We start from the raw sequence: 72089 nt of genomic DNA, 5'->3' as shown, positions 1-72089 counted from the left end.
TGGGAACTCTGATGGTTTCATACCGACTTTGAATTTGTGTCTTTGGAGGTTCTTCAGTTTTGGCAGGCTTAGTTGGAGTTTCTGTGTCAGACATGATTGTGTTTGGATCTTTAACTGTATGTGTGTTAACAGATAAGCTCTGATACCACTTGTTAGGTCACACACACTGTAGAGGGGGTGAATACAGTGTATAATACAATCAAATCGAACTTTAATATCTTAAGTAACAGAAAACAAACTTTATTGAAACAATAAACTCTGTTAAAGTATGGAACTGTTACCTCTCAGTGATGAACAAATATCACGAGAGATGCTAGGGTTACAATGAATAATCTTCTCGAATATGATAACACTTATAGTGTAAACCCTATGTCTGTATTTATATACTACACAGTTACAAGATAATCGCTAATTGATATGGAATATAATTTTGCTTCCTAAAATATATCAATCAGATATCTTTTCTTCCAAGTATTCTATTCTTCATAGAATTCCTTCTTCATGCATATCTCTTCTTATGTTTATCTCGATCTTCTTTCCTTTAATCAGCTACTGTCCTTATCTGAACGTCCTTCAGCACTTAAGTTCTGATATCCATCTTCTGATGATTATCTCCTGATAATATAAGTACTGATATCCTTAAGTCCTGACTTCCAGTATAAGTACTGATTCCCAGTTAAGTACTGATTTGTCCTGTTAAGTAAGATCTGAAAACTAAACATAAATCATATTAGCCATGACTTTATCAAATATATCTAACACATAATAAGTCAAGACTCTAGTTTTATTTGCAGTAGGACTTGGATGGCATTGGATTCTTCCACCATATGCAGAAGTGTCAATAAGAAATGAACTATGAACAAGATGAAGCAGATGTAATCACATTGATATATGCAAAGTCGATTGTGTCAACACATCATCACACGTAGCATCATTTATTTAGTATGTTAATCCATTTATATTTGTGAAGGTTGGGGCTTTTAATCACACAAAATCACAAACATGCAAGCAAATAAAACCTAATCCAGTATATGTGAAGATACCAGAATACTAGTAACATTATAAGAACTAATTTTCCAATAAAAGAGAAGCAGGAAAGTATATAAGGAGAAGACATGCAGAGAAATAATCTAGAAGATCTCATTTGGCTGCCCAAACAAGAGAAAGATAGATTTGACATTAATGATTGTACACTGCTCTTTTTAAAAAAATCCTAAATTTGTAATTTAAGAAGGATGCATTTCCAACAACATATGCACAAAAAGAGTGAAGTGCGAGAAAATTACCTAACTCATACCACGCAAGATAACATCTGCAAGTTCATCATTGATTGATAGAGGCAGTGCCGGTATCCGGCTCATTACCTATAAGAAAAACACCATATATATAGATTTTTCTATAAATTGATTACTTCTGTATCACAATACAGTTTTCTGTATCAAAAAAATAGTGTAGATATATATAATTCATATATACATAAAATACAAGTATTGTATAACTCCAATTAGAAAGAAAAAAAGGCCACTTGTTGCTCGCTTGCCTTCCATCTAAATGTAATTTTTATAATTTCCATCTAAATTTAAATCCCTATCAGAGTGATTTAATCCTTATACTTTTCATCTAAATGTAATCCTCATTGAAGTCACTTCAACTACATACACTATCTAAAAGTAGTGTGATCATAATTCATCAAGCATAATATACTATTCAAATATGGTGTGATAATAATTAAGTATAATTCAGAGTACCTATATCCGAAACAAATATCAAAAAGGGGGAATGAGAATAATTACATGAGAGTCGAAATGGAGCTGGTAATATTTAGCAAGGGCAATAATGACATTGAGAGTAGCAGCACCGGAACCAAATCTACAACCCTGAGGATCAGGAACAACAAGAGTAATAGTAGAATGAGCAATACGAGCAAGACGCTTAGCACGAGAAAGCTTCCACTCATAGGATGTAATGGTTATTTTGTCTTGTTGAGCTAGTGTTATGATACGGCTCATCAGTAAGTGTAGATTATTTCCCGTATAGTAAGTGTAGTCATCAGTGAATTGCTGGAATGACCATTTTATCAGTCTTTTGATCTCAGTAACCGTTGGCATTGCATGTTCAGATAGAATTGCTGGAATGGCCATTTTATCAGTCTTTTGATCTCTATGAGAAGATTGTTTACTCATAAACACAGTGTCAATGGTAGAAGCAGTCTTCAACTGTAATTTTTAATCAACAGCAGATGTCAGATTCTTCAGTGGACGTCTAGAAGAGGATTGGATTGATGTCATCTTCAGTTTTATAGGTTTTTCCACACCAACCTCCTCTATAACAGTCGATTTTCTATCCAGAACCACAACTTCCTCCTATCAGGTAAGGCAAAAGGATCACATATTTTGATAAATATCAAAATAATGGAAATTTATAAAGTAAAACAAGCCTACGACTGGTTTTAAACAAGTAATGACAATTTTGAAAAGCATATAATTATAAATTTAATATAAATGATAAACTTAGCAGCTTCAATATCAAATTAATATATCAATCTGATTGCCTACGAGTTGCTGGCTACCTCTCTACTTGGAGAGTACTACAGCCATAAACCTTACAATTTTTATATGTCCTTATAATTTTCATGCATGAATGTTATGTTCTTTGACATCTGGCTCAACCATACGAACTTGTTCGAAACTACAAGAAAAAGTTTATATTATTTGGGTCATATGACTTTATATCTAAGCGATATGGGTACTTCGACAAAAAAACTCAATGCTTTGATACAATTAAGATACAATTATTTAAAAATGAGCCACAAGCAGAACTCATTTCAGTTCTGATATCAAAATTTAACGCATCTTACAATGGTGTGTAAAAGACAACATTTATTACTGCGACATAGATTAAAAAAATTTAAGCTCAAAAGGAATGTATGATGTATCTCACCTTCTTTTCCACCATCTCAGTCTAATGTTGTGATAAATTTGAGACATCCTTCTCTGGTTTAGCTACTTTGCAAATTCTTGCAGAATCAATTACCTGCCCCACGTCACAAGAAACATCTGATAGATGGATATTAGTGTCATTTACTTGTCCATTTGCTCCAACAGCTTTAACCCTCTGATTTTTTCCTCTGAAAATATGAAAGACAAACATTTAAGTGAAGCTGTAGCTACAATTGAATCAACATTAGAGAGAAATTTATTACCTAAACAATGATTTTTGGCTTTTTTGTTTTACAAGTGAGCTTCCTTTACTAGGCCCATTAGCTATTACTGAAGGGAGTGAGTCTGTTGAGCATGTGGATGAACTATCATCTATTACTAATGGACATTTTCTTTCTTCAATTTGTACAGATGAAATACCACTAATCTCACTGCTATTGGCTACTGTGGTAAGATTAATTTATGAGGTGTCAGTATTTCAATTAACGGGGCTAGATTCTTTATGTTTAGAATTGGCCTGAGGTAATTGAAGAGAACAATTTATTGAATCTGACACATCAGAAACATCTTACCTCTCTACTTGGAGAGAGGTTGCTCTCAGGACTGGAAAATGGGTGAACATAACATATATAGCATTTAACAAAGGCAGTTATACCTTAAAAATTCAAGCTTTAAAATTCCAAATTATGCTCTATAGCTCTATTAGTCCGGATTTGAGAATATCACATAATTAAATACACATTCTTCCAAAAACAGAGCAAAAGTGTAAAAAAATAGGACAATCCATAATAAAGAAACCACATTAAATGCAAACACAAACAAGCACAAAAGAAACCCCCAAAGAACAGAACATAAAACCCCATAAAATGTTTCTTATATACATGCATAAAAGAAAAGATATAAAAAGGATATACTATTTCTTACATATGTTTCTTACTAGTTAAATCATAAAAAAGAGGGTTATAGAAGAATATCCTACAGAAAGTTCCAAAGCTCCAAATCTGTGAATCTCCTGATGCTCCAAAACCTCAAAGTTCCAGAGCTCCTTTCAGGCCCCAAAGCTTCTACTAAAGTATATCTTACTAGTTTGAAGCTCAATTTGAAGCTCCAGAGCTTGAATTTGAATTGGGGCTTAAACTAGGGTTTATGCCAAAGGAGAGAAAGAGATGATATATGAGTGAGAGTTTTAAGAGAGAAAGAGGGGACATATGAGTGATGAGAGAGAGATAGGTGGCGAGAGAGACGAGAAAGAGGCGGTCAGAGAGATGAGAAAGAGGCGGCGGGAGAGATGAGGGTCGCGGGAGAGAGAGAGGAGGGAGGGTGAAATATATTTTGGAAAAGGGGGGAATAAGGATAAAGTGAATAATTTGTTAAAATTAAAGGGGGGAAATGTACTGAAATCGTGGGGGGAAAAGACAATAAATTTTTATTTTTTTAAAAATGACCATAGACAACGGTTCACAAAATCAGTCGATGTCAAAGTTAAAAGCATATATTTAGCCTTTTTAATTTCTGAACATAGACAACGCCTACTATGTGAAACCGATGTCAGTATTCGTATTCAACATCGCTTTTTTCTAAACCGATTTTAAACAGGATTTTAACATCGGGTGCATTACACGCCGATGTCTAAGCACCGATGTCGTAGCTACTATTTTTAGTAGTGTTGTCTTGGCATTGAAGAATAATCATACATTGGTGAGTAAGTGTTAATTAAATATAATTAATCAGAGTCTTTGTGGGAACGAACTAGAAATTATTCTATATTACTTGCGAACGCGTATACTTGTGTGATTTATTTAGCGCATGCTTTGTGCCTAACAAGTTTTTGGCGCCGCTGCCGGGGACTCGGTGCTAATTTGTTTAGTTTATGTACTTGCCATCAGTGGTCATTAGGATTTATTGATTAAGACTTGTTACTTACTGCTTCCGGTTGTGTTTCAGGTACTCTAGCGAGCGTTTATGCAAACACGTTCTCCCACTCACAAGAAAAATCTGGATAAAGCTGAGGAGATAGATAAAGCTCTTGACTTTCCGGAGAAGATATTTTTGAAGATTCGGATAAAGAGAGTGAAAAGAAAGAACCTAAAATAATGGGTGATCGTCTAGCTCAAGCTGATCAAGCTCTTATGGACTTTTCTCGACCTAAAATTAATGACATTCAGTCAAGCATCATTCATCCGGCTATTCAGGCCAATACTTTTGAAATCAAACCGGGCACTATTCAGATGGTGCAGAATTCTATTTCTTTTGGAGGGGCTGCGACTGAAGATCCCAACATGCATATCAGGAATTTTGTCGAGATCTGTAGTACTTTCAAATATATTGGTGTCACTGATGAGGCTATCAAGCTGAGGCTTTTCCCATTCTCTCTGAGGGGCAAAGCTAAGGACTGGTTACATTCTTTACCAGCTGGGTCCATCACTACTTGGAAAGATCTTGCGCAAAAGTTTCTAGTGAAGTTCTATCCTATGGCCAAAACTACAGCTATGAGGAGTGCTCTTACTCAGTTTGTGCAACAACCAGGAGAATCTATGTGTGAAGCTTGGGAGCGCTACAAAGAGATGTTGAGAAAGTGTCCATATCATGGGATGCCTGACTGGATGGTGATCACTAGTTTCTACAATGGTTTGGGGGTCCAATCTTGACCCATGCTCGATGCAGCTTCTGGAGGTGCCTTGTGGGCCAAAAGCTATACTGAGGTCTATAATCTCATTGAAACTATGGCTGCAAATGAGTATCAAAACCCAACTCAAAGGATAATGCCTGGGAAAGTAACAGGTATTCTGGAAGTTGATGCAGCTACAGCTATTGCAGCATAGCTCATGGAGCTGACTATAAAGGTCGATTCTTTAATCAACTATGGCGTAAATTAATTATCTAGTGTCTGTGAGCTTTGTGCAGGCTCTCATGCTATAGATCAGTGTTCTCTTGTTAATGAATATGTCCAGTATGTGAACAATTTCCAAAAACCGCAGCAGCCTGTGCCCGCTACTTATCATCCTAATAACAGAAATCATCCCAATTTCAGCTGGAGCAATAATCAGAATGTTGTTCAGCAGTCATATCAGCAAGCTGTAAATAAACAGTTTAATCCACCTAGATTCTAGCAACCTCAGCAATTTGCTCAAAGGCAACCATATCCTCAACAAGGAGGTGCTGCTCCACTTTCTAGTGCTGATTTCGAGGAGTTAAAGCTATTGTGCAAAAGTCAGGCGATACTGAAGTGCCAGGCAGGAAGGAAGCTAAAGAGCAAGTCAAAGCTGTCACCTTAAGGTCTGGAAAAGTTACTGATGCTGAAAAAGCAAAAGATGTAGAAGTTGAAGTTGTAGATGAAGAAGGAATGCAAAAGGAGAAAGAGGAGGAACCAAGGAAGACTACTGTTGAACACACTCTGCCTGAGGGTAATACAGGGGAGAAACAGCTCTATTCTCCACCACCTTTTCCTAAGCGATTGCAAAAATAAAAGCTGAACAAGTAATTTGGTAAGTTTCTGGAGGTGTTCAAGAAACTTCACATTAACATACCATTCGCTGAGACTCTTGAGCAAATGCCTAGTTATGGGAAATTCATGAAAGGTATTCTTTCGAGGAAGGTGAAACTAGATGATCTTGATACCGTTGCTCTGACGGAAGAGTGCAGTGTCGTGCTGTAACAAAAGTTACCTCCAAAGCTTAAGAATCCAGGTAGCTTCACCATTCCTTTCACCATTGGCAAGTTGTCATTTGACAAATGCCTTTGCGATTTGGGAGCAAACATCAATCTGATGTCGTTGTCTATCTTCAAAAAGCTGAATTTTCCTGATCCGAAGACCACCTACATATCTCTACAATTGGATGATCATTCGATTACATACCCACGAGGCATCATGAAGGACGTGCTAGTAAAGGTGGACAAGCTCATCTTTTCTGCAGATTTTGTCATTCTGGATTTTGAGGAAGATAAGAAGATTCCCATAATATTGGGAAGACCTTTCTTGGCTACAGGCCATACCTTGATAGATGTGCAAAAAGGTGAACTCACTATGAGGGTGCAAGATCAAGATGTGACATTCAATGTGTTCAATGCGATGAAATTCCCTACGGAAGATGAGGAGTGCTTCAAGGTGGATTTGGTCGATTCTGCAGTTACTTCTGAACTTGATCATGTGCTAAGGTTTGATGCCTTCGAAAAAGCCTTATTGGGGGATTTTGACAGTGAAGATGATGAAGGCAATGAGCAGTTACAATATCTGAATGCTTCTTCTTGGAAACGGAAGTTAGACATGCCATTTGAATCTCTTGGTAATACTGATCTCAAGAATGCTGAGGGAAAGCTCAAACCATCTATTGAGGAAACACCTACTTTGGAGCTTAAACCACTGCCTGAACACTTGAGGTATGCTTTTTTAGGTGATGCATCTACTTTGTCTGTTATTATTACATCTGACCTTTCAGGTAGTGATGATGACAAGCTCTTGAGGATCCTGAGAGAATTCAAATCGGCCATCGGATGGACTATAGCAGATATAAAAGGGATCAGCCCTTCGTACTGCATGCATAAAATTCTGCTAGAGGAAGGTAGCAAGCCGACTGTTGAGCAATGGTGAAGGCTTAATCCTATCATGAAAGAAGTGGTGAAGAAAGAAATTCTAAAATGGCTGGATGCAGGAATCATATATCCTATTTCTGACAGTTCTTGGGTGAGCCCCGTGCAATGTGTACCTAAGAAAGGAGGTATTACTGTGGTAGCAAATGAGAAGAACGAGCTCATCCCCACTCAAACAGTCACAGGATGGAGGGTATGCATGGACTACAGGAAGTTGAATAAAGCCACGAGGAAGGATCACTTCCCTCTTTCATTCATTGACTAGATGCTTGACAGGTTGGCTGGTCATGAGTATTATTGTCTTCTGGATGGCTATTCGGGCTATAATCAGATTTGTATTACACCAGAAGATCAAGAGAAGACTACTTTCACTTGTTCGTTTGGCACGTTTGCTTTTCGCAGAGTTTCTTTTGGCTTATGTGGTGCACCTGCCACTTTTTGGAGATGCATGATGGCCATATTCTCTTATATGATTGGAAATAATGTCAAAGTGTTCATCGACGACTTATCCATCTTTGGACATTCGTATGATGAATTCTTGAATAATCTTCGTTTGGTGCTCAAAAGGTGTGTTGAGACCAATCGGGTGCTTAATTGGAAAAAATGTCACTTCATGGTGTAACAAGGCATCATTCTTGGGCATAAAGTCTCTAGTAAAGGTCTTGAGGTGGATAAAGCCAAGGTGGGCGTCATTGAAAATCTTCCGCCACCTATTTCTGTAAAAGGAATCCGTAGCTTTCTTGGTCATGCAGGTTTTTATCGGCATTTCATCAAGGACTTCTCTAAGATATTTAAGCCGTTGTGCAACTTGCTCGAGAAAGATGTGCCTTTCAAATTTGATGATGAATGTTTAGGAGCATTCGAGACTCTCAAGAAGAGTTTAATCACCACACCAGTTATTACGACACCTGATTGGAGAGAACCTTTTGAGATGATGTGTGATGCAAGTGATTATGCAGTGGAAGCAGTTTTTGGGCAGCGAAAGACTAATATATTTCATGTGGTCTACTATGCTAGTAAGACGCTAAATGGAGCCCATCTGAACTACACCACTACTGAGAAGGAGCTCTTGGCTATAGTTTTTGGTTTCAAAAATTTTTGATCTTATCTACTTGGGACAAGGGTGACAGTGTTCACTGATCACGCTGTCATCCGCTATCTGGTCTCAAAAAAGGATTCGAAGCCTAGACTTATTCGTTGGGTTCTCTTACTACAGGAATTTGAGTTAGAGATCAAGGATTGAAAAGGTACTGAAAATCAAGTAGCTGACCATCTCTCTAGATTGGAGAATCCCGATTCTACTTCACATGATAAGACATTGATCAACGAATCTTTTCCGGATGAGCAGTTGTTCGCAATTCAAGAGGAAGAGCCATGGTCCGCAGATATTGTGAACTATCTTGTTAGCAATATAATGCCTCCTAATATGAATGCGGCTCAAAAGAAGAAGTTTTTGCCTGAGGTGAAGTGGTACACGTGGGATGAACCATATTTGTTTAGACAAGGAGCTGACCAGATCATCAGGAGATGTATCCCATTCTGTGAGACGGAGGGGATATTATGAGACTTTCATTCCACAGTTTATGGTGGACATTATGGTGGTGAAAAGACAGTAGCTCGTATTCTTCAAGCAGGTTTTTTCGGCCTACGTTGTTTAAGGATGCACATCAGTTCATTTTAAGGTGTGATCGTTGCCAAAGAGTTGGGAATATTTCCAGATGGATGAGATGCCTTTAAATGTGCTACTTGAAGTTGAGGTCTTCGATGTTTGGGGAATCAATTTCATAGGACCATTTATCTCGTCCTGCAATAATCAGTACATCTTGCTGCCAGTCGATTATGTCTCGAAATGGGTAGAAGTCAAAGCTCTACCGACTAATGATGCAAAGGTAGTGTTGAGTTTTCTTCATAAACAGATATTCACAAGGTTTGGAACGCCACGAGTTATCATAAGTGACGAAGGGTCGTATTTCTGCAATCATAAGTTCACTTCTATGATGCAACGCTACAGTGTGAATTATCGCATTACTACTGCCTATCATCCGTAAACTAATGGTCAAGTTGAAGTGTCTAATAGAGAGATCAAGCGCATTCTAGAGAAAGTCATTTGTCCGTCAAGGAAAGATTGGTCTTTGAAGCTCGATGAAGCTGTTTGGGCTTATAGAACAACATACAAGACTCCACTTGGGATGTCCCCGTTTCAACTTATCTATGGTAAAGGATGTCATTTACCTGCGGAGCTTGAGCATAAGGCTTATTGGGCATTGAAGAAGTTAAACCTTGATTTTGATGCAGCTGGGAAGAAGCGAATGCTTCAGTTAAATGAACTTGATGAATTTTGACTTCAAGCGTACGAAAACAACAAAATATACAAGGAAAAGGTAAAAAGGTGACATGAAAGGAAGCTATCGCCTAAGTCATTCGTGCCGTGGCAACAAGTTCTTCTATTCAACTCTCGTCTCTGACTTTTTCCTGGAAAGTTAAAATCAAGATGGTCTGGACCATTTATCGTCAAAACTGTGTTTCCACATGGAGCGGTGGATATTTTTTAGAACGATCCGGGCCAAGCATTCAAAGTAAATGGTCAGAGATTGAAGCACTATTATGGGGATACGGCAAACCGTGAAATGGTTAGTGCCGTTTTATTATCAACTTGATCGCATAACTCCACGTCAAGCTAATGACGTAAAAGAATTGCTTCTTGGGAGGCAACCTAAGATATGAGACCATAGGAAACCTTAGAATATAGTACTTTATCCAAAAAAAATCAGGAAAAAAGTTGCAGAATTTTTTTTCCAGAAGCCCAGCATGCGCCCGCGTGCTAGGAGCGCGCGACCGCGTGCTTGTGTCAGGCGACCGCGTGCGTCCCTGATTGTTGAAAAATCATTTTTCAGCCTAAAAAAACAAAACAAAATAAAACAAAAATTCACAAAAAAAAATTATAACTCATTAACCCACGATTTTCCCCCATACCTTGCCACAATCCCCACTCCTAATCAAATTTTAACCCTAATTTTGCCTTATAAATACATACAACCTCTCCATACACATCCCACACACTTTCACTCTACAAAATATCTCCTACACACCAAACACAAACTCTCCAACTCTTATTCTCAGTTTTTATGGCCCCAAAGAGATCACGAACTGTGGGTAGCAACAGCACCAACCCGACTGCTACTAATTCTTCGAGGAATACTGTTGCGAGGCCCCGATTATTGGATAGGGTTGTTGAAGAAGAGTACACCAAGCTTCTGACTAAGCCTATTATGAGGGAGAGGGGGTTCTTGCCATCAGGGAGGGATGGTGAGTTGCTACCGATGATTGCTGAGAAGGGATGGATTACATTCTGTGAGTCACCTGAGGCGGTTCCGATGAGTATCGTTCGCGAGTTCTATACGAATGCCAAGGCCAACAAGAATGGGTTTTTTGTTGTTCGTGGGCTTACTGTTGATTATCAGCCCGAGGCGATTCGTCGGGTTATTGGATAGCGACAAAGGAAACCATAAGAGGAACATTGGAATACAAAGGCCCCTGAGGACTTTGATTTGGACTTGATTATTTCTACTCTCTGTCAGCCGGGCACAGTGTGGAAGTCCAAAAGGGGATCCAACGATTCCCTGCTGTTGCGATGAACAGGTATGCTCGTGCTTGGAATGCGTTTATATGTGCTAATATTCTTCCTTCTTTGCATGCAAATGAGGTTACAGTGAAGAGGGCGAGGTTGTTATGGGGAATTCTGAATGATGAATATTATGTGGAACTTGGTGAGTACATCTAGCAAGGGATTTTGAAGTTTTTGAGGGGGGAAATCGCAATACTCTATCCCGTATGCCTCTATTATCACGAAGCTTTGCAAGGCAGTTGGAGTCCAGTGGCCTTCTTATGAGCAGTTGCAGATGTCGGTCGCTTCTATTGATTCATCGACTTTGAATGCGATGCATGAGTGGACAGGTGGAGAGCCCGAGTCACATGGTTTGGGGTATCACCTTCTAGGAGGAGTTCCAGCAGCTGGTACTACCATGGGTAGGCCCAGTTAGGCTCAGGGAGAGGCAGGCTCTTCGAGAGCTCAGGGAGGAGATGGTTCAGGATTGGCTGATGTCCAGTACAGGGGGTTTTCAAGGAGGATGGATGCGATATATGAGTCGCATAGTCGGTTTGCGGAGGAGCTCGCCTAGGCACTTGGGACTGCATTTAGAGGCCTTGGAGCTAACATCCAGTGGCCCATTTTTGGTAAGGATTCTGCTTATCCACCTCCTGACACTCCACCCTCTGAGGGCGATGATGATGATTCGTCTGAGTAGGTATACCCTGTGTTTCTTTCTATTACTTTCATTGGGGACAGTGAAGATTTTAAGTTTGGAGGTAGTAGTTAAGGAACATATTTATGTGTATGTCATGTAGTTGCATTTTCATGTTAGTTTAGATCATATAGTTGCATATGTTTTCCATATAGTTTTTTTTAAGGATTTATAGCTTTATTTATCATGTCATATAGCTCATGCATATACCATGATCCCTTTGTGTTGCTTTACCGATTAATATATGATATTGATGTGAGTGTAGTGATAGCGTTAAAGTGATGTTGAATCTTGTTAGGTTGATATGCATGCTAGAAACACTTGTAATTTCACTAAGCCTTAGAGTATGCTTAAGGACTAGATTGTTGTCATGGTTTGATGGTTTTTGAGGTTAATCTATTGCTTATACTTAGAATGCATGCTAGGCTTTTAATGATAAAAGACATGAAAAGATAAAAATTGGAAAAAAAAATTGGAATTTATTGCTAGTTGTGGCTAGGCGTCAAATGGCTAGTAGCCGGCTCTTATTGTATACGAGTAGTCTAGGGTTGAGCAAGATGGAGTGAAACGCGCTTGCTAAGAAATTGAAAAAAAAAAGAAAAAGAAAAAAATGGTCTAATGCACAATTGATCACGAGTGGGCTCTTTGGTATTCGAGTTATTGTTCTTAGGGGACTTTGTGCCTAGTGACCTAAGGATTTTTTAGTCTGGGATCCGCTAACCTAACGCTCGCTAAATGGGTACCATTGCATAAGTCTTTTGTGGACCTCACTCATTGCACGATCAAATAAGTATTTGTTTTATGTGTTGAATAAAAGCATGATTCCGTAATAAACTCCAATAGTCTTGAAGTGTTATAAGTCATTTTATGTCTAGAATATATTCTTCGTAGAAGCTTGTGATTGCCTTGAGGATAATTAAGTTATGGTGATTGATCTAGTTTCGAAGCATATCTGTTAAGCATTCACACACACCACGTTTCTAGTTGTATATTAGCTTGCGTGATTTGATTGATCTTTAGTCGCCTAATTGCATTTGTTGATATGTCATGTGTTGGTTGGTTTAGTCATCGTGAGGGGATCGCTGCATTCATATAGTTGCATTCATGCATGTTTTATTCTGAGTTTGAGTCTGTGATGCTTGAGGAAAAGCATCAATTTAAGTTTGGGGGTGTGATAAGTGGCATTTCATACCACTTAGAGCGTCTTATAACAGCTTGAATTGGTGTCTTGAACTCAAGTATTTTGTGTATTTGACGCGTTTTCTAGTGTTTTTGCATTTCAGGGTATAACTTGCTTAGATAGGTGATTTTCATCAAATAAAGCTTAAGGAAGTGCTTGGAATCAGTCTAGGGGTGATGAGTGAAGAAATCAGCAAAAACATGAGCAAAATAAAGTATTTTCCAGAAGGGTAGCACGCGACCGCGCGCCAGGAGCAGGCGACCGCGTGCCAGCAAGCGGCCGCGTGGAGACAACAGGTGACCGTGTGCGTGCGGAATTTCAGAATCTGGATTTTATTAATTCAAGCACAATTGGGCTTCTGTTGGCACTGGTTCTCTTGGGCTATTATATAAACCTTATGGGAAGACGTTTTCATCATCAAGAGCAAGGGCAAGAAGATTGAGAAGACTGTTTTAGCACGCAACAACCAAGAAGAGGAAGTATACGTTTATCTTGTGATTCTTTTAATTCGTTGTAACAGTGGATGCTAATTTTCTTTATGCTTTGAACCTTAATACTCTTGTGATGTACTTCATTATTTATTAAGTATTTTTATTAGCCTTATATCGTTGTGTTATTATCATGCTTTCATATGAACCCATGGTGACAATGAGTTCTATTATGGGCTAATCGTGATCATGGGATCCTAGCGGATTTACTATGGAATTCTTTATTTAATTGTTTAGTACCTTGGTATGTGGTGATTGTATGATATCTAGTATAGGTTGTGCTTATTCGTCTTATATGCGTCGCGAACATGTAAGATAGCCTGTTAATCTCTTGTGAAGCGACAGTGAATCTTGAGATTTAGAACTTGCCATGCTAGCATAGGTTCATGCATTGTATGCATGATTAGTGGGTAACTCTAACCGTTTTACTTGCCCTGTGTAATCATCATGAATAACTTGCGCTTAAATCGTTATGTTGTCAAATTCTGTAGACATATAGAGTCTCAATATAATTGATGCCTATTCAACTTCTATCTTAATTATGGATGCTTGGTAGAATGGTATTCGTACAACGAAATTTGGCGTTTATCAGTTTCGTGTTGTTCGATTAATATCATCACCATTATATGCTAAGGTTAATAACAATAACTATTGAATGAAGTAGTAATGAAGTTAGGATCTCATGTGTGTTTAATATTGTTAATTCAAGTGTTTAATTCTCATAGTAATTATTAGTTTACCAACCTTAATTATTATTGTCTTGGCATTGAAGAACAATCATACATTGGTGAGTAAGTGTTAATTAAATATAATTAATCAGAGTCTCTGTGGGAATGAACTAGAAATCATTCTATATTACTTGCGAACGCGTATACTTGCGTGATTTATTTAGCGCATGCTTTGTGCCTAAAATTAGTCTTCATAATTCTACTGTTGATGTTCTTCTTTGTTAGAAAGCTCCCCATCAGTCATAACACAGACCTATTGATCTCCTCTTCAAGGCACTCACCAAAAAAAATCTCTTCATTATCTATATTCAAATCCTCCAGTTGCATTTCGATATCCTTGACTGACTCTATAGTAGCACACTCTCACACACTTTTTACGGGATTGAGAGAAAAATCAAAACATTATCACATAGGATGGAGACAACTGTATCATGTTAATACACTGTATTACAGGAGATTACAGTTGGGGACACGTGAGGGGTGAAATGGGAATGCTCAGAGAACACGCATCCATCACTGATACTTGAATTTGTCTATGGGTTTTTACTTGTTTCAATTTTTAATGTAAGTATATACTTAGCATGATTTTCATATTAGTATTTCTAAAATTTAGTGACTTATTCAAGATAACATCAAAAATTATTCAAGCTTAAATTAATTTTCACTCTATGTTTTCATGTACAATTCCTGGCTTTGACCGTTGACCATTTACATGCACATTTAACCTATGAAATTAATGATCTCTATCTATATATTCATAGTCTCTCAATGTATTTGACTAATAAATTATATACGCGTAAACTAAAGTTTCAATGTAGTTGTCCAATTATAGTAGTAGCGTTACAAGTTGTCCCACATCGTTGTGAGATGGGTGGATTGTTAGTATATAATTAGTCAGTCAGATAACTCAATTACATTGAGATATTTTGGAATTCCCAAAAATAAAATGCGTGCGGGTTTGGCCTGAAACGGACAATATCACTCCATTTAATTAAGTGGACTTGGCCCAGAACGAATAATATCATACGATGTGTGGAACTACGCGTGCTTAGCAAGCCCAAAAAGTAGTATCAAGTTACGATTTGACGATTCAAAATAATCTCAGACTAGCTATCAGAATGGACCTAGGAAACGACAGATGGGTTACCCCATGTGTAACACCCCCAGATCCAGGGTCGGGGATTCGGGTCGTCACGGTCTTTCTTTCCACAATATCAATTAACATAATTAATAATAAATAACCTCATGCTGTGACCCCACACTAACACACACCACAACCCGTTATAGTCTCAGAGATGAAATTGAAATAAGTACAAGTTCTTGAATCCACAATTTAAAAGTTATTACAACCCAAAATGATTACTTGATAAGTTTACAGTTAATTGCCATTATCTGCCACTAGTTATAATTATACAATATTTGGTTCCCAAAAGTAGAATGCCTGATCTACCAATAGATCTACCTCTGCAGCTATAGCAGCTACAACATCAACGGGAAGACGCGGGACGCTTCCCACGCGCTTGCGCTGGGTCTGCTTGAGTCTGGCCATCTTTCCTAACTGTTATTGTGTGATGAAGAAATAAAGCAAGAGTGAGCATTACAGCTCGCAAGATAATATATAGTGTAAATAATAATGCAAGTATCTAAATGGATAACTTACTAGAATCCTTTATCAAGTGTGAGGTAGGTACTTACTGGATATAGGCTTAAAGGAAGATGAAGTTAAGAATTACTTCTTTATACTTATACCATTTTATAAAGCTACTTGAACTACCACTGTTCAAAGTATTATAGGTTTCAAAAGGTCATCCCATAGATGAGACCACAAGTTAAGACTTGAATAGATTAAATCTTTGAAATATTATTGAATGAAATGAAGTTAAGAGATACTTCATTAAGTCCCGATATATATCCACATATATATCTCTTATACATTTCCTGGAGACCTCTGTCATGTAAAGTATGAACAGAGTTTGTAACATCAAATGAATTTTTTTTTGGAAAGGAAAAGAATTTTGGCATAAACCCGATATCTTGCTGATCAGGCAAAGATACCAATAAGTAACCTTTTCTACTGTAGATGGATGAATTCCTCTCCGGTCATCACCCTGGCCGCATTAGGACCTCGCGCTAGACCGTTACCCGGCCACTCACGCGTGGATGGACTGTCACCCAACCTCTTATACCTTCATAGACCGTACCCCGGCCTGTCGCTTATGCCGACTCAATTAGATGGACTTACTTTCCGAACGTTGGGCAAGTAATCAAATTATCTTCTCAAAATAGCAACCATGTTGCGAATATAAAATACACCACAGAGCCGGATCCCTTAGATTTTTCCCCTATGCCTATCTCACAGGCGAGGTGAATCTGGTTAACAGGAATAACTTCATGATTGGCTATTTCTACTTGTAAGGGTTCTATCAAGGGTTCAGCCTTAAGTCTTAATTTTCGCGCAAAGTCCTTTGATATAAAAGATTTAGTTGCTCCCGAATCAAATAAAACATTTGCACTGACTGAATTTAGAGAAAGGGTACCTGCTATCACATCTGAGTCTTTCATAGCATCCTGGACTGTCATGTTGAAAGTCCTCGCAGTTGGTGGCTTATTAGAAGCAACTCTGCTTGCTCCTGAAGCTGCTGGTTTGTTCCCTGGGCATTCCCTCCTCATGTGGCCTGGTCTTCCACACTGATAACAGATGGTGGTCGGGCTGACACTAGGGGGTTGCGAAGTACACTTGTTAGAATAGTGACCCTCTCGACCACACTTAAAGCAGGTTACTGGCTTCCCCTTGCACTCCCCAGAATGCATCCTACCACAAGTGTTACAGGCTGGTAATGGAGGTCGAGACTGGTTGGAATAGGACCTTCCTGACTTCTGACCGCTCTTGCTCACATTCACACCCATTGGCCGCTTAAACCCAGTACTCTTTCCCGGTAGGGACACTGCTCCTCGATTAAATCTAGTTTGGAAGCTCCCTCCTGCGGAACCTCCACCCATGCTCATATTTTTCCTCTTTATTCCCTTCTTCTCTCTTTCCTTTTGCATCTGTTCACTTCCGGCTTCTACAATTGTTGCCTTTTGCACCAGAGTGGCATAATCAGTAAGCTCAAGGATTGCCACCCTATTCTGAATCCACGGTTTCAGTCCCTGCTGAAACCTCCTAGCTTTCTTTTGCTCGGTGCTCACAAACTCCGGCACAAACCTTGATAACTCAGTAAATTTTGCTTCGTACTCTGCTATAGATAAGTTATTCTGCTTTAGCTCCAAGAACTTGAGCTCCATCTGGTTTCCATAAACCTCGGGAAATATTTTCCCAGAAACAACTGACTGAATCTCTCCCAGGTTATAATAGCATCTGTCTCCATGTTTTTCTTGGCCTCCCACCAGTAGTTAGCCTCTCCTTTCAGAAGGTAGGTAGCAAATACAGTCTTCTGTGCCTCATCGGTACTCAGAATCTCAAAGGATTTCTCCATTTCCTTTAACCATGCCCTTGCCTCAACTGGGTCGGCTAATCCGTGGAACTCAGGGGGCTTAAGGGACTTGAAAGCCCTGAAGGTGTTTGCCACAGCATTGTTATTTCCTTGAGGGGGTGGGTTGGGTTGACGTTCCAAGTTCTGCCTTAGTAGTTGCATGAATTGTCCCATGGGATCCATGCCTGAGTTTGGTACTGGTTGCTCAACCTCAGTTTCTCCTTCTTCAGCCTCTATCTCAAATCCCTCAACATCATATGTTTCCTCCTCTTCTTCATACAGGGAGTCATCCTATTCAACATAATCATCATCCTCCTCTTCACTGTGTTCTTGGTTCCTATCGTCCTGGTTATGGCTTCCCTGGTCCTCAGATCCAGGGTTCGCCCTAGTTCCAATCTTTCTTGGCGGCATGATACTGATAAATTTTTTTGGGAAATTCAACGTTAGGTCATAATCATACACAAAATTGTGCCTTGCACAGTTCTATAATGGGGAGAATGTATCTCACAATTCTATTATTTTATGACAGTTCTAATAAGGAGTGCAGTAATAATAATGATAAAAACAGTGATCTCGTCACTAGGGAACTGAACTGAAAGGAAACAAATATATACATAATGCGAGAAATACATAGTTTGATCTGGTCAAAAGTACAACAGTGCTACAGCCATCTGCCCAAAAGTGATACACAAGAGTCTATCTGTCTAGTCAGAAAAAGGGATGCTATATACAAGTCAATTATCCCAGAAAATTGGCTCTTACTATGGCCTCGACTAACTAGACAACTAGACTATACCATCGTCGGTCCTGAATCACACACCGGAGTGGGTCAGCTGCCATACCCTTTCCATCGCACGACGGAAGATATAGTCGGCCTGCCGCCTGGAGATCCTACCATGCCTGTCCCCCTGGAGCGATCGGAGTCTCGCTCGGGACGTGAGCTCTATCCCCGTCAGCTCCCTCCTCAAGGATCGGGGTATAGTAGCCCTAGTCTCATAAGCTCGGGCACACCTACCCACCCTCTCCGCATCCAACTCCCTCCTGACCTCATCCAGCTGGGCCTCAGCAACAGCCACTCGGGTCCTCAGTACATCCTGAACATAGCCGTGAGCTAACAATGACTGCCTATGGGCAGGGTCGAGAGGTGGTGAATCCGGAGCCGCTGGGGGTGCCTCCTCGGTCTGCCTAGGCTCGGGAGTATGGGTCTCTGAGCTGTCATCATAGGGGCTCCACGATAGTGGTGGAGGGGTAGGAGCTCTGACCACCGGGAGTGAGGGTAAAGGGGTACCAGTGTACTCTACCATAGCTCCGACATGCTCCTCTGCTACTAGGACCTCATCCGGGTCCTCCTCATCTGAAATCGCCACAACCTCTGTCTCTGACTCCTCTGAGGGGTCCTCCTCCTCCTCCTCCATCTCAGGCTCCTCCTGATCCTCGGCATCTAGCAGTGCCTCATCATGCTCACGCTTGAACATCTCTGGGTCCTCTATCTCATGTGCCTACACATTAAACGAGTTAAGTTACTATCATGATATTTATAAGGGTTCCCGTAAGGGTTTTAACTGTCAGTGCTACTTTAAGTGGTCCGACTATGAACTTGGCAAGAGTTCTTATTATCTTTGTGAGTTTATTATTATATCGTCGCATCATCTCTGAGGTTTATAACGCTTGGCTCTGATACCATTTCTGTAACACCCCCAGATCCGGGGTCGGGGATCCGGGTCGTCACGGTCATTCTTTCCACAATATCACTTAACTTAATTAATAATAAATTACCTCATGCTGTGACCCCACACTAACACACACCACAACCCGTTATAGTCTCAGAGATGAAATTGAAATAAGTACAAGTTTTGAATCCACAATTTAAAAGTTATTACAACCCAAAATGATTACTCGATAAGTTTACAGTTAATTTCCATTATCTGCCACAAGTTATAATTATATAATATTTGGTTCCCAAAAGAAGAATGCTTGATCTACCAATAGATCTACCTCTGCAGCTATAGCAGCTACAACATCAACGGGAAGACGCGGGACGCTTCCCACGCGCTTGCGCTGGGTCTGCTTGAGTCTGGCCATCTTTCCTAACTATTGTTGTGTGATGAAGAAATAAAGCAAGAGTGAGCATTACAGCTCGCAAGATAATATATAGTGTAAACAATAATGCAAGTATCTAAATGGATAACTTACTAGAATCATTTATCAAGTGTGAGGTAGGTACTTACTGGATATAAGCTTAAAGGAAGATGAAGTTACTAATTACTTCTTTATACTTATACCATTTTATAAAGCTACTTGAACTACCACTGTTCAAAGTATTATAGGTTTCAAAAGGTCATCCCATAGATGAGACCACAAGTTAAGACTTGAATAGATTAAATCTTTGAAATATTATTGAATGAAATGAAGTTAAGAGATACTTCATTAAGTCCCGATATATATCCACATATATATCTCTTATACATTTCTTGGAGACCTCTGTCATGTAAAGTATGAACAGAGTTTGTAACATCCAATGAATTTTTTTTTGGAAAGGAAAAGAATTTTTGTATAAACCCGATATCTTGCTGATCAGGCAAAGATACCAATAAGTAACATTTTCTACTGTAGATGGATGAATTCCTCGTCGGTCATCACCCTGGCCGCATTAGGACCTCGCGCTAGACCGTTACCCGGCCACTCACGCGTGGATGGACTGTCACCCAGCCTCTTACACCTTCATAGACCGTACCCCGGCCTGTCGCTTATGCCGACTCAATTAGATGGACTTACTTCCCGAACGTTGGGCAAGTAATCAAATTGTCTTCTCAAAATAACAACCATGTTGCGAATATAAAATACACCACAGAGCCGGATCCCTTAGATTTTTGAGCGAGTATTCAAGTCCCCTTTGAAAGGAAGAGCTTAAATTTGAAAACGAGTTTTGGGATCCGCTCTAACTTTTAAAATCATTTTGAAGACTCGAAAATATTTTTTAAGAATGTTTGGAGTAATGCTGATTTAATGAAATAAATCAGTCCCGATATATTAAAAAATATCTGAATATTATTATTTAAATAATATTCCCATAAGGATAATCCTTATAAAAATAATTGAAGTAAAAGTTTTAAAACTCATACTTGAAATGAATATTAATAACCAAAGATATACTTATACAAAAGTATGATCTTTATTTGAATAATCGAAAATAAGTTTGATTATTGAAACATTATTCTTTAATAAAATAAAGAATATTATTTAATAAAAGAAGCGGAGTCATAAGTCCTCGAATGAATATTCAAAATAATATTCATTGAATAAAATAAAGTTATCGAATAAACCTTATTCGATTAATAGTTTTGAAAACTATATCTATATATATATAAATATATATATATATATTATACTCGGAAACATCGACTCCCGGTTTAGAAAAATGTTCACCTTTGGGTCCCCTATACTAAGGGTATACGCAACTACTGCTTATCTCTAGCATAGGTATTATGCAACTTATAAGCATTTGAATCAACAGATATATATCAAGATTACGAAACAGACATGCATGTATACCATATCACATGCTCCAATATATCTCAAGATTTTCTAATTAACCATCATGCATCTATCACAAGATAATGCATATACATATGTATACATCACAACAACAGTATAACGGGTAGAAAACTTGCATGAGCGACTGGGGGTGATAAATGGCTTGGGACGAGTCTGGTAACCTATAAACAACATATAAGTTGGAACTAAACCAAAGTCGCTTATGAATCTATACTTTAACCAATTAGACTCTAACACTCGCTTTGCGCTCAACGATTCTCTTAAGTCGCTCGAGTACCCTCGGCTCCACCATTTTTAATAAATTAACCATTAAGGGTTTTAAGGCGATTCTTTCGCGAGTGCCTTATCAACTGCCTAATACACTTTACATAAATGATTCATACTCCAATTAGTCCTTTAAGGTCTTTAACCTATGTTTCAAAGTAAGGCGAGGGGTAATGGTTCGTTCGTGAAACGCCGTTACTTAAAACGGTCGTTTCTCCTAAACCGTACATCGGATTCAAACGAACCACATATCAAAACGAAGCTCGTAACATGAACTATCTAATCATGGCAATGGTCAAAACCTAACAGTGAGTTCTCGGGTCCATATTGTTAAGAACAAAACAGTCTAAAGTAAATCGGATATTACGACGGCTATGTTTACGCGATTACCAATTTTTATCCTACTCTAAATCAACCACCAATCAACCACAATTCAACCATACAACCAAACTCCATACTTACAATGCTACAACAGCCCCAACAACTCAATATTTCCAAATTTATACTACTTCCCATCATGAACTAAAAGCTTTACTTAAGTTCTTTAACTAATCAACAAGTTTTACAACTCCAAACACATCACAAAACCAACACATCTCTAAATACTCAATAATCAATCTTCTCATGAACCATACTAAACACAAAAGCTCTAAATATACAAAAGTAGGGCTAGGATTTGAGATTATACCTTCCTTGGTGAGTAGGAGTAACTAATTAGCTTGGAATCACCCTTGAAATTCCTTACCCAAGCTTAATCTAAACAAAAACTCAAGAACAAAATTTTAAGTTCTTGAAAAACACTATTCACCCTCTTCTTCCATGAATTTTAGGAAGAGATTGTGAAGGAATTTGAAGCTTAAACTTATAGGATAGCTATATGTATGTATAAGGAGTCTTAGATAATCACCTCACTAATTAATGAAGCTTGGAACTTGGATTTTGTTTTTTTCTTCTTGAAATGGAAAAGAGGCCGAGAGCTTTTCTTGAAGAAAAGTGAAGTCAACTTGTGTTTTGGTGAAATGATTTGTTGGTTGGTTGTTTTTGGCTTTTGTTTTAATTATTTACCTTTTAACCATGGTGATTTTTGTGTGGTTCTTAATCAACCAACAACACACTTCTCTTTGGTCATGCTTAGGTCATCAATCCTATGTCATCTTCCCATGCTTGTCCTCTTCTTATTGGTTTGATGACATCATCCTCACTAATCTCTTTGATTAGCTTCTAATTGCTTGGCTAATGACCGCTGATCTGTTATACGGTTCGCTTAACTTTCGTTTTCGTTTATCGTTTGAGGGATCATACCCGGGATCTTATTACTTGGGTTTCCTTAACCTTTCTCAATACATTATATTCCTTTTATGATTCTCTCTTATAATCCTTGAATTTAAATCCTTTTTATCATGTTACCTTATACTCAATTCTCTCGGTATCTGGTGGATTTTCGAGAAAAATCAAAGTGTTTGAATTTGGATTCTGACGATCTTTACATACACTTATATATCATATAGAGTACTAATAAGATCTCAGAATAACAATAAAAGAACCCCTACATAGTGTGGCATGAAAAGTTTTCTTATTCAGCAATATCAGCAAAAACACTATTCATAAGGGTTACAAAAAGTTCAAAATTTTGGGGTTATTACACCATGATTGGGTTAAAGGGGAGGAAGGTGTGCCTTCTAGTATGGGCTTAAGGGAGTCAGAGAGCTAGATGGACTTACAGCACCGGTCAAGGGGGATCTGGATCATATAATCAAGAGACAGTTTGACATGTGTCGAACTCGATATGTGAATCAAAAAATTGGCAGAAGTTATCTCAAATCATTTGTGGCACATGTAGATTACTATTATATAATCACCTAGAGAGTGGAGTGTTAAATTATTAATATAAGATCCTGGAAAGCGCTAACACCTCGAGATTTTAGAGCGATTGGTTCATTGGCATTGTATCAGAGCTCAGGCTGGTAAGAGACTCAGGTTCTACTCCTCACAATTTATCGTGGACACGAACAGCCAAAGATGGTGCCCGTGATCTAGTCTTCGACCCATAAATTGTATTTCGAGTGAGGGGGAGTGTTAGAATATAAGATCTTGGAAAGGGCCTTCCTCTAACACCTTGAGATTTTAGAGTGACCGGTTCTTTAACTTGTTATCAGAGCTTATGGGGGGAAGGAGTCAAGTTCGAATTCCTGTCACCCCCAATATTCTTACAATTTATTATGAACATTAAAGACAATTAATGCCCCAAAGATGGACGTCGGTGTCCCACTCTTCAACCCATAAATGGGTTTTCGAGTGAGGGTTTGGGGCATAAATTTATCTTTAGTGTCACGATAAATTGTGAAAATATTATGGGTGACAGGAGTTTTCTACCGGCTAAACTCTAATACCATGTTAAGGAAGCATTCACTCTAAAATCTCGAAGTATTAGAAAAATACCCCTTTGAAGATCTTATATTCTAAGAATATCTTTAATGACAAAATATAAAATGGTTGGTTATCACCATTTTATAAAATTTTAGCTAAGGAGTTTGATATACATTCCAATAATATTATCTATATTCTAATTATATAAAATTATGCCTAAGAGTTTTTTTGGTTGGACAAATATAGCCAACTAAAAATAATTGTCTATAATTTTTGCTAAAAGGATATATGATTGATGTGTAAATTATTTTTAAATATTATCTAAACATACCACATACTTGTTTATCTAAGAATTTTGTAATATTGAAGATGCTCTAACATTATGCCTGTTTATCAAGGCCAACAAGTATTGTATAACAGCAGTATTCCATCTTGTAAATTGGTAAGCCCCATCTTGACAAAAGGGATTTGAAACCCGACCCGAGACAAGCCGACATACCAGTAAGTCCAGCCCCCCTCACGGTTACAAACATCAATCTCCTAAAACAGTCATTTTTTCAATAGTTGTTCTAGTATTTCAGTAATCCGTACTAGGCCTGTCAATGGAGCGAAAATCCGATCCGAGGCCATTCTAGTGGATATGGATCGACCTATTAAAAATCCGATCCGAGATCCGATCCGACAAGAAAAATCCGATTATAAATGGAGCGGATATGGATTTAGGTCGATCCGATCCGTTAATAACCCGATCCGGTTTATATATATAATGTAATAAAAATAGTTTTTAATAATTCTAATTTTAAACGTATTATCCTCGAGTGAAGTCCATTATCTATATTTCGTTCGGTTCAGTCTCTGTAGTCTAGTCCATTTCTATAACTCTAGTTCTTTTACCTTTAAAGCCGCATAACCCAAGTCTCAATTCATATAACACTTTTATTTCTAAGTCAAGTACCGTTATTCTCGAGTCAAGTCCCATTATCCTTGAGTCAAGTCTCATTATCTATATTTCGTTCGGTTCGATCTCCATAGTCTAGTCCATTTCTATAACCCTAGTTTTTTTACCTTTTAGAGCCGCATAACCAAACTCTCAATTCATATAAACTTTCATTTTGCAACATCAATTTTTTTCATTATTAGAATTAAAATACTGTACAACCCAATAGTATGTTTGTTTCAAAAAGCGAATTTTAGTTCGCAATTTATCTTTGGACTTCGTTAATTCTACTTTTATTTTAATATTTTTCGAAATTGTTAATTTTAAAAAGATTTTGTAATAATTGAAGTTAAAAAATAAATATACATAAATGGAGCGGATATCCGATCCGAAATCCGTGATCTGAACGGATCCGGATATGGATCGGCCTATAAAAAATCCGGAGCCGATCCGATCCGAATCCGAGAAAATAAATGGATATGGATATGGATTTAGGTCGATCCGATCCAAACCCGATCCATTGACAGGCCTAATCCTTACTGTGACTTATTTCCTCCAGCAATACAAAGTATATAAAAATAATTGATCTTTTTTGTTTATGGTAAAACTTTAGGAAAGTCTACAAGCATTTCAATGTCAGCCATTAGGAATAGAGACACTTCGAGGGGAATGAACTATAATACAAAAACTGATATTAAGAAGTCATTGGTCACGTTTTAGATTGTACAAAGACCTTAAAGGTGGCTAACTGAAATTTCGTGGATACCTGTTTTAACAAACAATGTCTAGTAAAATATTGACTCTTTTCCTGTCTTCTCCTCTTCTACATTGAAATAAATATTTGATACACTATTATCGTAATTATATTAAAACACAGAAAGACAACGGCTTAAGCGATATAATGACGGGCACTATCATTCTTTTGTTCTTTTCATTCACATTCTTGACAACTTGTAATGCACTAGACAATATAAACGCAAATCAGACTTTAAGAGATGGAGAAACCATTGTTTCAGAACATGGAGAGTTCGAAATGGGATTTTTCAGCACTCATGGTCTTCCACAAAATCGATATTTTGGTATATGGTACAACAAAATATCCAACGGGACAGTTGTTTGGGTGGCTAATAGAGATCATCCAGTTACAAACACTTCCGGGGTTGTAACCGTGACTAGCAAAGGGATACTTGTACTTGTCAACGGAACGGTGATATGGTCATCAAATTCATCAAGATCAGTTAACAATCCTATAGCGCAGCTACTAGATACAGGAAATCTTGTTTTCCGGGATAAAAATGATGATGGGACTGAAAACATCGTATGGCAAAGCTTTGATCATCCTGTTGATAATTTTCTGCCAGGGATGAAGTTAGGAATAGACTTTGTCACGGGCTTGCAGAGGTATCTTTCTTCATGGAAAAGCGTTGATGATCCATCTTCAGGTAATTTTGTGTACCGGTTTGATCCTAATGGTTACCCACAATTCTTGCTGTGGAGTGGTCCAAACCTTTCATACAGGTCAGGACCATGGGTTGGTGATAGATTTAGTGGCATTCCCAATGTAGAACAAAATGAAATATATACAGTTCAGTATGTTATATCGGAGAAGGAGATTTTTTATATGTTTGAGGTCACCAATACTTCTGAATCTGCTATTGCAAGAACCATACTGACTCCAGAGGGTCGTTTACAACGCCAGACATGGAACAAAGAAACACAGCAGTGGACAATTTATCTGTCTCTCCAGGTAAATGATTGCGATAGTTATGGATTGTGCGGTGGAAATGGTGTTTGTAACATTAATAAAGCACCTAAATGTGAATGTATGCAATGGTTTCATCCCAATTTTCCTGGAGCCTGGTCAGCAGCAGATTGGTCTGGCGGGTGTGCTCGAAATACTCAACTAGATTGTAAGAATGGGGATGGTTTTGTGAAGGTTTCGGGTGTGAAACTGCCAGATACACGACTCTCATGGTATAACATGAATATGAGCCTGCTTGAATGTGAACGGAGATGCTTGAACAACTGCTCTTGTACGGCATATTCGAATGCAGATCACAGAGGAGGTGGAAGTGGATGCTTGTTGTGGTTTGGTGATCTTACTGATATGAGAGGTTACACAGATGATGGACAAGATCTGTTTATACGATTGGCTGCCTCCGAATTAGGTATGTCATTGCATTCCTATATAACTAGTTGTTTGTTGCTTCATACACCTGCTAATATTTGTTTCCGTAGACAAGTTGGGTTTGATGACGAGGCCCTTGCCCTGATACTGAGACAGACATGCCTGCACCGCCTACAATGCCTCATAGACCTGCTGATAATTGAGATTTATCCTTAAATTCAGTTTTCTTCTTCAAACTATGTATTGACCGAAATTATTTCTTTTATTGGCTGCACAGATGAAAACAAACACTCTAGTACAAGTCTGGTGGTAGTCATTATAATCCCAGTATTAACAGCAATGACAGTGATACTTGTCATGTTACTTTTGTATGCATTCAGGAAGAGAAAGCGGGAAAGAAAAGGTAGCCGAATTTTAAACTGGCTGTAGCCATCTTACAAATTTGTTTTCAATGTAACTGGCCAGCAGATTGAACTTAATCGCTCTTGTGGGAGGGGAAAATCACAATTCTGCTTCAGTCATAACAATGCTTGTATAATACGCTCCTTTTGTGCGCAGGAATTATGGGAGTTCGATCCAATGGTCATGCAACTGAAGGAATTAACAAGGACGAGTTGGAACTACCTTTATTTACCTTCTTGCAAATTTCTAAAGCCACCAATGGTTTCTCGTTCAGCAATAAGCTTGGAGAGGGCGGCTTTGGACTTGTTTACAAGGTTATTATCTTGTGCCGGATACACCAAACATCACCAAGAGTTTGACTTACTTTTTCAAAACATTTCTAATTAATGTTCCAATTTTGTCTTGTTATCTTTAGGGCATGTTGGACCAGGGTCAAGAGATAGCTGTGAAGAGGCTATCGAACACTTCAAGACAAGGAATAGATGAATTTATGAACGAAGTTTCATGCATTGCTAAGCTTCAACATCGGAATCTTGTGAAGCTTCTCGGGTGCTGTGTTGAAGAAGAGGAAAGAATGCTGATCTATGAATATATGCCCAGTAGAGATTTAGATTCCTTCTTTTTTGGTAAGAGGCCCTTACAAAAGCATCAATGCTAGTTTTGCGCAATTTATAAAATACACTTTGTTCAATCAAGTATATCGCACATGATCAATTGTTACCGGGATGTTAATCATTAAGATAAATCATCAGATAAAGAACTCTGCAAGTCATTTCACTGGCAAAAGCGCTACAACGTTATAAATGGCATTGCTAGGGGACTACTCTACCTCCATCAGGATTCCAGGTTAAGAATCATTCACAGAGACCTCAAATTGAGTAATATTTTACTAGATTACGAGATGAACCCAAAAATTTCAGATTTTGGCATGGCTAGAATTTTTGGAGAAACTGAAACTGAAGCAAGCACAACAAGAGTAGTGGGAACCTAGTAAGCGCTTCAACAATATTACAAAAATTATAATCAGTGTTTCACTGGTCAGGGTTTAATCTTGTATTTACTTTTGTCTTTCAGCGGTTACATGCCCCCGGAATATGCCATTGAAGGTGTATTTTCAACTAAATCTGATGTTTATAGCTTTGGCGTACTGGTGCTAGAGATAGTAAGTGGGGAGAGAAACAGAAGTTTTGAACATCCAGATCACAATCATAATCTTCTTGGACATGTAAGGACATATATAAACATTTAAATGCCATTAGCCTACATAATTTTTAGATTTCCAAGGAAGCCCATCACCTTGGTTAAGGGGTAGTGGTAAGAGACTTGGCCAGGGGCTATTTACATATTACAACAAAATTTGGTTTGAATGTAGTAAGTTTTGATAAATGATATCAACATTTCAGGTTTGGAGAAGCTATAATAAAGGCAATCATCTGGGAATAGTTGAGAATCTGATCATGGAATCTTATAATCGATATGAAGTGTTTCGAGTTATCCATATTGCTTTGTTGTGTGTGCAACAATATCCAGAAGATAGACCAAGCATGGCATCAGTGGTTTTGATGCTCAGTAGTAAAACTGAATTGGATATTCCGAAAGAGCCTGGGTTTTACTCCGAGAGAAATCCACATCAAACTCATTCTTCAGCAAGCACTCGTGAATCCGAAACATCTAATCAACTTAGTATCACATATCTGGCACCAAGATAGTTGTGTGATTTGGTGTTTACCTCGGGCACTTCTAGTCATTGATTTTGGGCAATCTTGTATGATTTTTTTATGCATGGGTTAACTAGTACTGAAACAGGTCAACTTATGAGAATTACCTGCAGATGCAGCGAACTGCGAAAAAGTGAAGAATTTGCAAGTATGCAACTTCTTATATTCAGCCAAGGAAACAATGCAAGTCTGCAAGTATTCAACTTCTCATACAGTTAAAAAAACAAATTTGTTAGTCTCCTAGAAAGGTGTAGATGTTTATATTGTTACACTTTTTTTGGTTTTCTGGATTCTCATTTCATTTTTGTGCAAGTGATTAAATCTCTGCCAAATGATTTGACATGAATAAAAGGGCCTCCAATGTTCGACCGTGTAAACTGCCAGTATCAAATACTCCAAGCAGACTAATAATATAGCCTCCTACTTTTCAAATGAAAAAAAATCCAGGGGAACCAAAAAAAAGTTGACAATAAAGAAGAGACTAATACCCCACCATTGAATGCAGAAATTCTAAATCTGTAACCACTTTATTTATTCTTCCAGGTCAAGACACTTGAAGCTAAATTTGGCAGGCTGATGTTGATTTCATGAACCAGGGTCAAACAAGCCCCTCTATGTGATTAGGGATTGAATCAACCATTCAAGTCATGTCTATATGAGCACACCAGGACCAACTTCCATTAACTTGAAATTTCTGAAAATAGCAGTCTCTGCTAGCGTTCCTTGAGACATGGTAAAGGATCGACATACACTCGAGTCCAGTCGTTCTCCACAAAAATGAAGAGGTCAATAAGAAAAAGCAGAACTACAATAGGTCTGCAAATGCAATCTTATTGATCCAAAGAAGGTAAACATACTTAACAATTCTTTGCACATGATAGCAGAGGACAAGTGATCATAGAAAATTATGTCACGCATTCACACTTCAGGAGCTGGATTAAAAATTTAATCAGAAATATGAGCCAAACATATCATCATTCCATCACACTGACACAAAATTAAACAAAATGTAGTGCAACTTTAACAGATAGAATCTCTATCCAAAATAAACAATATGTATAATGGAATAAGGAAATAAACATCTATGACATAAGGAATATATACTCAGATATTATAATTATACCAAGGCAAATCAAGCCACAACATCACGTGAACTATGAACATGAAAGTCTAATCCATAGTCTAAAACTCTTTAGACAGTATATATATAACTGTGCGTACTTAACCTCCTAGATCCCTTTTTTTTTGCAAGAATAATATAGTTTAACTTCCAAAATATATACATTTTGAATCCCACATTATGATGTGCTTGTTCTTCCCATGGAATAGAGTCCATCAGTTCTACTCCGAACAATCCTGTGGAACACTTCTCTCACCTGCCTTTCCATGGGGTTCAAAAATTTCTTTATTTCTTCATGAACCACTCGGACCTCCTTCACCCTCTGTTTCACTTCATCCTCTTTAGCCTCATTCACGGGAAAGTTAAGTGAATCTATCAGTTCATTCATATGACGCGCACATTTCTCAATCTGATAAATTTCCCTCAACAATCCATTGGCATTTCTTCTCTCCCTCTTCTTTGATTCTTCCAGAATCTTCTCATGAAGTGCAAGGATTGGACCAGCCCAGATGAACTGCCTAGTGACATGAAAATGAGTCTGTAAACCTCGATCCTGACAAGGTATCGCTGCCACAAGAGCCCACATCACAAAATACAACACATAATTCATGGTATAAACAGCAACAGCTAGTCCACTAGTAGCCAAAATCTCATTAGGCTTAGGAGCAGTAATATTATTACCAATAGTTTGTAACTGCCTAGCAGCTGACCAAGACTGCGAAACACTCCACGACAACGATCGATGGTTCTCCATAGACCTTTTCTCCCTGTTAACACTACCACGCCCAAAAGACCGGTTTCTTTGACCAACAACCGAATTAGACTCTTTCTCATCAAGCATTCCAATTGCTAAATCAATCAAAGCCTTCTTAGCACGACGAAAATGACCTTCTCCAAGACTCTTTTGATTATCTAAAGCACACAACACGATCTCCAATTGCATTTGCCATTGCCTAATTTGCTCAATACCATCACGAATAGCATTACATACATCTAAAGCCTTCACACTCCTATCAAAATATTCATTAACCAATCGATCCATAGGCGACAATTTTAAATATTCTTTGTTACTCAACAATAAAGCCCTAAATTCTTCTTGGCAAACAAGAAAAACATCTAGAAGCTTCTGAATCCAAGAAAGTGACAAAAATTCACCTGAACTAACAGATGACAAATCTGCTAGAAAATCAGCCACATGCATCTGAAAAGTTTCAAGTTCTTGTTCTTCAATTCCAGACCCATATGTGGACCCCATTGAATGGACCCACCTGTTGGTATGAGAAGCTGATGAGCCTTGTAAATCTGTAACTGGCATCTTTATATTTTTCACATAAACAGGAAAAGCACAAATAGGGTTCGAGTAAAATACCTAATATGATAAACCCAAATATACCCACAAGCCCGGAACAACAAATTTGGGTAAAAGATTCAAACTTTATATTATCTTGTATATAAAATTCAAACTTTATGATTAAGAAATAACCCAATTGAACAAAAAACAATTTAAACTGATCAAAATACTAGGATGGATTAAGATAGAAAACCCAAAAAATCTAAGAAAATGAATGGATGTTCTTGATGATGATGAGAGGGCAGGACAAAAGTTTCAGTAGAAGTGTTTGTATGTAGTAATAGTAAATGTTTGTCAGTGTGTGTGTATATAAGTGTGTTTGCAGAGGTAGAGAGAATGTAATAAAAGGGGGGATGTCTGAAAGCTAAGGAGAGAGGGGGAGGATTATATGGAGATGATTCGGACCGCGTATCACGTTTGGTAGGAAAACCGAGAGATTTGTTTCTCGATAGTCAAAAATCAAATACTCCATGCTTTGGCTTCAAAAAAATATTACGCTTTTTATAACCCCCATTAAATAATTATATTTCTGCTGTAAAAAATCATTTCCTCCATTTCATTGAAAACTATACGTTTGATTAGAAATCATTTCCTCCATTTCATTGAAAACTATACGTTTGATTTGAATACGGAAATTAAGAAAAAATGGAATGTTGAGAGAAAAACGAAGAAAAGTGGGTAAAGTGATAGGGTCAATCAATATTAAATATTTAAAGTTAGTATAGTGGAAAAAGTAGTGAATGTGAGTGAGTTTAGTTAATTTTTATATTATAAAATTTTTACTATTTTTGGTAAATTTTAAAATTTATAAAATTGAATAGAACAACCAAAAAAAAGTATATAAAAATAAATGTGATAGAAAAAGTACCATTATTTTCATTTTTTAACCATACATACATCAGTAAAGAATGATTCTCTCCCGCCCTAAATTTCACATGTCAAAACAATGAAGTGAAAAGAATTAGCAAAGTATTTCTTCATTCATTTTTTATCTTAATTATTTAGTTATTATATTATCAAAATTTAATACATTCAAGTTAGAAATGTGCCAAGTGAGCGGTTAATGAGTTGCACCGCAATACCTTATTGTTGTTATATTGCAAAACCTAGTCTAGTTGTTGACATGCGTACCGTGTCAAGTCTGTTGTCTTAATAATTTTGTTCATGATTTTTTGTGCTCTTCTCGAAAATTCAAGCACAAAAAATAGAAATTCAAATATGTCAAAAACAAATGGCATAAAACTGTGTTGATTATCTATATACGTGTGATCATACTTAATAATTTTGGTTTCAACTGAATTAATTACCAATTACCGTCTAGCCAATTATAAATATCTAATTACCAAAATTATTAAATGATAAAATTCCTATAAAATATACAAATATGTTTTTCTGCACTTTTGTATTCGAAAATATCAAAGGGTCGTACTAACTTCCCATAAGAGATAAGAAAATTCAATCTATTTCTTGGTCGGAATCCCTGCCATCCAACGAAGAATGTACATCATATCTTTCATCGTGGCCATACTTAAAACTTGGTTAGCTTAACAGTATACTCTCCAAATATGTTCAATGTGAGATAAAGATAGAGGATAAAATAGAGGACAAGGTGCACCTTTTGAAAATAAAGAAATCACACGTCTGTAGCCAAAATTATATGATACTTAGGTAATATCCCTCTATAAGAGTAGCCAGTAAAAAAATTTAAGCATGTTTGACCATGAGCACTTATATAAATAAATTTTTCAATTTCACAAAAAATTTAATCATTTTACCAAATGAGAATTATTTTTTATTTCAAGAAACCGTTGTGAGATAAACTCAGAAATATTGTTCTCGTTTTGAAAATATGATATTAATATTTAAATAAAATCCCTTTTACTGTTCCTTGTACTATATCTTGAATCCAAATTTAGCATACAAAAAAGGTATTAAACATTTTAATACCGATATTAATCTGAATAATTGATTAAATCACTTATATTTGTAATATATGTTGAACCCAAATTTAGCCTATGAAACAGGATTAAACATAAAAAAAAAGGGTGTACTTTACCACTTTTATATTGGATATTCGGAAGGGAACAAAGTTTGAAAGTAGAAATGACCCCTTGAGCGTACACGCCTTGCATTAACATCCGTCAGATAGGCGAGTGTGCCTACCCCAACGCCGAACTCTAGCATCCAGTCCGTTGATAATAAACCAACAGTGCCAAATTGAGGTACACGATCAGCCGCGAAGCAGTAGATAACACAAGTTACCTAGCTAGCTGCCTACATGGCAGTAGAAGGTGTCGCGTTCCCACGTGGCAGAAGGTGAAAAGAGACGAGGCAAGTGTGCACACGTGCATAACAATTTCACATTCAGCTTGTCTACGTGGGCGCGTAATGTAAGAAACCGGTACCTAGTCCTAGTCCATGACATGTTGTTATTAACTTGATAATTTAATATGCACTGGTTCGATATATTCTAGTATTACCACAACAAGTCTTCTTTTCTAATATATATTTAACCCATCAACTGGCGTATTATCAAATTCCGTTTTGTGAATTTATAATGGTCAACCCTCAATTTAAGATCTCAAGCTTGATTTTTCAGTATATTTTAGTACAAATTGCTGCTCTATTGCAGGACAGAACACTAGTTCAACAAACTAAACTGTTAATCATAGGTTGTTTTGACGGGACTGCTGGTTGCGGTCTTTTCCGGTGAAACGGTTTATGCAGTTATAAGGAGACACCGGAAGTAAGTGAGCTCCTTCTCTACTAACCAACACAGTTTATTTCTGTCATAGAGACTCTGCGCATTTTCAAAATTTAACCTTTGAATTTCTGAAATACTCTTAAATTCTGAATTACTAATAGAAATGTTACAGGAGGTGCTACCCAAGTATTACAGATGAATGTTAAAAACTATATTACATAATATTAATGACAACCACAATATTTGCAAACTTTAATACCATGATTTAGTGAAAAAATCTAAAAACATCACGGGCATTGCCATTAACATCCAAAGCAAAGTTGGCTTAATCAAAGAAGAAATAACAAAGGAAAGAGTAATTCAGCTGCAATCATAACTTTGCAAAGGTACTTTTCCTATTCACAAGCCAATTTTGTGTCAAAGCTACTCAGGCATATAGCAAAGGCCTGAAATGCAGAAAGAGGATACTTATAATCCATCGTAAACATATCTTTTCCAACCTTTCCAAACTGCAGTATGACCTTATCATGATCAGGTTGTGCCGGTTGTGCTAGTTGTGATGGTGTTGGTGCACCAGCAGGAGGCTGTGTAGCAGCAATCAGTTGAAAATTCTTAACTGATGCAACGGTTACTCTTCCACGGAAATTAAGGCACCAGCACTGCAATTGTTCATGCCAACGAGGCGGTTTGTTCCTAAGGACCAATGGTCTTTCTTTTACCTCTTCTCCTTCCCCGCATGGACCAACAATGTCGGAGAACCGAGAGCTGCTGAACTCAGTTGAGTTAAAGATTGATTTTGAGAAGGATATGCTCCTAAAAGAGTTCTCGAGGGAACGAGGGAAGAGCTCTGGCTGGCCTGGTACAGACCCACCCGACTCTAGAGCAGAGTTTGGAATTGAGTGCATAACACAGTGCATCCTGCGTGGGCCTCTGGTACCTAGAACGTTTAGCTCATATGTGACTTGGCCTATATTGAAACTCCCAGTCGGGACTTTTGGAGAAACCTTTTTCGAGTAGAATCGACGGCTTGAATGACCAGGTGGAGATATATGAGCACCATTATATGGAGGTTGTGTGTCATAAATTATGAATTTTGTACCAAGGAAATTAGATCTGAAAAGAAAAAAAGAAAGAAATGCAAATCATTCCTACATAAAGCATATAGCAGGCCAAAAGCTTTAAATCAAACCAGATGCTTTGCACACGACTCAGAATGTTAGAAACATGATCAATGTTTAAGGAAGAAGATGTCTGGACAACTGCCAGTAGAATCAAACAATACTCACTCTTTTCAACAGTGTTTTTTTGCTAATTTACTCTGTTCAACAGGTAAACTACTTGAATCATAATTCAAGTGATGATTTCTGAGTAGATAAAGAAAAAAGAAAAAAATAAAGTAAATCTTTATAATACTGAAAAAATAAGAAGTTTGCAATGGTATACGCATCCCCAATTATACATATAATAATAATCTCATTCAGAAAATGTTGCAGTTGTATCTAACAAGAGGTTCAGCAGTAATTTGTTGTCAAGTACTAAATGTCTCAGATCGAAGTCCAAGAACTACAATATGATTGATTTAATGATTTTACATGCTATCATATAATTCCCAAATCTCAACTATATGTTATATACAAAATTGCTGAAGCATTAAAAAGAATAGCAAGGATAAGAAGTTGAGGGATACGGACAAGGAAAGTGATGTTATAAGGCATCATTTAAATCTGAAGTAAGACCGATTAAGCTTATTATAAATAGGGATTTAGTAGTTATATCAGATATAAATCTGAAAGGTTTCAACAAATTCTACCTCAGTTTTCCAATGTAGGTGCTGCTTGATTTTGATATGTTATCTGCATCCATTGAGATTACATACTCTGTACAGGTAGTTCTTCTAGTTCGTTTTGCAGATAGAAGAAACTTCCCATTTTCTACAAGCAAGGCTGCAAAGATGCATATTAGTGTACAAAATCACGAGACCGTGAATAAAAAATTAACTGTCACCCCATTAGAATACTGCAAGATACCAATGATGGCCATGTAGTACAAGATAACTAACACATGGACAACCACAAAGATGTTCTCGTTCCGTGCCATAATTCAGTTATTGTATTGTAATAACATGAGTAGCAAATATTTTTAGTAGCATCATGCAGTATAAATAATTAGTGGCAAGCAAAACAAATTTCAAATCAACAGAGAAAAGGGGAAGAAATGGTCAATATTAACACATCAATATAATATGTACTGGTCAGCTAGATCAGTGGTGACTGCAAGATTAATTGAATAAACCATCCAAATTTCAAGGCAAGGTCAAGATGCCGAAATACTATCCAGAAAACATAATTCTTGAAGCTCATGAACCCTAAGCCTTAATCAGGAATCATTAACAGGGCGTACATTAATGGGGTATAGATCTAATTCTTTACCCAGAGCATTTATAGTTTCCACGCCTAATTATTTATTGCAATGCATTTATCTACAGCAAATGAAACCATCCCTCTGGCAATTGCAGATTCTGTCGAAGATAGATCTGTACAGATCCGACACATATATTTAAGTAATACACAATTCCATGAATATTAGTAAACCTGATGCTTCCAACTAAAAATTGTTCCAAGAACACAAGCACATTACATTACTAGAGTCACAGTAATGCAAGTACATCAGCCATAAGTTGACTGTGGTCATTATAGGAACTTCCTAAGTACCATATGGCCGAAGCACATGGACAAAGGGATAATATTGAGATAAAACTAGTAACAAGTTAATAACATTGAGAGACACTTACCAGGACTGAGACAAAGAAACAGACGGTAAGTCAAATTAGCTTTGTCTCTCTTGATAAAACACTGTATAGTGCCATCCCGAGTTCCTGGCTGTAATGGTAGTAGACAGTAAATCATGTGAATCATAGAACAAGGCAAAAGATATGGCTAAACTCAAACTTACATATACACAAGATAAATTTGCAAATATGAATATTTCAATGATACAATAATGGTTAAGATGCTTTCTACAGAGCTTAATAGAAACCAAATAAACTGGCATATCTACGTTTCAGTCAGACCTTTAGGTTGTCGTACATGATATATCTTCTCCCGCTGGATGTTCTTAATTTTTAAAGCCAAGCAGACAAGATGTGTAAAAACTATTACAAAGAAAAAAAAGCACATACGTTCTAATGTCCAACCCTAACTGATGCATTTAAAGACATTATTGATCCCAATAATTAATATTATAGAATCATGAAATTAAAGACACGTATACAGAAAACCGTGACAACATACCTTAAATAACGCTACTGCTCTATCACTTAGAGCCTTACCATATTTAGCATGTATGATGTACTAACCCATTTGCTCTAAAGCTATAAACTATAGAAAGTAAATATGTGTATCTTAACTTAGCAAAAAAAAAAAAAAAAAAAATATGTGTATCTTAACAAATAACAATCGCTGTCCTTTATTGAAGGAAGTTTCATAATTTGAAATATGAGCTACTATTTAATTTAAGGAAGTTACATATTTTGAAAGAGTAATCCTAGGTAACCCAAAAATTGTACCTTAGTAGTTATAAAATGACATGGCATTTGTGTCGAAATTTAATTCGTTGGCGCATATGAATGCATGTGGGATCCCATGTTATTATAAGGAAAGTTACTATTTATAAAGCATTTGGGAAAAAAAATTGTAACAATATTTGGGACCTCTAGCATTTTCCATTTTGAAATACTTTTCTATTCAAATTAGTAAAATGAGTTGTGAGCCGTGAGGTGAGTTATATTTAGTAATCGTCGTCCCCTTTTTCTTGTCTATCAATCTAAATCCACCTTTTATTCAATCAAATCAAATAGAATTCTAAAACAAAACTAGTACAAGAATTTTTTACTTTTTATAAACCTTTTACTTAACTTTTATTTACCATATTTATCAAATTGGACAATTATTTTGGTACAGAAGAAAATGGTAATAGTGGGCAATAAGATTGGGACAGAGTGAGTAATATTCTTGGAAGTTGGAACTGGAATTTTTTTTAATTTATCAATTGAGATGTTACAAGCTATCTAGACTATGTCTTTGTAACATACTAGTCAATGCAATAGAAGTTAAGCCCTCAGATATCTTAATTTGTGATGTTTGTTTGTTCTATTCTTTAACGGTGACGATGATCGTTCGTTCAATTCTTCTTTAATGGTGTTCAATGATCAGATGCAATAGACTCTTGTTATGAAATTTTAAAGTATGCATTACTCTTAGTGGTAAAATTCAAGGTAGTTAAAGATTGTCAGAAATTTCTTACTTTATCAGAGGCATGATTTTTGGCATTATGTCCCTTAATTTTTTCATTCTAAATAACTAAGGAGATTTTTCGAGATAATATAAGATTGTCACAAATTTATTAATATATATGAAAGGCATGATTTACATTATAATTTACTTCATTTTAAGTCATTTTGCACTTTTATCTCTGTCCAAATCACTGAAACTGTGAGAAGTGTAAGCACTAGTTAGATAGATCATAATACTATTTAATAATCTTATGACCAAATGAACAGAAGATCAAGGTACTGCAGAGATACCAGAAAGTTACTAGAATAACTTGCTAAACTCATAGCAACAAAAATGTTTCAGTTCAACATTTAGAATTTGTGTAAATATTAAGGAATGTTTAAATAGTATACTCGGTGAATTAATGTGTTGCACACCATTAATGCATACCTATAATCACCAAGAAGCAGAGAGAAGCTACCTGTTTCAGAGAGACTGGGAAAGTAAGCTTTCCTGAAACTTCTGGATTTATAACAATTTCTTTGCACATTTCCCTCCATGACTTGCACACAGCAGCACAAGCAACAACATGCTTTCGAGCAGGCCATGTACTCTCACTTGCCTCCAACCGCTTGATCACATCACTCAGTAACTCAGGTGGAAGATTAGCCCAACTACTGTCCTGGATGACTACAGGTACGTCAAACAACTCATGAACAGCTCCGTGAGATTTTCCCCTGTGAGGATGACCAGGTAGTCTCACCTCAAAACCCCTTCTCGATAAACTTCCAAAACCATCTCTTACATCACGTACTATACTGCGAAATGACATCTATACAAACACGTCCACTTGTCCACAATCAGCAGAACTGCTATATATGGTGTATACTGTAGATTAAAGGTACAAAAATTACAAACCACTTGTCTTATTCTGCTCAGCCGAAGACCCAATTTCACTTACTTCCGCAAAATACCATAACTGCAAACATTAAAATCAGTAATTTGTTAAAACTTCTTCCCAATGGCTTAAGAACCAAGGAAAAAGGGATATATAATAGACCAAAAGCACAAAGCAAAGAAGAAGATTCCCACTAGAGAAAACCTCTTGGAGTACCTAAAGCACTATGAAATTCCACACTTTAAACACAAACAACTTTTCCACTACTTAAGCATTAAATGCTATATATATTCAAATCTCACTTCCTTTTGTCAGATTAAAGCAACAAGAACATTACACAAAATCCAACACTATACCAAATCAACCACCATAGCTAACAAGAAAATTTATTTCTATAAGCTCTTGAAAACAAATTTTACGAATTACATTTATTTGCAACACATAACAAAAGGAAACTCCTTTTTTTGCCAAGTACAAAAGGAAACTCCTAGTTTCAACTAATTTAGCAATTACACAACTCTAGATTCCGGGTACAAACTTGCCTAACTTCAGATATCTCCTAACAGAGAATAAAGTTACAAGATATCTGTATTATTCTAGCAAAAAGGGACTTATAACTAATTGACAAATCATCTACAACATGTCTATAACATGATTAAAATAATGAAAAATTATAACTTTCTATACATTTCTTGAACCCACAAACAGTTATTTAATCACCTATGTTAACATTAATCTACAACTACAATTGATCACAACTTGTAACAAATTCAAGCTCTAAAAATCAAGAAAGCACAAATCTTTACAACCCCATAACTAAACTTAACCTAAAACTCAAAAACAACAAAGGATACTAACAAATTAATCCAAAAGTTGTGACCTTGCAATACAAATCCAATTTCAAGAACATATACAAGACACCCATCTTGCAATCCATAGATTAAAGCGAAGACCATTGTGAAGTTTCAAGAATAGACAACAAAAGATCAAACCATTAAAAGAAAATTTATGAATATATAAGTAGAAATAAACATTTAATAGATGTAGAAAGAAAGGGAGAGATAAATGACCTTGTAGAAGTCGAGTTTTGAGTTAACTTTAATGTTTGTGTGTGTATATCTTGTACATATATATTTCAGTTGGATTCTCAAAGCCGGCTTATATGTCTGAAGACTGGATTCCAAAATTTATTAAATCCGCTTCACCAAACATCACACGGACGCGTATCTTTTGTTGTTGTACTACGTTTTGTTTTGTTGGGTCAGAGGAAAAAAGATATTTTGTCTGAAACTTTTATTACGGGAAATTTAAATATTTAAAAATTTATTTGCTGTATGATTGTTACATTAATATTTTTTAAGTACGGGAGAGTGGGTAAATTATCTCTAAATGTACTTCATAGATATTTGAATTTTTTGGATATTTAAAAGTGTATTAAATGTGCACTAGGAAATTTGGATAAATACTTAAATTTATATAAAGTGTCAAATTTATATAATAAGGTTATATTTTACATAATTTTATCAGCCAAATAATTTTATTAAACAGCATTTATGAGGAAATTGAATTTATGAGTATTTATTTGTCAATAAAAATATTATTATTTTTTTAGACAAATACGACTTATAATCTTATAAATGATTTTAGAAGTAAGTAAGAGCCGAATTGAGAAACTGAACGACAAAAAATAGAGTTTTAATAATTTGGGATATCCAAAAAAAAATATAATTACTTTTTAATAATACGAGCCCACTGCATATTGACTTTTTTATTTTAACTATATTGTTCTGAAAAAACATTATCACAAACATTGTCTATCGGTAAAGGAACAAACAATAACTGGAGTAATATGTTGTGTTTGCTCTGCTTGGTTAGTGTTTGTTCTCGAGTTAAGTTGAAATATTAGATCCAGCTGAACATGATCTTGTCCGTTCCTGGTCAGGCCCAATACCTTAATTAAATAGTTTTAGTAGCCAACAAACATCAAATTTCATGTTCTATCTCATGTTGGGCCCAGTAGCTAAATATAAGCATTTGCCAGTTCCAAGTCAGGCCCAATAGCTTAATTTAGAAGTTTTTTTTCTAAATTAATTTTTAATTTAGAAGTTTTACGAGATAACAAACACATCAAATTAATGATCATCACTTGTGGGGCCCAATAGGCCACTATTAGCATTTATAAAAGCAAGTCAGACTCTTAGAGTATTTCCGATTGGAGAAAACCCTTAGCTAAAAATTTAAATAAATTACCAAAATTAGAAATTATACAAATTTTGTAAAAAACAACAGTCCAATAAGACATTCCCATTAGCTAAAATTTTTAGTCAACCTCAAATATTGGCTATATATATTGATCCACTACAGATCTGCAGAAATTTCCACGTCATCCTCGCTAATTTCTTTCCTCTCCCGGCAAAACATTTTTCCTTCTCCCGCCACTTAATTATCTTGCAAATGGCGTGTGTCGCTTATTTAATTGCTATCAAATTAGGTTTCCTTTGTCTGATTACTCGGAGATTGATATTCATGTGACAAAAAAGGTATAAAAACTCGACTGCAATTGCTTCCCCTCTCCTTTTTGTTCATAGATATGTACGTATGAATTTGTCGACCCACGCTGTGTTCCAGAAACTTTTTTTGGAGAGAAAATAAAAGAAATGTAAAGAATACATTTCTTCAGCTTGTTCCCGAACAACTTTTATGAAAGAAATAAAAAGAAAGCTGCAGATTTGGGAAGAAGTTTTCTTTATTTTTGTCTCCAAAATCTTCTTCCCACTTTTGGAAAGATTAGGAGAGAAAGGAAAATTGGTTATTTTCTATTCTTTTCTTTTCTACCCTAGATTCGGGAACACAGCGAGGCACCGGACCTTTGATTTACTCTCTATATCATGCTTGGTTAGAATAAGATGAACTAGTTTACTCTCTATGCTCTTTTTTTTCATTATATAAGTCATAATTTGATTGGGTCCTTCAACTTCCAGTTCACATGTTTATATGTATGATTATACAATTAGATTAAGTACTTTCGTTTCTAACTGTGATAGATATTGATGGTGGTTGTAATTTTAATGAAAGTAGGATTAATTTTGGTTGTGATTAGTAGTGATAACAGTGACTGTTAGCTTCCTCTTTTTTACTACACTAAATCATTTTGGTTGCTTACTGTATGTGTTCTTTAGCTTGCTTGAAACTGAAATTAAAAACTCTGATCTATTCATATGTATAAACTGGTACCATCTTTGTTCTTATACATGACTTTACTTAACTAATGTAAATGATAGTGACATTACAGCATAGATTTTATTGTTGGAGTGTATTAGAAAACTATAGTTAATCAGAACTCTTTGTTTTGCAATTATATGTGATGCTGATGTTAATACTACCTAATTGGATACAAAATTTGTTATCGTCTATTAGTTACTAGTGATAACAACGTTTCTCTAACTACTCAACTTTCATATTTTGTAGCCAATCTATGTGATTAATACAAATGACCACTAATTTTACTTCTTTACTCAATCATGGCGCATACAATGAAGCTGAGAAAGTTTTTTACTCTCAACCACCTCCTACATCCCATGAGCACAGTCAACAAGCACCAAGCAAGCAAAAAAAAAGTCGATCAAAGAACTTTTTACTTGAAGAGGATATGTTACTTTTATCTGGTTGGCTAAACGAGAGCATGGACCCGGTGCAAGGCAACAATCAGACACAAAGTACTTACTGGAATAGAATTTGGAGCTATTTCCATGAACATAAAAATTTGGTTTAAATACTCTGCCCGTTTCGTGTCATACTCCAGAAATACTCCTATATCAGATTTGCTATTTCAATCGGTACTCTGTAAGGCGGTTGCTTGCCTTAATGTTATACTTGTGACAACAAAAACTCCATGATTCAGATGTTTGTTGTTAACTAGGTTTTGAATTTTGATTAAGGTTTGGAAGTATGTTAGGGAGGCATTCTGTTGTAATGTCTTGTGAGAAAATTATCAATACTCTTGTTACTTAATATGCCTGAGATGGTAAATTTATTATATCTTGATTTGGTATTGCACATTGTATGTTCATTTGTGGCATGTGTATGTGTTGATACAACATAAGTGTTAATATCTTAAATTAGGTTGTAGTTGGGTTTATTATAAAGACCTCTTTTTACTGGCTCAGCTTGCTATCATCTGAACTTTACTTGAGATAAATAAGCTAGGGCTCTGCAGTTTTTTGAGCACATTATGGACTTGCATTGAATATTAGTCAAACATAGCGTATTATCAACTCTCCAATGTTTATTAGCTCTATAGATCTAGGAAACAAAATGATATGCAGAATGTATTATATTTTCTAGACTGACAATGTTATGTGAACAACCTAAACTATCTTTTAGTTAGAGACGAAGACTTTAAGAAATATTACATCTACTACATAGATATATAAGTTATAACCCAAGAATGCAATATATTTAGGCGTATATATATTGTCAGATGGAGCCGAGGGTTTGCAAATTGGCAGGCTGTTTTGTATATTTACTAAAAATTACAACCTGACAACCAAAACCTAGCAGAGTCGATTTACAAATGGATTGTATTCTATTATATACAAACACTACTATACTCCTCCTTGTTAATTCCACGAATGTGCTCATCAAATTATGTAATTTACTAATAGACCCACACCTAACACATTCAAAAGTGGCAGAGTTCTCTTCCTTTTGTGTTAAAAATGCTAAAGTGAGACAAGAACAGTTCAATTATACCATTCCAACTCATTGGTATAGTGAATATTTACAAGTGTACATATTAAAAATGATATACATAATGATGCCATTGCCACCATTACTGAGTTCTGGTATGGTTTTGTCGAATAACAGGTTTTTCGAATTCTCAGCATAGCGAACATAGTAGCAGCTGACACAGGCGTGAGGCAACGCCATGGAAATTATAGTCTGAAGCTATAATTTAGTTAATTAATTAGATTAGTATAACTTTACATTACAAGTGACTCTCGGAATAAAAAATAGCCATTAATCAATCTGGAAAGCTTTGTGCATTATACAAGTAGCCATATAAAGATTAAAGACACATTCGAATATTTGTTGGGATTGTTTAGTACTTGATGTTGTTAGGTCTCTGCAAGTAGGTTATATTATACATCTCAATGATACTCTAGAAATGTTGTTACATGGTGAACATTTTATCTTCTGCAAAACCTGTTCTATTATGTTCTGTAGAATCTTAAGTTTTCTGATTTATTATTTACATGGAAGCTGTTAAAAGTGTTAGGATTAAACTTGATCGAACTACTCCCTGTTTGTTATGATTATGTGTACCTGTCCAATCAGGCATGCCAACTGCAGTAATACTGTATAATCTGGTTTTGTTTATCTTTTACAGTTTAGATCAGATAGCTGCTAAAAACTAGAGTTTGATCAGATAATGTTTTACAGTAAAGAATAGCCCTTTTCTAAACTAATCTTATTGTGATTTCTTTGGAAGATAGAACAAGCAATAGAAATGCACGAGCTGCTAATGAAATAAAAATTCACTTTCATGCGACATTGGCATGAGTTACGACATTCACCCAAATATGCAGCTACTTTGGCCAAAAAATCCAAGACAACTACAAGGGACAATCAAGTGTCTATTGATGATCCACTTTCTACCAACCATGGAGTGGAATCTGAATCAGGGTTGGAATGTCCAATTGGAAGAAAAGCTGCTAAGAAGATGAAAAGAGCTGCATATGAAGCAACAGATGCGGAAAGTATGGAACTTCTTAAAACAATGTAGAAAGATGCATTAGCTATTGCTTTTTCAAGAAGTGAATCGATTAACATGACCTTGCAATTGCAGAAAAAATGATGTAAATGCAAAAAGAGGAGCAGGAAAGGCAGAAGGAAATAATGCATTTATAAAAGGAAAAATTACAACTTCGCTTAGCCAAGGAGGAGCGGGAAAGTTAGAAGGAGGCGCGGGAAAGACAGATTTACGAAGCCTCCATCATGGCAATGGACACCAATATATTGGCTCCAGATCAAGCAAAATATTATGATGCCCTTAAAGATAGGATCTTGAGCAACATAGTTTAATTTGTTTTGTGTATTTGATGTAATTTGTAGTTAAATACGAGACTATTATGTATTAAACTTTAATTTGCTTATATTATTAATTAAACATACTTATTGTTATAAAGCAGAGTACATGGAAAATTAAGAAAGAAGGTACACTGAAAAAATTTAATTCATGTCACCGCCATGGAATTGCCAAAGATGTTTTATAAGATCATTTTGCAATTGAATATGACTTGTTTGTCTCGAATTTGCGCATGCACAGCTATGAATTCTCTAAAGTTATTTGGATCATTTCAACTCGGAATAACAATTGGTATTTCAACATCTGTATCATAGTGTTCTTCTTCTAGTTGTAAATCCCTTTCATCTTCGATGATCATGTTGTGCAAAATTATGCAAGTTGTCATAATATATTTCATTGTCTCTACATGCCAAAATTGTGATGGACCGCGAAGCATTGCAAATCGAGATTGCAACACTCCAAATGCCCTCTCCACATCTTTTCTAATAGATTCTTGTGCAGTTGCAAAATACTTTCTTTTGTTACCTTGAGGTTTTGTAATAGTTTTGATAAATGTTGGACAAAAAGGATATATACCATCAGCAAGATAATATCCCATATTATATTCATTTTCGTTGATAGTATATTTTACTTGAGGTTGACGCCCTTCTGCCAATTCTTCGAATAGATAAGATCGGTCTAATACATTGATGTCATTCAACGATCCTGATAACCCGAAAAAAGAATGCCAAATCCATAAATCTTTTGAAGCTATTTCTTCTAAAATAATTGTTGGTTCGTGAACATGGCCCGTATACATACCTTTCCAACTAGTTGGGTAATTTTTCCACTTCCAGTGCATACAGTCGATACTTCCCAACATTACAGGAAATCCTCTTTTTGCGTTCTCTACTAATAATTTAGATACATCTTCATTATTTGGTCATCTCAAATATTCTGCTCCAAATATTTCCACAATCGATTTAACAAATCGTTTTAGACTCTCTATAGCTGTACTTTTGCCAATACGTACATAATCATCTATGGAATCAGCTACAGTTCCATATGCAAGCATTTGAAGTGCGGCTGTCACTTTTTGAAGTGATGATAGTCCACGAACTCCCACAACATCACTTCGTTGAGTAAAATAATTGTCATGAGCTACAACTGCTTGTTCAATTCATAAAAACAATGATTTACGCATTCGAAATCTTCTACGAAATTGTGTTTCTGTGTATGTAGGTGTATGGGAAAAATAATCCTGATTAATTGTGTTTCTAGTGTTTATCATTATTATTTAAAAAATTTATTTTCATCCATCTATCCACTTACATGCTTATCTGGCAAATATAGCAAAATTTAGAATTTTTTTATATTTAACACCAATTATAATATTTTATACTTTGTTATTTTACATTAATGTTATAAAAAGTATCTTTTGGGTGTTATATTATAAAAATAACATGTGTTTTCTTACACTACCAGACTTGCTCTAAGTAAATTAAAATATGATATATGAGTTAATAAAAGTTAAAACTTTTTATAATTTAATTTTAAAAGATACGAACTTTATTAAAAATGCCAATATCTTGAGATTTTATGCTATTGTACCATCTTCTTAATGCAAACATATATTTTATAATCAAAATCAACTAATGTAACTACTTTTTTCGATTTTGTAGAAAATAATTAAAGCCTATTTCTTATTGCATCTAATTTAATCACTACAACTTGTTAAACAACATATTCTGCAATCAAAAATTATTTTTAATTACTAATTTTTAAAGTTACAGTTGTGATTGATTGTGAATATTACTTGTAAATATGATTGCACGGTTGCGCAAGATATTTTTGCTAAAATGCTTTATCTTTTTTATTTCTCATAACGTGTTTCAGTTGAAAAATTGAAAGTTTTGATTTCACGGTTTCGGTCATATATTAAATAATATTATTATTCTTAATATGTTATCTATTACTTTTTTCGACTAAAACACCAATTGTCGTTTTTAACTGAAACATGTTATTTCTTCTACTCCTAGTAAGATGTTTTAACTAAAAAGAGTAATTGGTATTTTATTTGAAAAAAGTAATCGGTAAATTATTCGAAATAATAACATTATTTAATAAATGATCAAAATAGTTTAAACAAAATTTTGAATGTTTATTTTATTAAATAATAGTATATATATGTTAATTATGAGATGTCAGAATATATTAATAACTACGAACTTAGGACTGAGCTAATTATTAAAAAAGGAGGATTAGAAAAGAAATATTGCCTAATCTACCATTTTTAGCTCCATCTACCCACGTTAGCGGTGCATACCGACTAAAATATCCGCCACATGCGTGACAATCAGCGACATCTATTTACATTATAAAGCCCGAAGGCCTTTTATAAGGCTTTTTACTTAACTTCCCTCCTCAATCTAACCGTATTTACAGTGCTTTGTTCTCATAATGGCAATGCTCTTCCTACATTTTCATTCGGTTTTTTGCTGCACGTGTTTTTTTGGTTGTTCTACGCAATCTTCTTCTCTTTTTTTATGGTGGCACGCGCTCCTGGTTATCTAAAGGTTGTAATGATCGACTTGACCTTCTTCTCTCTATAGTTCCAGTTACCATTGATGCATGCAGGGCTTGGACTTGCATCTCTTACCTGTTAATGCTCTTGGTTGGTTATCTACCTAACCTCATATCTTCTCGATGTGAAGGTTCTCGCTAAAATCGAAGATTAAAAACTACATCTTTATCTTTCAATTCTCGCTAAAATTGAAGATTAATAACTACATCTATATCTTTCAATTGATGTATATAAGATGCTAGTGATTTTTCGGTAGGTATTAATGAGTCGATGGATCGACATCGATCCTAGGCTTATATATTTTGAAAACATCCAAAGTATATAACTATAAGAGTACTAATAACAATTGAAAGACGTTGTTAATATATTTCTATACTTTTCAGGTGTTTGATAAAATTTCTATGATAAGTTATTATTATTTTTCTTGCAGATTTAATGTTGACATCATGTGTAATTAGGAGGCTGGAGAACAGTTTGTTTACGCTCATAATTTTATGTTTTCGTTTGATATAAACTACTTTTCACCAAGTGTTTGAAACAACATCTCGATATGATTTATGCGTTTATAGAACAAAGTAAACCATTAGTGCTCGTGTTTTGATGTAGTCATTGACTCAATAATATCTCAAATGTGCCGAATAATATTGTAAAAGTTGACTCTGTAGATATATCACCTCTGTTCTTTTATCTTAGATCTTATGAATGTGCATATAGCTTTCCAGACCTGATTTCTTTTATTTTATTTTAGGTTTTTTGCATTTTAGATGGTTGATTAAATATCTAATCGAATTTTTTGCATTATTGACTTTTATAATCTCATCTATAGTTTCTTTTACGTATTGTAATTGGTTGCATAGCTTATAATCTTGATTTGATGTATGTAGTTACCTTATGGAGGTTAGAAACTCATATGAATACATACTCATGTCTTTTTCTACCAGTCTCAGTATTTTTGGGATCCATGATGATTAACACTTTCCACTGACTTCGTTTACTGTGTTATTAATTTGTCAATAATTTATTGATTCACATAATATTAAATCTAGACCAATGACAAAGGTGAGTCCAGATTTTGGATATGAGGTGCCAATGCATGTGTCTGCCGATGTGAGCTTTGCTTCAGATCAGTTTCCTACATACAAGCTGGGTTCAGATAATCAAGTCTTGGAGGAGGTAAAGGTTAGTACAGAAGGCCCATTACATAAAAGTGTCTTAAGAAGAAAAAAGTTGTGAATTTATTTCTAACATCTTGTGATGTAATCAGTCCATGATTTCTTCCTACATCTTTCATAGTACGGTTGATGAATTATATGGTTTAGGTCAAGTGATCCCATTTAAAGATTAAATTCTTCACCTGTCAAAGCAATTGGATCATGTTGTTATCATGCATCTTTTAGGAAGTTAAATATATTACTTATCTCTTCCAAATACAAGTCTAAGTGTTATACTCAATGGCCATACTCTGTAGGTGATAACATTAGCAGTAAAGCTAACTCAAAAGGAGGGATGACTGATTCAAGAGAAGTATGAAATCAAAAAGCTAGCTAGTTATCCCAAACATGTCATTTAACGCACCAATCCAAGCTCTGCTATACTAAGTGGCTCTATTTTGGGATTTTAAAGTTTAAATGATTAGCTGTCACTACTCTAAACATGCAAACTTGTGCAGCTTTGTATTATTGTACTAATACATTTCAAATCTACAACTTTCTTCCTGCGTGCATTAACAAATTTTGTGTATTTATGTGTGTGTCTTTGTGTTTGTGCTTTGGCATTTTATCTTTGAGTGTGAAATGGCATTGATTGTTTTTAGCTGATGGATTAATTGTGATGAAAATGTGCATAACATACTAATAAATGGACAATTTTTGGACCACAGATTGAGGCGATGACTAATGAGTAATGACAATGTGATTGTGAGTGTTACTAATAGTCTGGATGAACTATTCCTCCTTTCTTGGTCCGTCTACACTCTTTTTTAACCAAATTTTATTTTCCAGTGCTGGATTTGTGATGTATTATTATGTATGATAATGTTTCAAAAAAAATTAATGTTTATAGAAATTTTATTGACTGGGAGTGATACTAATACCCAACAGTGAAGGAGTTTAATTAAAATTATATGTATGAACCTGATGCCATGAACATGATGGATGGAGGGAAATGGTTCGTAGAATACTAGATCACAAGATTTTTTCCTAATATACTTCTGAAATAAATTTTTAAGATTTTGCACACACTGATTTACTGATTCCTTATAAAAGGTGTTCTAACTAAAACTAATCCTTAATTATAAAGCCTGAAGGCTAAATATGTGCCATATTACCCTGCTACCCCTCTTTTATTGCCTGTAATTACTGAGGATTGCATTGAAAATGGCAGTACAAACATACGGTTATTACAGAAAAAATACGCCCTTCGGATTTTCCCCTTCATGCAGTGACATCGTCCAAGAGACAGCTAGCACTCTTTGAATTTAATTTGTGCCAAATATCATAAACTGTTGTAGCTATTACCAACTGCTGCACTTTTGTGCTCTTTTCCTTTAATTTTTTGGGGTTGACTTCATCAAAGCTCGGAAAAACTCGGTGTCTCCGTTTTGTGCGCTCTTTCAGCCTTTAGCTTATTCATTTTGGCAGCTCTGATGTTCAATGGGTCTCATGCATGAATCCGCACGCCTTAATCCCTTGAAATTGTAAGCTTTAATCCCTTGAAATTGTTAGCCATTTGTTTTTTTATTTTCTTGATCAACAGGGTAACCTTTTCAGAAATACATGTGATGTGATGAGTTGTGCAACAAATATGTTTATAAATATGTTTTGTGATGAATATGCTTTTCCAGTGTCATATAAATGCTACTCTTAGACTCAATGAATCTCAGGCATAGATAGTGAATCTCATACATAAATTTATTGGGGATGTGAGCCATAAATGCCTTGAAAGTGAGGACCTTCAATTGAACTTTGTATCATAAACCTCTTGAGGTGTGGGGACCTTGGCATTGCTTCCCAGAATGGTGACATATTCCTCTCTAAATTTAGCCAAGGCCTCCTCCATGGTTACTGTGAAGTCTTTTGACAATCATGCATCCACATTACCATCAGCTTCATCTGCAATCTTCTCTTATTTCTCATCAACATCCTCCTTGTATGAGAGCAAAATGGTGTGATAGTCTTGGTTGGACATGTCAGTGGTAGGGAGTTATTGGGTTATGTTGGCTAGGCCTGCTAGCTGATCAACCAAAAGATCATATACTGTGGTTGGTTGGGCCTGAACATCTTGTAGTCATTGAGAAATGAGGTGTTCAGGATGGTGTGTAGTGTTTGATGTTGATGGTTGGTCAGAGGTGTTTGAAGTGGGTGGGATAGAGGTGGTAACTATTTCTGTGATAGGGGTCAAAGTAGGAACTGTGATTGTGAATTGTGTGATAGTGTGTTGTTCACTAGAAGAGTAAACCTCCATTTGAATTGGAAGGGATTTGAACTGGTTACTATCCTGTATCATGGCCTCAAACCTTTGTTCCTCTTACAAGGAACTGGCACCCGAATGTACTAGAGTTTCCTCCTCAATGACTGGATCATTGGCAATTTTACTCCCAGCTTCAATTGACAGAGCAATTTCAGCCAGAATTATGAGGGGAGTTGTTCCTTCTTGAGAAATTTCCAATGAAATTGGAGAGGATTTGAGTAGCTCCCCCTCAAGAGTACTACCCTCAAACCTAGCAGTCCGTGAAGACTGTGGTGCACATGAAGGTACAATAGGAATCTGCACAGGGTCTTCAATGAAATTGATGAAACCCCTGTTTTTTTTATGGTCTCATCAAGGTCTACCTCAGCATGTAGCCTCGCACCATCTAGAGATTGTTTCTGAGTTGTGACCACAGTTTCTTGAACTATCACATGATGTCGGCAAGGCTTGAGAAGTGGATTCAAGCCCTTCATTATATGAAGAAGAAATTTATGATATAAGATTAGAGATTTCAGAATTGATTTTTGGCAACTCCCCTTGAATGGATGAGGGAGTTTCAACTGATGTTCTCTCATTATGTGTGCCATCCAAATGACTTCTTTCAATCTCTTAAGAGTGCTCAAGAGGTGGTGCATTTCTATACAGGATGCATTAGGGAGAATTCTTTGTCCAATAGTGAAACCTTGTTGAGAAGGTACCCCTAGAATCTGTTGATGCCTCTTTGTTACAACTACATCTTTTGAGAAGATGGAGAGGTGCCTATTTGAGTGGTCAACTCAACCTTTTTTAACTTTTTTGGTTTTCTGACCAGGGTTAACTCAATGTTTGTTTGGTCCTCACCACTCTCAATAATAACAACCATGGGTGTTTGCTTTCTCTTCTTTTTACTAACTCCATCTTTTTTAGATGATGAAGTAGTTGGCTTCCTAGTATCTATTGGTTGTGAAGGAATGGTCTCAGTTATGAAAGGCCCCTGTGTACTATCCTGTTTGTGTACTTCTACAGGTACATGAGCCATAACTTGACTAGAAATTGCACTAGACCTCATGTCAGACATATGTTAAGGGTAAGTTCTAAATCTCTCCAACATAAAGTCAGTGATATTTAGAGCTATCTTTACTTGATTCTTTGTAGTTAGTGAACCAAATAGAACTTTGGACACTTGTTTACAAATGCATATTTGAATTCTATCTTTTCCATCAATAAAATGAATGTCTTCTACTTTACTGTTTAAAGTAGACATTATAAATATAGGAAATAAAATTTCTTTACCTCTACTTACCAAATGCATTGTCAGCCTTGTGCTCAGTTCTTCCAGAATCAAGCTTCCAACATTGAGTTATTTGTTTTAAGCCATGGAGTATAACAGATTATGCTCTATACTGGAGATATTTTCATAGCCAGTCTTTCTGCATGTGAATGCTCTTGTGATAGATTCAAATACAAAAGACGATTCTCTCCATAGGTTCTTCTTGTTCAGCCTGACCATGTCAATCTTCTCCTTATAGTTGATGAAATCCATAAACTCATCCAATTTCTGTGTTGTTGGAACCTCCACAATGTTTTCTATAGGAATCCCCAAAGCTTTGTTGTCATCATTTGCATTGAATTCCACAGCTACACCTTGAATTTTGCAGTTCACCACCAAAGACACAGCTTGATCTTCATGGACAATGATGTTGATCACAGCAGAGTTCCAAAACTCGTTGAGCACATCCAAATAGAGCACATGATTGGCAGTCAAAGCTCCTGCAAGATAGGATTCAGAAAGGAATTTGACAAAATACTTGAAGTTATCAGGTGCTTGGTTCGCATCCACAAATGCCAAATAGTTGGTTCCAACCTTGGGGATAACAGCTCTAACATTGTTGGCAGCCATTTAAAATGTTTGAGTTTGAGTGGGTAAGAAATTTGAGAAAGAAAGAGTTTGAAACGAGTGAGAGCGGTGAAGATTTGCAGAAATTAGGGCAACTGAGATCTTGAAATCGTAAAGAGGGGCTATGTCGAGATGTCTGGGTATTTATAGACTAGAGATGTGAGTTGTCGAGATGTAGGAATAAATGGTTGATATTTGCTTATCGAGAAGTCACATGAATTAGAAAACTCATGTCGAGATGTCAGTATCCTGACTCTTGTCAGGAACTAGATAGTGACTTATCGATATGTAGAATAAATACCCAGTTTGTCCTAATTGGACTGAATTATTCCAACTTATATTGAATCAATCAATATAAAATTATAATTGATTTTATATCAAAAGTATTGTACATAAATAATTTATTGAATTAAATAATTCCCTTTCCGAGTTATTGATAAGTATAAAATTTATACTTATAAAGAACTCCCTATTGATACTTATCGAGATCTTTACAATACTTATCGAGAAGTCATAAAGAGGCTTGTCGAGAAGTCCATCGAGAAGTCATGAAAAAGACTTATCGAGAACTCTATCGAGAAGTCTCAAAATGACTTGACGAGAAGTCTTTTAGACTTATCGAGAACTCAGTTCTCTACATACTTTTATTCTTTTTCAGTTTTGTCTTATATTAATTTCTCATATTAAAAATGTTAATAAATAATTAGACAGGTTTTTATTAGAATTTGAAAAATTCCAAGTTAAGTTTGAATTTTTGAAAAATAAATATAAAGAGAATTATGAAATAATTATAAATCATATTCCAGTTAATTTCTAATTAAATCAAATTAATTTTGATTTATCAGAAATTATTCTGTTGTAATACATTACCTGAATTCTTGCCTTTAGGATGAAGAATTTAACATACCAATTTCACCTAAAAGTCTGGTGAAGGTTGGTTCATCCAAAGGTTTAGTAAAAATGTTAGCTAATTATTTTTCTGTTGGAACAAAAATAAGCTCAATAGTACCATTTGCAGCATGTTATCTAATAAAATGGTACCTAACATCAATGTTCTTAATTCTAGAATGATTAAGTGAATTAGCAACAATAGATATGGTACTAGCATTGTCACACATGATTAGAATCTTATGCAACACTAGCCCATAGTCCATTAATCGATTTCTAATCCAAAGCACTTGAGCACAACAACTTCCAGTGGCTATTTATTCAGCCTCGGCTGTTGAAGTTGACACATGTAGTTATTTTTTACTATACCAAGATATAAGTCTTTGACCAAGGAATTGACAACTTCCACGTGTACTCTTTATGTCTACCCTGCATTCATCAAAATTTGCATCTGTGTATCCAACAGCTTTAAAACCGGTTCCCTTAGGATACCACAATCCCAAGTTTGTTATTCCCTTCAAATATCTGAAAATCATCTTGACAACCATAAAATGTGATTCTTTAGGGTTTGCTTGAAATCTAACACACAGACATATTGTAAACATGATGTCTGGCCTACAAACAGTTAAGTACAGTAAATATCCAATCATTCCTCTATAACTTGAAATATCTACACTTTTTCATTTCTTATCTTCATCCAACATGGTAGCTGTAGACATAGGTGTTGATGCAGGTGAACAGTATTAGGTAATGAATACAATACAAGGGGGGATGAATGCGTTTTGGATAATTTTAAGAATTTTTCAATGTTTGTTACTTGGTGAACAAAGCAGATTAGAAATGTAAGTATATTATGTTTACTGAAATTAAATAGTGCACACAATATTTCAAAACTCACTTAATTTTATATTAAAATCAAAGTAGTGTTTTGCTACAAATCCTGGGTTCTTTGTAAGTAAAGAGCTCAGCTTCTTCTTTGAGAGAGTTACAAGAAAACTAGATTTATTTGATACAATTTAAAAATAAAAGACCAGTGTTTACTTTATAGATTAGTAAACACAGGTTTACACAACATGCAATAAGATGTACTAAATCCTACTTTAAGTTATCTCTAAAGCTTTTCATTTCTGGCTTAGTGTATCTTTGCAAATCCTGTGAATCTGTGACTTTTCTTTGTCAGTTAATCTTGTCATTTGATCTTGTACTCTTCAAACTGCTTTTGTAGACTTTTCAATCTAAGTGATTAGATCGTTTATTGATCAAAAATCTTGAATATTTAATTTATCTATATTCTGTACATGAGCTTCATATCGAGATCTCCAGTTTGATCTATAGAGAAATGACATTTCGATAAGTATAATGGCTTATCGATATCTCTGAGTTCTCTATAATTATATTTGACTTGTCGAGATCTCTGAGTTCTCTATAAGTGAACTTGGCTTGTCGAGGTCTCCAAATTTCTACATGTGGAAATGACTTGTCGATATCTCTGAGATCTCTATAGGCATATTGACATATCGATATCTCTGGGATCTCTAATGAGAAAATTGACTTGTCGATATATCCGATCTTCATATCTTCATTTTGACCTGTCAATATCTCTGAGTTCTCTAATGCAGAAATGACTTGTCAATATCTCAGAGATCTCTATATAAATTTTGACTTGTAGATATCTCTGAGATCTCTAATGATAATTTGACTTGTCGATATCTCTAATCTCCATATCTTCATTTGGCTTGTCAATATCTTTGAGACTTTTCTATAAGCTATTTTGGACTTCTCAATAAGTCATTCTGGAGTTCTCGAATTACTTCTCTATATGACTTGATCTGTAACTTGTAGATATCTTGACTTATAATATTTTTCATAAAATAGATTTATTCAACTCCAAGATTCTTCACAATTTCTCTGAGGCATGATCTTCTTGATCTTCTTCCAAAGTTTATTATTAGGCTTGAGACTGTTTACAGAAAAATACTCCAGTCTAATCTTTGACATTTTTATAGACTCAAGTAATACAATACAAAATACAAATTTAGATTATCATACAACTAATTCTTAGGGCTGTCAATTTGACTTAGTCTTGTTATAGTACAGGCATGTCTTGCACAACAATCTCCCCCAATTTATGAGAAGATTTCTTATCACAAATTCATGCCTGGTAACAAGACTAACCCCAAGTTACAATGAACAATAGAACATTATATAAAAAATTGACAGAAGTACAATTTTTATACATTAAGTAAATACATGAGTTTCCTTTAATTCTACAAGTACTTGCAGTTTCTCTATGATTTGAGTCCCCCTTAGAGCTTCCACAAGCTTGAGCCATTCATCTAATGAATAATTATTCAAGTAACCAACTTTGATTCTTGAGAATCTACCAACTTTAATGTTCAGAAAATGTCCATCCTTGGAAATTCTCCTCATCCCCCTTGCCTTGAGTTCTTCAGATCTTTGCTCAAATATTTCTATTTCTTCAACATATTTTTTTTCCCTTTCCTCTCTTTCAGCCTTTTCTTTTGCTCTTCTTTCTTCCCTTACTATCAACCATACAGCCAATACAGACTTCCATGCCATTGTACCAGTATCCTTATTCTTCAGTAAGCTGATTACCCTCTTAATCTATGTGGTTGAAAATATATCCATTAAATTCCTACCATGTAAAGTGTAGGATCCATCTTGATAATAGATTCTTACTTCCCTCAATGATACAACCCAAACTTTGACCATTTCTTCAGCTAATTGTTGAAAGTAGTCATCATCTGTGATGCACCAATTTAAAGGCAGACAATCATTTTGATTAAAGCAATTCCGGATGGCCCTCTCAGTAACATGCAGTTTCTTTGATTTTTTCCCAAAGGATTTGTAATGAGTTTTGATTGGTGGCTTGAAGGAGGGTAGATTTGAGATTTTCTTTAGAAAAGTTTGGCTTGAAGTGATTGGTATTTTCAGTATGGTGTTTGCAGTGTGTTTGTAGGAAAACTTAGGATTAGAAGTTAGAGGTGGTAAAGTTTTTGAGTTTGTTAGCTTAGGGGTTGAGTTTGTTTGATTTGGATTTGTAGGGCATTTTTCTTTGGTTCTGAACCATCCTCCTTCTTCTTCCTTCTTCTCTCATCACCTCTTTTCTTATCATCTCCCTTCTTCTTATCTTGCTTCTTTTCTTTACTGCCAGTTGCCTTGGAGGATTGACTTGGATTTGAGCCAGAAGGTTTTTAATCATATTTCTTCTGCTCATCATCATCAAATTCATCCTTATTGAATTGTGTTTTGGGCAACTTGGCTTCAGGATCTCTCAAGTATCTCCCTCAAATCTTTATGATCTCTATATCTTTATCAGTCTTGTTCTTCTTGGTCTTCAATCCAGTTTCCAAAGTCATTATAAGCTTTTTGTGTGCCATGGAACAATGTCTAGGAAGAAGAAAGTTCTTTAGTTTCTTGGTGTTTGGACAGATGTAAGCCACTCCCTTGTTCGGATAGAGATATGCTTCTGGAAAAGCAGCTTCTTAAGCTTTTTGTAATTCCTTAAGAAAGAGAGTGTCTTCACTTATTACTATATTGATGTTTTCAATGAAGATATCCAATTCAGATGCCCTTCTTGATGTAAGAAAATTAAGGGACACCTGCATGCATCTGTCTACACCTGAGTCATTAATGTTTATCACAACTCTCTTTTCCTGAAAGTTACCCTTATTTTCCAAAATCACCCTTATAAAGTTTATGGTCTTGTTCAAAGTATGTATTTGTCACACTATCTTTCAAAACTTCACTTAATTTTATATTAAAATCAAGTATGTATTTTGCTACAAATTTTCGAGTTCTAGTTATGTTAAGAACTCACCTTCTCTCTTGAGAGTTACAAGAAATTTCAGATCTATTTGTTACAACTAAAACAAAGCAACCAGTGTTTACTGTTCTATGTTTACTTTATAGAACAGTAAATACTGGATATTAAACAGCATGCAATAGCATATACTAAACCCTATTTTTGGATATTCAAATCTTTCTATTTCTGGCTTAGTGTATCTTTGTTCATCTTGCACGCGAGTTGTAACGTCTGGGAAATTTACGTCTGTATTATATCATACTTATAATAAATTATGTGTATTAATGTGTCATTATATGTAATTATCTGTCTAACCCTAATTGCTACGTGTTATGTGCATTCTGTGTCATTTCGATATTTTTAAGATATTTTTAAGATATTTTGTATTTCATTTATCGCTTTCATTTCAAACGTTTTACGACCCAAACCATGATTTTAAAGCAAGTATTTCAAATAAAATAACGGGCCTTATTTTTCATCAAACGGCTGTTACCATCGCATTATTCTGAACATCTAGGCATTTTATAAATTTTCTAATTTTGCGAAAAATGACTTTTCCGGGCCCCATTGGGTGTTAAAAACCCTACAAAAATCACATTTTTATTTTTATAAAATTATAGGACTTTTATTTATACCATTTCTTTGTATTTTTGCATTATTCACAATTTTTGGGAAATTTTGGCATATATATTGCATATATAAAATAATTATAAATTAAATTTTAATACTCAAAAATTATAAAAAAATCGGGGCCAAATAAATTTTTATTAGATGTGTAATTAGCCCATTAATTTTATTTAGGAGTATTAATTTTAACACTATAAATAGTCTAATTATTATTTAATTATAATTATTAATCATTAAAATTCTGCAAATTTTCTGGAAATTCTCTAAAGAACAATTCGGGTCGGAATTCGGGTCAGAAATCAATCACTGATTTTGAACGTTTCTGAGCATCAAATCGATCGATGTGAGTATCCAAATCGATCCTCTCGATCCGTTCTTTCGGTTTCTGTTATCAAAATCATGTTTTGATGTGTTAATTTTCAATTTCGATTTCTAGGATTTATACCTGATTTGGTACTTTTTGATTCTGGGATTATTTGTTGAAATTGATGTTATGAATAACATTGTTTAGTGATTTCAGATCGATTCCTGTTAGTTAATCTTACTGACGATTGGTTGAATTGATTGTACTATATTTAGGGTTTATGTATTTTTTTAATTGATCGTTTTTGATTATACAGATAGCTGAGGTATATAGTGATATAGGGGTTTGATTGTGCATGTCTCAAGCTTTATTTTAAGCTATAGATTATAATTTTTGATGTACAAATCTGTGATTTCGACTTTTGATCGGAAAACCTGGAAGTTTGGCCGGAGATTTTGATCTCGGGATGATTATGAGTTGTGGTTGCCATAATTAAAATGGTGAAGTGATAAGTAATGATTTGGCATCGAAAACCCTATCAAACGGCACCCGTTTAGTCGATATCGGAGCATCGTCGGAGTCCGGGGACTCGCCGGATTCTGGGTTGAGTCCGGCAAGTTCATCCCGACCCGGGATGTTCTTCCCCAACCCGTTTGACCCGGTTTTTAAACCCGGGTTCGATCCTAAAAACCCAGAAGTCCATACCCTGTTTATGTTTCTAATTTACTAATTAATTATCTGTATTTTATTAAAATTAAAAATCAGTTTTTATAATTCTAAAAATCTAATAAAAATTAGATTTAAATTCTGAAAATTATTATTAATAATTCCTAAATTATTTTATTAACTTAGAAATTCGAATTTAGTTATTTAATTAATTATTTAATTATTTATCTAATTATTTATCTATTTACTTATTATTTAGTAATTAAGTAATTAATTAATAATTAAGGATTAAAATTAATTGAATATTATGATTAAAGAATCGATAATTAGTTAAATCAAACGAGTAACTCGTATCTATACGAGTAATTGAACGATGAATTAGATTATTATTATTCGAGCGATAGTTAGTTATACAAAGAATATTAGAATAATTATTCGTAACGAATAATTAAGTAAAGATAATTGATTAAATCGTACAAGTCGTAACAATAACCGTAATAATTCAATAATTATACGAGGAATGCGAGTAACTCGTAATCATACGAGTAATTGACCGTTGAGTTGGAATTTGATTCGAATAATAACTTATTTATTCGATAAATAGCGTAACAGCTAGTTGTATCGATTATTTATTTGTAAATAATCGATCTAATCGAATGTTATGGATTAAAAACTAAGATATATAATTGCTATATTTATTACTAAGGAACATGAGCTTCGAGGCTCGATTCGACTGCTCTTGTGTTTCGTGACTCAATCTGCCTTAACAAGATTCATACGTACCTTGCTGATTGCCAAGGATCAAGTCAAAAAATGTAGTTCTGATTTCTGGGGTGAGGCCCCTTATATAGGTGTTGGGAGTCCTTGAATTGGACTTGGGTTTAGAGACTTGGTGGTCAAGTCTCAGAATTAGAATGGACTTGGGACACCTGGGAAGTAGGAGGCTGATTCCTTATCCCATGAGGTTCCTTGGAGGCCAATCTACAAGGATTTATATCCCCACTAGGACTTACCTTAATAGCTGTTTTTCTCCCATATTAATTAATTACGAAATTAATTAATATTCAGGGTTTTGGGCCTTCTTTGTTCCATCAGGCCTGATCTGGTCCATCAGGCCTGATCAATGTGTTAACCTTTTTTGTCTGAATATCATACATCTTCTTATTGGGCCTTGCAGCCCAAATCATGTGTAATTAATACAACATTAACTACGTAATTATGATTTATTTATTCCCTATCATTTGCCCCCAACTTTTGGGAAACAGTGACTAGGTTCCGCAGAAGTTATATTCATTTGTTCCCTTACAGGGTATCGTTTTTGCGTAAAGTGTGGAGCGACCTACAAATTTATAACGATTTACTTTCACCCTTTTTATTTAGAAATTATCTTAATTTCTAGGAATTTTCCCTGAATTCTAGGATTTTTTCTTTGATTTTATGGATTTTCCCTTAATTCTGGGATTTATCCTTAATTTTCAGGATTTTTTCCCTTAGTTCTGGGATTTTTCCTTAATTTTCAGGAATTTTTGCCTTAATTATGGGATTTTTCCTTAATTTTCAGGAATTTTTCCCTTAATTCTAGGATTTTTCCTTAATTTTCTGGATTTATTCCTTATTTTCTGAAAATATTTTTATTTACAGGAAATATTTTAAGGAATTTCCTTTAATTATTATTTTTTCCAGGATTTTTCTTCCCTCTTTTTTCCTTCTTTTTTCTTTTTTCTTTCTTTTCTTCTTTTTTTTACACCTAGTTCGACCAGGAATCCCATTCGACCAGGATCTTGGTCGAATTCGCCACTACCTTGTCCTGGTCGACAGGATTTCGAGGAGAAGGGGTTCGAGCAGGAATCCTGGTCGAATTTCGGCTAGGATTTTTTCCCTATATATATATATATATTTTTTTAGCAGGAAATTTTTGACCAGGATTTTTCTTCTCCTTTCTATCAGGATTCCCCGTCTTTGACCGAATTAGCCCTCTTTATAGCCCAGGTCGACAGAAATTCGAGCAGGATCCATTCGATTAAGATTCCTGACCGGTTTTCGGTCAGGATGATTTTCTTCTTACATTCGACCAAGATTCTGGTCTTTTTGGTCAAGACAAGCATTTTTTCTGACCGAATTAACCTTCTTATTTTCCTCCGATCGAAGTTATTTTCAACCTCAGGGTTTCGATCAGAAAATGAATTAATATTTTGATCGAACTGGATCAAGATGTCCCATTCTGTTTTGGGGCCATGCCCTTCCTGGGCTTACCTTATGGGCTTTTAACTTGGGTCCACTGGGCTTTTCATTTTGGGCCCATCCTCAACATAATTGGGTTTCTATTAACTGTGCCTTTTTCTTGGTTTTGTTTGTTTCTAAGCCCAACAGGATTTAACTTCATTATTTGGGCCTTCCTTCCTCCCTTTTCCACTTTAAAGATTTTGGGTTTGGGCTCTGAACTGGGCTTGCTGCTTTCTTCAGGCCTTCCCTTTTATTTTAGGCCCAAAAAAATTTGGGTTTATGAACTTTCAATCATGGACCCTTACAGGGCTTTCATATCCACATGCTTATTTGGGTTGGGCCTTAATTCATAAGCCCAATTCCCGAATTTTACAGCCTAAACACTCTCCTCTTCTCCCTCCTTCCTTATTTTTAGAAAATTTCCGGCCAAGTCCCTTCCAAGGTTTCCAGGTCTTTCCAAGCTTCATTAATGGCTGACAAGAATTCCGAGAGAGCGGCCAAGATAGCCTCGGCTTCAAAACGAGGTAAGGATATCGAGATCCGCTCTTCCTACATGTCTTTGATCAATATTATTAACACTAGGGGGGACGAATATCCCTCCACAACACATCTTGACTCTTTTAATCATTGTAACACTTGGCACAACATAGATTACGATAAATTAAATGCACGTTATAACGTTCTTCCTCCCCTTAGATTAGTTCCAATTTCTGGTGGCGACCGTACTTACCATTTGAAACCCGACACTCTTTTTATCTACACAGATGCCCTCGATGCTGGGCTTATGTTCCCTTTTCATCCCTTCATTCCTCATCTTCTAGCTGATTTATAAATTAACCCATGTCAGCTTCCTCCAAATGCTTGGAGGAACATTTTATGTTTTATGGTTTGCTGCCTTAGGGAAGGTTTTCCCCTATCTGTAGCTGTTTTTAGGAAAGTTTTTCAATGTTACAACATTTCTTCTGGTAACTGTGGTTGGGTCTATGTCAAACAAAGGCACAAGTGTAAGCATATCTTTAACAGTGCCTACATTCCCGATAATAACTAAAATTAGAGGAATAGTTTTATCGGGTTAAGGTGGGAGAATGGCGACTGGGGCACACTCTTCAGACCTTCCTTCGGGAAAGTTAGTGATGGTAGCCTCAAATCCATTCACTTAACCCCCGAGGAAACTATCATTTATAATGAGCTTACTTGGGATGACAGTACCACTACCAGCTGGACTCTCTTAGAGGAGTTTTCCCTCATCCATGTGGGGCTATCCTCTGTTTCTCAACAGGGTATTTTTCTTCCATTCTCAATTTTATTTCATTTCATGCATTATTGACACCACTTATTTTGTTTTTTTATCTTGTCTTGCAGCTGCCAAATAGATCAATGAGGATAACGTGCCCCTCGTTGAGGAAACTGCTAGAATGAAGAAGGCTCGTCTTACGGGCCTGGACACTCGAGAAAAGGCCATAGAGCCTATCTTCTTAAGGAAACACAAGGAAGCCCATGGGGGAGGCTTCAGCTGAGGTAGCCGAGGGCCACAGTGCCCCTATCACTATTGCTGCCCCTGTCCCTGCTGCTACGGGCGCTTTTTAGCCTCTCTGGGGATTCCGTCAAGGGGATACCGTGGTTGGATCCACGAAGCACGCCTGGGATTGGTCTTACCACGGCGTTACTCCCAGAGATTTCATGGATGTGGTGGCTACTCCTGACTTGGAGAGGATCAAGCTCATGGGAGCTCAATCCTTAGCCTCGATATGATTATTTCTTGGAATTTATCTTTTTTATTTGTAGCATTCACTTGCCTTACACCCTTGTTTATTGTTTCATTTCAGTCTAACGCCTATTTTCAAGGCGCTGTGAGGCAAGCCGAATCATGGAAGAGGGCTTCTAACAAAGTAGACAATGCCCTCAGGAGGCAGCAGAAGAAGTATGCTGCTCTAGAGAAGAAGTTCAAGCGTAAGGAGGAAGAGCTCAGAGAGTCTAACGCCGAGCTGGTGGTGCTTCGGGCCGAGAAAGATAAGGCAATTGATAACTATCTAGACACGGAAGAGTTTACCCATTCCATGAGGGTAAGGGATGACTCAGTCTTTCCTGGGTTTTTCAGGACTGGTTGGGATACGGCCCTTGGGACCGTGAACGAGGCTTGTCCTGATATTAACCCGGCGGACTATGTCTGCCCTGATGACGAGGCTTTACTGCAGAGGTTTCGTACCCGAGTACTTGTCTCGGATCGCATCCCTCAGGACCCACTTCTTCTTCCTCCCGAGTCATCTTCCAGGCCTGCTGAGGATGACAGCTCTTCCTCCTCCTCCTAGATGACAGAGACTTCTAGTGAGAGCGGAGGGGATGACGATATGGATGCCGAGGGCACCTCAGCTCCTTAGAGCTTTTCCAGCCCTGCGTGGCTTATTTACTTTATCTTTATTTTCGAGACTTTATTTATCAAACTTTTGTAATATTTATTTGATCCATTTCTATTTATCTGATTTTATGCTTGCATTTCATGCATTTAGTTTACTTGCCTTGCCATAGAGATTCAAATATACTTCGAAAACTTTCCGAACCTCACAAATTATTGGGATTCATCCCTTACACAAGTCTTAATAAACCTCAAAATAAAGCTAAAACATGTAAATCCTAAGCAAGCAAAGCTTCAAGGTGCTTTTCAACCTACTTGTCACCTTGATAAGAGAGAATCATGTTCAATTGCTTCACACATAGTAAACCTTCAGGTTTTGTGCATGCCAAGTTCTTGGGACTTTAAAACCATCCATAGTCTCCAGTTTATAGGTTCCTCTACCTTGAACACTCTTCACCTTGTATGGCCCTTCCCAATTTGGGGCAAGCTTCCCTTTCTGTCCTACACCAGAAGCTTCCACCTTCCTCAAGACTAAGTCACCTTGTTTGAAAAACCTTTCTTTAACCCTTAGGTTGTAGTAGAACGAAGCCTTTTTATGATATTCCACTATCTTCGCATGTGCCTCATCTCGCACTTCGTCAATTAGATCCAAGGCTAACCTTTGCCCTTCCTCGTTTTCCTCAGCATTGAAAGCTTGAATCCTGGGGGAGGAATGTGATATCTCTACAGGAACAACTGCTTCTGCCCCATATGCAAACATGAAGGGAGTTGCTCCAGTCGTGACTCTACAGGTAGTCCTATAGGCCCATAGTATTGGGAGTATTTCATCCACCCAGTTATTCCCCGACTTCTCGATCCTCTTCTTTAGTCCATCCAGGATTATCCGATTTGCCACTTTCGCCTGCCCATTGGCTTGCGGATGAGCCACAGAGGTGAATCGTAATTCGATTTCATTCTCCTCACAATACTTCTTGAATTCTTCATTGTTGAATTGTGTCCCATTGTCAGTGACTATGATGCGGGGAATTCCATACCGACACATAATATTTTCCCACAGGAATTGTGCAACCTGCTTAGTTGTGATCTTGGCCAAGGGTTTGGCTTCAATCCACTTAGTAAAATAATCAATGGCTACAATCAGGAACTTCCTTTGTGCCGTGGCCATGGGGAAAGGCCCAAGTATATCCATTCCCCACATAGCAAAGGGGATGGGTGAGTTGATAGAGGTTAGCATCTCAGGGGGTTGTCTAACGATCGGTGCATGCTTCTGACAGCGGTCACACTTCTTCACATATTCTTTGGCATCAGCCATCATTTCTGGCCAATAGAAGCCTAAACGGGTTATCTTATGAGCCAAGGCCCTGCCCCCAAGTGTTTTCCACAAATACCTTCATGTACTTCTTCAAGAGCCAAGCGTGCCTCATCGGGCCTGAGACACCTTAAGTAAGGAACCACGAAAGATCTTTTATACAGAATCCCATCTATCAAAGAGTACCTTAGTGCTCGAACAACTAATTTCCGTGCTTCAGTAGCATCGTTTGAAAACCAACCGGTTTGAATGTGGGCCTTAATGGGATCTATCCATGACGTCCCCAGGCCTATAGGAGCTACAAGCTTAACAACGATGCTCCATGTCTTCAAAATGCGGAAGTATACACTTCCTGAACTTTCTTCTATCTCAGATGAAGCAAACTTTGATAATGCATCTGTCTTGGCATTTTCCTCCCTTGGAATGTGCTCAACATGGCATTCATCGAGTTGGGTCATCACAGCCCTTACTAGGTGGACATACTTAGCCATCGTATCTTCCCTTGCCTTAAACTTTCCATTTACCTGGGATACGACCAGCTTTGAATCTCCACGGACTTTTAAGTTCTTGGCTCTAAGTGTCACTGCTAGGCCGAGGCCAACTATCAGAGCTTCATATTCTGCCTCATTGTTCGTGGTCGGGAAGTCTAACTTCATGGCATACTCAATCAAGAACCCATCGGGGCTTTGTAAAACCAAATCTGCTCCACCTTAATTTGTTTTTGATGCTCCATCAAAATAGAGAACCCAATATTCTTTCTGCTTATCATCCTTTTCTTTGTCCCCCTTATCAACTTCCTTGTCTTGAGGTATGATATCTTTCTGCCCCCCGACTTCTTGGTTGGGTATGGTACATTCCACCACGAAGTCAGCTAATGCCTGGGCTTTTATTGCCGTTCGTGGCTTATACTTGATGTCGAATTCTCCCAGCTCTATTACCCACTTGATCAACCTCCCACTATCCTTGGGACTATGAATGATATTTCTCAGGGACTGATTTGTTAGCACCTCAATTTGATGAGCCTGAAATTAAGGACGTAACTTTCTTGAAGCCATCACCAAGGCTAAAGCAAACTTCTCAATAGTTGAATAATTCAACTCAGCTCCATGCAGAATTTTGCTGACATAATGTACGGGTTTCTGGATTTTCAGTTCCTCCTTAACCAATATAGCGCTCAAGGCACTCTCTGAAATGGCCAGGTACAAGTATAAAACTTCATTCAAAGCTGGCTTGGCCAACAACGGGGCCTGGGCCATATATTTCTTTAACTCCTCGAATGCTTTTTGGCTTTCTTCACTCCATACAAAATCCTTAATGTTCTTTAAGGACTTGAAGAATGACAAGCACTTGTCTCCTGACTTGGAGATGAATCATCCCAGCACAGCAACCCTTCCTGTGAGCTTCTGAACATCCTTGACAGTTTTTGGTGGCTCCATGTCCAGGATTGCCTTTATTTTATCGGGGTTGGCCTCGATCCCTCTCTTGGAGACCATCAATCCCAAAAATTTTCCAGATCCTACTCCGAAAGCACACTTCCTAAGATTTAACATCATCTTGTGGTACCTCAGGACCTCAAAAGCTTCCCTCAAATGGGTTATATGATCAGTCTTTACTAGACTCTTGACTAACATGTCATCAACATAGACTTCCATAGTCTTGCCAATAAGATCCTTAAAAATTTTATTTACCAACCTTTGATAGGTGGCTCCTGCATTCTTAAGACCAAATGCCATAACAAGATAACAATAAACACCAAAGTCAGTGATGAATGATACCTTTGGAATGCCATCCTTGTGCATCTTAATCTGATTGTATCCACTAAATCCATCCATGAAGCTCAACATCTCATGCCCAGCAGTGGCATCTATCAAAGTATCAATCCTTGGCAACAGAAAACACTCCTTAGGGCATGCATCATTCAGATCAGTGAAGTCTATACACATCCTCCATTTTCCATTGGCCTTCTTCACCATTACAGGGTTTGCTAACCATTCAGGAAACTGTATCTCCTCAATGAAACCAGCCTCTAAGAGCTTCTCAACCTCCTATTTTATAGCTTCTTGCCTTTCTGGAGAAAATTTTCTTTTCTTTTGCTTCACTGTCTTTCGATTTGGGTCCACATTCAACTTGTGAGTAATCAGTTCCGGGTCTATGCCTGGCATATCAGCTGCTGACCATGCAAACATATCACTATTTTCTTGCAAAAATTTCACCAACTTTCCTCTAAGGGGCTCCTCGAGTGTGGCTCCAATGAAAGTTATCCTCTCAGGATTCTCGGGGGCTAAAGAAATCGAAACCAAGTCTTCTGCTGGCTTTCCTCTTTTCTCATCATTCTCTCGGATATCTATATCTTCAATAGGAAGAACCTGCCCCCAACTCCATCTGCCCTCAAAGAGGCTACATAACAGCTTCTAGCCATTTTTTGATCTCCTCTCTCTTCTCCAATCCCATTCTGGGTGGGAAACTTCATAACTGAATGGTAGGAAGAAAGGACTGCCTTGAAGGCATGTATCCCTGTTCTCCCCATGATAGCATTATAAGTTGAACTAGCCTTTACCACCACAAAGTCTAACATCTGTGTTGCTTGCCTTGGTTCCTGACCTATGGTGGTTGGCAACTTGATTATCCCTTCCACGGGGCACTCTACTCCCGTAAATCCATATATCGGCATGTCGGTTGGGGTCAATTGGGAGTCATTATATCCCATCCTTAGAAAGGTGTCATGGAGCAAGATATCCACTGAAGCACCATTATCCACAAGGACTCTCTTGACCGGGCTATTTCCTATTATCGGTGTTATGACCAGCGGGTCACCATGAGGAAATTTCACACCCTCTAGGTCAGAATCATCAAAAGCTAATGTCACTTCTGTCCTGGCCCTCTTCGGGGCTTCTCCAACAATATGCATAACCTCTATAGTATATGCTTTTCTGGAGTTCCTGGATAATCCAACAGCAGTTGGTCCTCCAAAGATTGTGTTTATCACAGGCCCTCGAGGTCACGTCCCTCCAAAAATTGCATTCATAACCGGTCCTCTAGGTCGGGGATTCCGCCCCCGATCGTCTTGGTCCCTCCTACGATCTTCAAATGTAATAACCCCAATTTTTGGAATTTTTGAAACCCTTATGAATAATGTTTTGCTGAATAAGAAAACTTTTCATGCCACACTATGTAGGGGTTCTTTTATTGATCTTCTGGGATATTGTTAGTACTCTATGTGGTATATAAGTGTATGTAAAGATCGTCAGAATCCAAATCTGAACACTTTGATTTTTCCCAGAAATCTACCAGATACAGAAAGAATTGAGTATAAGGTAACAGAATAAAAAGGATTTAAATTCAAGGATTATAAGAGAGGATCATAAAAAGAAAAATAATGTATTGAGAAAGGTTAAGGAAACCTAAGTAATAAGATCCCGGGTATGATCCCTCAAGCGATAAACGAAAACGAAAGTTAAGCGAACCGTATAACAGATCAGCGGTCATTAGCCAAATAATTAAAAGCTAATCAAAGAGATTAGAGGGGATGATGTCATCAAACCAATGAGAAGAGGGCAAGTAAGGGATGATGACATAACAAGGTGACATAAGCATGACATAAGGGGGAATGAGGTGTGGTTGATTTAAAATCACACAAAGTTCATGGTTAAAAAGGTAATTAACCAAAATCAAGCTAAAAACAACCAACCAACAATCATTTCACCCAAAACACAAAGATCATTTCATTTTCTTCACCTTACTCTCGGCTTCTTCTTCTTTTCCAAAGCAAGAAAGTCAAAATCATAGTTCCAAGCTTTGTTAAATTACAAGGTAATTATCTAAGACTCCTTATGCATAGTTATGAATATCCTATAAGTTTGCGCTCCTAAATCATCTACAATCTCTTCCTAAAAATCATGGAAGAAGATGGTGAATAGTGTTTTTCAAGAACTAAATTTTTTGTTCTTGAAGTTTTGTTTAGATTAAGCTTGGATAAGGACTTTAAGGGTGATTCCAAGCCATTCTCTTGATTCTCCACTCTCCAAGGAAGGTATAACCCCTCCAAACCCTAACTTTATTTGAGTAATTAGGTTTAGTTTTGTTGTTATAATTCATGAGAGGTTTTCTAGTTGTAAATGTAGAGATTAGTTGATTTTGTGAAGTTTTTGGAGTGGTAGTTCTTGGATTGTTGATTAATGAACTTAAGTGTAGTTAAATTCAAGTTTAAGAATAAGTATAAATTGTTGATTTTGAGTTGTTGGGGCTGTTATGATGTAGTATGGATGGAGTTTTGATTGGGTTGTGATTGTGGATTGATTGTGGGTTGAATTGGAGTGTTTTAAATTTGGGAAATCGCGTAAACATAGCCGTCGTAATGTCCGATTGACTTTAGGCTATTTTGTTCTTAACATTAGGACCCGAGAACTCCCTGCTAGATTTTGACCATTTCCATGATTAGATAGCTCATGTTACGAGCTTCGTTTTGATATGTGGTTCGTTTGATTCCGATGTACGGTTTAGGAGAAACGGCCGTTTTAAGTAACGACATTCGCGAACGAACCATTACCCCTCGCCTTACTTTGAAACATAGGTTAAAGACCTTAAAGGATAAATTGGGTTATGAAACATTTATGTAAAGTGGATTAGGAAGTTGGTAAGGTACTCGCGAAAGAATCGCCTTAAAACCCTTAATGGTTAATTCATTAAAAATGGTGGAGCCGAGGGTACTCGAGCGACTTAAGAGAATCAGTAAGCGCAAAGCGAGCGTTAGAGTCTAATTTGGTTAAAGTATAGATTTACAAGTGACTTTGGTTTAATTCCAACTTATATGTTGTTTATAGGTTACCAGACTCGCCCCAAGCCATTTATAACCCCCAGTCGCTCAGGCAAGTTTTCTACCCGTATAACTGTTGTTGTGATGTATATGTGTATATGCATGATCTTGTGATAAATGCATATTTGTTATTAGCAAATTCTTGCGATATATTGGAGCATGTGATATGGTATATATGCATGCCTGTTTTGTATTCTTGATTTATATATCTGTTGGTTCAAATGCTTACTAGTTGCATAATACCTATGCTAGAGATAAGCGGTATTTGAGTATACCCTTAGTATAGGGGAGCAAAAGGTGAACTTTTTTCTAAAACCGGGAGGCGAGGCTCCCGAGTATAATATATTTTTCTAAAACTCATTTTTATATATTTAAGATCTTCCTTTTTAAAGGGAATTTAAATACTCGCTCAAAATCAGAGGGATCCGGCTCTGTGGTGTATTTTATATTCGCAACAAGGTTGCGGTTTTGGTAAATGAATTGATTACTTACCCAAAGTTCGGGAAGTAAGTCCATCTATCGAGTCGGCATAAGCAACATGGGCTCAGTGGGCGTCCATGATAGTGTAAGTGGCTCAGTGGGAGTCCATCAAATGCATAAGTGGCTGAGTGGCAGTCCAGCATAAGGTCCTATTGCGACCAGGGTGATGACCAGTGGGGAATTCGTCCATCTACTAGTAGAAAAGGTTACTTATTGGTATCTTTGCCTGATTAGCAAGATACCGGGTTTATGCCACAATTCTTTTCCTTTCCAAAAATTCATTGGATGTTACAAACTCTGTTCATACTTTACATGACAGAGGTTTTCAGGAAATGTATAAAGAGATATATATATGTGGATATATATATCGGGACTTAATGAAGTATATCATAACTTCATTTCATTTAATGATATTTCAAAGATTGAATCTATTCAAGTCTTATCTTGTAGTCTCATCTGATAGGGATAAATAAATTATGATTGTATAATTAAATACTGCATTAATTGTACAAGCTGTGGGCTGCTAGGCCCAATAAAAAGATATATGATACTCAGACCAGAAAGGTTAAGCCTGATGGACCAGATCAGGCCTGATGGAATAAAAAAGGCCCAAAAGCCCTGATTATTAATTAATTTCGTAATTAATTAATAAGGGAAAAATCAGATTTTGAGAAGAGTCCCGATAAGGATATAAGTCCTTAGAGATTAGCCTCAAGGGGACCTAAAAGGATAAGGAATCAGTTTCCTACTATCTAGGACTCCAAAGTCCATTCTAATTATGAGACTTGCCCACCAAGTCCCCTATACCAAGTCCAATTCAAGGACTCCCAACATCTATATAAGGGGTCTCACCCCCACCAATCAGAACTACGTTTTTTGGCTTGATTCTCTAATTCACAGAGATACGTAGGCATCTCGTAAAGGCAGATCGAGCCACGAAACACGAGAGCAGCCATTAAAGGCCTTGAGCTCCCGAATCTTAGTAATAAATACAGCAAATAATAACCTTAGTTTTTTATCCATAATATTTGGCGCCGTCTGTGGGAAAGCACAACAACAACCATGGCGAGAACACGGAGAACAATTGGAGCTCTGGAGGAAGGAACACCATCAGGGACAACTCAGGTGATTTCGTCAACCGTGGAGGTTCCGCCCCATTCGACTTATGCATCTACTCAGGGGGATGCCCAGATA

General features: G+C 36.5%; 4 protein-coding genes and 1 non-coding gene across 6 annotated transcripts; 1 reads left to right on the top strand and 4 right to left on the bottom strand.

Annotated features, from left to right (window-relative positions):
• Window positions 1-5424: 5424 nt before the first annotated feature.
• On the bottom strand, window positions 5425-5532 carry LOC141715953 (small nucleolar RNA R71). Its single transcript, XR_012572691.1, has one exon. It is a non-coding gene; the product is annotated as a small nucleolar RNA R71 (small nucleolar RNA).
• Window positions 5533-25669: 20137 nt separating this feature from the next.
• On the top strand, window positions 25670-29444 carry LOC141712301 (G-type lectin S-receptor-like serine/threonine-protein kinase At4g27290). The gene is made up of 7 exons (XM_074515182.1): window positions 25670-26987; window positions 27225-27350; window positions 27506-27663; window positions 27765-27975; window positions 28102-28339; window positions 28424-28574; window positions 28753-29444. Exons 1-7 carry the CDS (start codon window positions 25721-25723, stop codon window positions 29056-29058), a joined length of 2457 nt encoding a protein of 818 aa, XP_074371283.1. The 5' UTR covers window positions 25670-25720; the 3' UTR covers window positions 29059-29444.
• A 713-nt stretch (window positions 29445-30157) lies between these two features.
• On the bottom strand, window positions 30158-31945 carry LOC141712302 (protein BYPASS1-LIKE-like). The gene has a single exon (XM_074515183.1). The coding sequence runs from the start codon at window positions 31500-31502 to the stop codon at window positions 30366-30368; it is 1137 nt and encodes a 378-aa protein (XP_074371284.1). The 5' UTR covers window positions 31503-31945; the 3' UTR covers window positions 30158-30365.
• A 2409-nt stretch (window positions 31946-34354) lies between these two features.
• On the bottom strand, window positions 34355-40639 carry LOC141712300 (tubby-like F-box protein 8). 2 transcript variants are annotated; one of them, XM_074515180.1, is made up of 5 exons: window positions 40482-40639; window positions 38995-39492; window positions 37034-37121; window positions 36053-36185; window positions 34355-35355 (listed from the first exon to the last, which is right to left on the bottom strand). In XM_074515180.1, exons 2-5 carry the CDS (start codon window positions 39343-39345, stop codon window positions 34638-34640), a joined length of 1290 nt encoding a protein of 429 aa, XP_074371281.1. In that variant the 5' UTR covers window positions 39346-39492; window positions 40482-40639; the 3' UTR covers window positions 34355-34637. The 2 variants fall into 2 exon arrangements, with proteins under 2 accessions (XP_074371281.1, XP_074371282.1); XM_074515181.1 differs by lacking the exon at window positions 40482-40639 and adding an exon at window positions 40292-40436.
• A 5131-nt stretch (window positions 40640-45770) lies between these two features.
• Window positions 45771-47844, bottom strand: LOC141714232 (uncharacterized). Its single transcript, XM_074517764.1, has 4 exons — window positions 47805-47844; window positions 46496-46645; window positions 46301-46390; window positions 45771-46204 (listed from the first exon to the last, which is right to left on the bottom strand). The coding sequence occupies exons 1-4, from the start codon at window positions 47842-47844 to the stop codon at window positions 45771-45773; spliced, it is 714 nt and encodes a 237-aa protein (XP_074373865.1).
• Between the last annotated feature and the right edge of the window lie 24245 nt (window positions 47845-72089).

This window comes from Apium graveolens, chromosome 3 (genome assembly GCF_009905375.1).
Source record: "Apium graveolens cultivar Ventura chromosome 3, ASM990537v1, whole genome shotgun sequence".
NCBI lineage: Eukaryota > Viridiplantae > Streptophyta > Magnoliopsida > Apiales > Apiaceae > Apium > Apium graveolens.
The sequence above is the reverse complement of the archived record's forward strand: the minus strand, read 5'-3'. Positions and strand labels throughout refer to the sequence as shown.

Bases quoted from the DNA above. Each gene is read 5' to 3' on its own strand.
- LOC141712301 (XM_074515182.1), top strand. From the start codon at position 25,721: ATGACGGGCACTATCATTCTTTTGTTCTTTTCATTCACATTCTTGACA. The intron at 26,988-27,224 runs GTATGTCATTGC...TTGGCTGCACAG, and splicing joins ATTGGCTGCCTCCGAATTAG to ATGAAAACAAACACTCTAGT. The intron at 28,575-28,752 runs GTAAGGACATAT...TCAACATTTCAG, and splicing joins ATCATAATCTTCTTGGACAT to GTTTGGAGAAGCTATAATAA.
- LOC141712302 (XM_074515183.1), bottom strand. From the start codon at position 31,502: ATGCCAGTTACAGATTTACAAGGCTCATCAGCTTCTCATACCAACAGG.
- LOC141712300 (XM_074515180.1), bottom strand. From the start codon at position 39,345: ATGTCATTTCGCAGTATAGTACGTGATGTAAGAGATGGTTTTGGAAGT. The intron at 36,186-37,033 runs GTAAGTGTCTCT...GCATCTTTGCAG, and splicing joins GTTTCTTTGTCTCAGTCCTG to CCTTGCTTGTAGAAAATGGG. The intron at 35,356-36,052 runs GTAGAATTTGTT...TTTTCTTTTCAG, and splicing joins ACCTACATTGGAAAACTGAG to ATCTAATTTCCTTGGTACAA.
- LOC141714232 (XM_074517764.1), bottom strand. From the start codon at position 47,844: ATGTCGCTGATTGTCACGCATGTGGCGGATATTTTAGTCG. The intron at 46,646-47,804 runs GTATGCACCGCT...TTGAACAAGCAG, and splicing joins TGTGGCGGATATTTTAGTCG to TTGTAGCTCATGACAATTAT. The intron at 46,205-46,300 runs GTATGTATACGG...TCGGGTTATCAG, and splicing joins TTACCCAACTAGTTGGAAAG to GATCGTTGAATGACATCAAT.